This window comes from Fringilla coelebs, assembly GCF_963513975.1.
Source record: "Fringilla coelebs genome assembly, chromosome: 6".
NCBI classification, from domain to species: Eukaryota; Metazoa; Chordata; class Aves; order Passeriformes; family Fringillidae; genus Fringilla; species Fringilla coelebs.
In genome coordinates this window covers 16144579-16203011 of record NC_140034.1, presented here as the reverse complement: position 1 = coordinate 16203011, position 58433 = coordinate 16144579, and the positions used below count along the sequence as shown (strand labels likewise).

General features: G+C 41.3%; 1 protein-coding gene across 2 annotated transcripts; it reads right to left on the bottom strand.

Annotated features, from left to right (window-relative positions):
* Window positions 1-29719: 29719 nt before the first annotated feature.
* Window positions 29720-55737, bottom strand: LGMN (legumain). Of its 2 annotated transcripts, none has more exons than XM_084207941.1 (14): window positions 55612-55737; window positions 49537-49715; window positions 41747-41844; window positions 40841-40922; window positions 40238-40323; window positions 37529-37604; window positions 37015-37077; window positions 36072-36138; window positions 34310-34428; window positions 33543-33632; window positions 32665-32862; window positions 31884-32054; window positions 30939-31006; window positions 29720-30153 (listed from the first exon to the last, which is right to left on the bottom strand). In XM_084207941.1, exons 2-14 carry the CDS (start codon window positions 49672-49674, stop codon window positions 30114-30116), a joined length of 1296 nt encoding a protein of 431 aa, XP_084064067.1. In that variant the 5' UTR covers window positions 49675-49715; window positions 55612-55737; the 3' UTR covers window positions 29720-30113. The 2 variants fall into 2 exon arrangements, with proteins under 2 accessions (XP_084064067.1, XP_084064068.1); XM_084207942.1 differs by lacking the exon at window positions 55612-55737 and adding an exon at window positions 52948-52986.
* Between the last annotated feature and the right edge of the window lie 2696 nt (window positions 55738-58433).

Sequence of the window (58433 nt, the reverse complement as noted above, 5' to 3'; positions counted from 1 at the left end):
CAGCATCTGGGATCTCAGCTTTGCATGTTTTGGTCCTTTGTGCTGCACCTCATTTCCTCCCAGAGCATTTTCTGCTACTCACTAAATGTCCCCATTTTTGGATTTTTGGGGTTTTTTTCGCTTGCACTTCATTTGATCCTATCTCCTTTGCAGAGTGTTTGTCAGCCTTTCTTTTGAGGTTCGCAAGATTCCGTTTCCCTTCCCGAAAGGAAATGAAATTTCCTTTCGGGAAGGGAAACGGAATCTTGCGATTTCAATGGAGACCAAGTCAGGAATCTTTGGTCCATGTCCCTGCACCTGATGGCATCCCATGCCTTTTGATGCCTTGAACTTTGGCCACCCATTTTTGTATTTTTTCTGATGTTTTTTCAGTATCCCTGCCATGTCTGTCATATCTTCCCCTCAAAGCTGTGTCTTCTTCCATGTTTTTTTCTCCTGATTTTGCAGCATCGCTGAGCTTAGTTTTGGCATCTTTTGGCCCCTTGCACTGCACGGCATGTCATTTATGGTCCTTTTGGTGGCAGTCACAAAATTTGCAAATTTTTGATTTTTTTTTTGTGAGTTGCATTTTTTTGCATGATTGCTCCATTCCGGAGCGTTTGTAAGTCCTTCTTTTTTGTTTCCAGGCTTTCAATGGGGTCCAATTTTTTCAAGCCGTGCTCTATGTCCCTGCACTTGATGGCATCCCATGCATTTGGATGGCTTTCACTTAAACAACTAATTTTTTTTTTTTTTTCACTCTCCATGGCATGTCTCTCATATCTTCCCCTCAAAGTTGTGTCTTCCTCCTTGACATTTTCCCTGATTTTGCAGCATCTGGGATCTCAGCTTTGCATGTTTTGGTCCTTTGTGCTGCACCTCATTTCCTCCCAGAGCATTTTCTGCTACTCACTAAATGTCCCCATTTTTGGATTTTTGGGGTTTTTTTCGCTTGCACTTCATTTGATCCTATCTCCTTTGCAGAGTGTTTGTCAGCCTTTCTTTTGAGGTTCGCAAGATTCCGTTTCCCTTCCCGAAAGGAAATGAAATTTCCTTTCGGGAAGGGAAACGGAATCTTGCGATTTCAATGGAGACCAAGTCAGGAATCTTTGGTCCATGTCCCTGCACCTGATGGCATCCCATGCCTTTTGATGCCTTGAACTTTGGCCACCCATTTTTGTATTTTTTCTGATGTTTTTTCAGTATCCCTGCCATGTCTGTCATATCTTCCCCTCAAAGCTGTGTCTTCTTCCATGTTTTTTTCTCCTGATTTTGCAGCATCGCTGAGCTTAGTTTTGGCATCTTTTGGCCCTTTGCACTGCACGGCATGTCATTTATGGTCCTTTTGGTGGCAGTCACAAAATTTGCAAATTTTTGATTTTTTTTTTGTGAGTTGCATTTTTTTGCATGATTGCTCCATTCCGGAGCGTTTGTAAGTCCTTCTTTTTTGTTTCCAGGCTTTCAATGGGGTCCAATTTTTTCAAGCCGTGCTCTATGTCCCTGCACTTGATGGCATTCCATGCATTTGGGTGGCTCTCACTTAAAGAACCAATTTTTTTTTTATGTTTTTTTTTCACTCTCCATGGCATGTCTCTCATATCTTCCCCTCAAAGTTGTGTCTTCCTCCTTGACATTTTCCCTGATTTTGCAGCATCTGGGATCTCAGCTTTGCATGTTTTGGTCCTTTGTGCTGCACCTCATTTCCTCCCAGAGCATTTTCTGCTACTCACTAAATGTCCCCATTTTTGGATTTTTGGGGTTTTTTTCACTTGCACTTCATTTGATCCTATCTCCTTTGCAGAGTGTTTGTCAGCCTTTCTTTTGAGGTTCGCAAGATTCCGTTTCCCTTCCCGAAAGGAAATGAAATTTCCTTTCGGGAAGGGAAACGGAATCTTGCGATTTCAATGGAGACCAAGTCAGGAATCTTTGGTCCATGTCCCTGCACCTGATGGCATCCCATGCCTTTTGATGCCTTGAACTTTGGCCACCCATTTTTGTATTTTTTCTGATGTTTTTTCAGTATCCCTGCCATGTCTGTCATATCTTCCCCTCAAAGCTGTGTCTTCTTCCATGTTTTTTTCTCCTGATTTTGCAGCATCGCTGAGCTTAGTTTTGGCATCTTTTGGCCCTTTGCACTGCACGGCATGTCATTTATGGTCCTTTTGGTGGCAGTCACAAAATTTGCAAATTTTTGAATTTTTTTTTGTGAGTTGCATTTTTTTGCATGATTGCTCCATTCCGGAGCGTTTGTAAGTCATTCTTTTTTGTTTCCAGGCTTTCAATGGGGTCCAATTTTTTCAAGCCGTGCTCTATGTCCCTGCACTTGATGGCATTCCATGCATTTGGGTGGCTCTCACTTAAAGAACCAATTTTTTTTTTATTTTTTTTTTTCACTCTCCATGGCATGTCTCTCATATCTTCCCCTCAAAGTTGTGTCTTCCTCCTTGACATTTTCCCTGATTTTGCAGCATCTGGGATCTCAGCTTTGCATGTTTTGGTCCTTTGTGCTGCACCTCATTTCCTCCCAGAGCATTTTCTGCTACTCACTAAATGTCCCCATTTTTGGATTTTTGGGGTTTTTTTCGCTTGCACTTCATTTGATCCTATCTCCTTTGCAGAGTGTTTGTCAGCCTTTCTTTTGAGGTTCGCAAGATTCCGTTTCCCTTCCCGAAAGGAAATGAAATTTCCTTTCGGGAAGGGAAACGGAATCTTGCGATTTCAATGGAGACCAAGTCAGGAATCTTTGGTCCATGTCCCTGCACCTGATGGCATCCCATGCCTTTTGATGCCTTGAACTTTGGCCACCCATTTTTGTATTTTTTCTGATGTTTTTTCAGTATCCCTGCCATGTCTGTCATATCTTCCCCTCAAAGCTGTGTCTTCTTCCATGTTTTTTTCTCCTGATTTTGCAGCATCGCTGAGCTTAGTTTTGGCATCTTTTGGCCCTTTGCACTGCACGGCATGTCATTTATGGTCCTTTTGGTGGCAGTCACAAAATTTGCAAATTTTTGATTTTTTTTTTGTGAGTTGCATTTTTTTGCATGATTGCTCCATTCCGGAGCGTTTGTAAGTCCTTCTTTTTTGTTTCCAGGCTTTCAATGGGGTCCAATTTTTTCAAGCCGTGCTCTATGTCCCTGCACTTGATGGCATTCCATGCATTTGGGTGGCTCTCACTTAAAGAACCAATTTTTTTTTAATTTTTTTTTTTCACTCTCCATGGCATGTCTCTCATATCTTCCCCTCAAAGTTGTGTCTTCCTCCTTGACATTTTCCCTGATTTTGCAGCATCTGGGATCTCAGCTTTGCATGTTTTGGTCCTTTGTGCTGCACCTCATTTCCTCCCAGAGCATTTTCTGCTACTCACTAAATGTCCCCATTTTTGGATTTTTGGGGTTTTTTTCGCTTGCACTTCATTTGATCCTATCTCCTTTGCAGAGTGTTTGTCAGCCTTTCTTTTGAGGTTCGCAAGATTCCGTTTCCCTTCCCGAAAGGAAATGAAATTTCCTTTCGGGAAGGGAAACGGAATCTTGCGATTTCAATGGAGACCAAGTCAGGAATCTTTGGTCCATGTCCCTGCACCTGATGGCATCCCATGCCTTTTGATGCCTTGAACTTTGGCCACCCATTTTTGTATTTTTTCTGATGTTTTTTCAGTATCCCTGCCATGTCTGTCATATCTTCCCCTCAAAGCTGTGTCTTCTTCCATGTTTTTTTCTCCTGATTTTGCAGCATCGCTGAGCTTAGTTTTGGCATCTTTTGGCCCTTTGCACTGCACGGCATGTCATTTATGGTCCTTTTGGTGGCAGTCACAAAATTTGCAAATTTTTTATTTTTTTTTGTGAGTTGCATTTTTTTGCATGATTGCTCCATTCCGGAGCGTTTGTAAGTCCTTCTTTTTTGTTTCCAGGCTTTCAATGGGGTCCAATTTTTTCAAGCCGTGCTCTATGTCCCTGCACTTGATGGCATTCCATGCATTTGGGTGGCTCTCACTTAAAGAACCAATTTTTTTTTAATTTTTTTTTTTCACTCTCCATGGCATGTCTCTCATATCTTCCCCTCAAAGTTGTGTCTTCCTCCTTGACATTTTCCCTGATTTTGCAGCATCTGGGATCTCAGCTTTGCATGTTTTGGTCCTTTGTGCTGCACCTCATTTCCTCCCAGAGCATTTTCTGCTACTCACTAAATGTCCCCATTTTTGGATTTTTGGGGTTTTTTTCGCTTGCACTTCATTTGATCCTATCTCCTTTGCAGAGTGTTTGTCAGCCTTTCTTTTGAGGTTCGCAAGATTCCGTTTCCCTTCCCGAAAGGAAATGAAATTTCCTTTCGGGAAGGGAAACGGAATCTTGCGATTTCAATGGAGACCAAGTCAGGAATCTTTGGTCCATGTCCCTGCACCTGATGGCATCCCATGCCTTTTGATGCCTTGAACTTTGGCCACCCATTTTTGTATTTTTTCTGATGTTTTTTCAGTATCCCTGCCATGTCTGTCATATCTTCCCCTCAAAGCTGTGTCTTCTTCCATGTTTTTTTCTCCTGATTTTGCAGCATCGCTGAGCTTAGTTTTGGCATCTTTTGGCCCTTTGCACTGCACGGCATGTCATTTATGGTCCTTTTGGTGGCAGTCACAAAATTTGCAAATTTTTGATTTTTTTTTTGTGAGTTGCATTTTTTTGCATGATTGCTCCATTCCGGAGCGTTTGTAAGTCCTTCTTTTTTGTTTCCAGGCTTTCAATGGGGTCCAATTTTTTCAAGCCGTGCTCTATGTCCCTGCACTTGATGGCATTCCATGCATTTGGGTGGCTCTCACTTAAAGAACCAATTTTTTTTTTATGTTTTTTTTTCACTCTCCATGGCATGTCTCTCATATCTTCCCCTCAAAGTTGTGTCTTCCTCCTTGACATTTTCCCTGATTTTGCAGCATCTGGGATCTCAGCTTTGCATGTTTTGGTCCTTTGTGCTGCACCTCATTTCCTCCCAGAGCATTTTCTGCTACTCACTAAATGTCCCCATTTTTGGATTTTTGGGGTTTTTTTCACTTGCACTTCATTTGATCCTATCTCCTTTGCAGAGTGTTTGTCAGCCTTTCTTTTGAGGTTCGCAAGATTCCGTTTCCCTTCCCGAAAGGAAATGAAATTTCCTTTCGGGAAGGGAAACGGAATCTTGCGATTTCAATGGAGACCAAGTCAGGAATCTTTGGTCCATGTCCCTGCACCTGATGGCATCCCATGCCTTTTGATGCCTTGAACTTTGGCCACCCATTTTTGTATTTTTTCTGATGTTTTTTCAGTATCCCTGCCATGTCTGTCATATCTTCCCCTCAAAGCTGTGTCTTCTTCCATGTTTTTTTCTCCTGATTTTGCAGCATCGCTGAGCTTAGTTTTGGCATCTTTTGGCCCTTTGCACTGCACGGCATGTCATTTATGGTCCTTTTGGTGGCAGTCACAAAATTTGCAAATTTTTGAATTTTTTTTTGTGAGTTGCATTTTTTTGCATGATTGCTCCATTCCGGAGCGTTTGTAAGTCATTCTTTTTTGTTTCCAGGCTTTCAATGGGGTCCAATTTTTTCAAGCCGTGCTCTATGTCCCTGCACTTGATGGCATTCCATGCATTTGGGTGGCTCTCACTTAAAGAACCAATTTTTTTTTTATTTTTTTTTTTCACTCTCCATGGCATGTCTCTCATATCTTCCCCTCAAAGTTGTGTCTTCCTCCTTGACATTTTCCCTGATTTTGCAGCATCTGGGATCTCAGCTTTGCATGTTTTGGTCCTTTGTGCTGCACCTCATTTCCTCCCAGAGCATTTTCTGCTACTCACTAAATGTCCCCATTTTTGGATTTTTGGGGTTTTTTTCGCTTGCACTTCATTTGATCCTATCTCCTTTGCAGAGTGTTTGTCAGCCTTTCTTTTGAGGTTCGCAAGATTCCGTTTCCCTTCCCGAAAGGAAATGAAATTTCCTTTCGGGAAGGGAAACGGAATCTTGCGATTTCAATGGAGACCAAGTCAGGAATCTTTGGTCCATGTCCCTGCACCTGATGGCATCCCATGCCTTTTGATGCCTTGAACTTTGGCCACCCATTTTTGTATTTTTTCTGATGTTTTTTCAGTATCCCTGCCATGTCTGTCATATCTTCCCCTCAAAGCTGTGTCTTCTTCCATGTTTTTTTCTCCTGATTTTGCAGCATCGCTGAGCTTAGTTTTGGCATCTTTTGGCCCTTTGCACTGCACGGCATGTCATTTATGGTCCTTTTGGTGGCAGTCACAAAATTTGCAAATTTTTGATTTTTTTTTTGTGAGTTGCATTTTTTTGCATGATTGCTCCATTCCGGAGCGTTTGTAAGTCCTTCTTTTTTGTTTCCAGGCTTTCAATGGGGTCCAATTTTTTCAAGCCGTGCTCTATGTCCCTGCACTTGATGGCATTCCATGCATTTGGGTGGCTCTCACTTAAAGAACCAATTTTTTTTTAATTTTTTTTTTTCACTCTCCATGGCATGTCTCTCATATCTTCCCCTCAAAGTTGTGTCTTCCTCCTTGACATTTTCCCTGATTTTGCAGCATCTGGGATCTCAGCTTTGCATGTTTTGGTCCTTTGTGCTGCACCTCATTTCCTCCCAGAGCATTTTCTGCTACTCACTAAATGTCCCCATTTTTGGATTTTTGGGGTTTTTTTCGCTTGCACTTCATTTGATCCTATCTCCTTTGCAGAGTGTTTGTCAGCCTTTCTTTTGAGGTTCGCAAGATTCCGTTTCCCTTCCCGAAAGGAAATGAAATTTCCTTTCGGGAAGGGAAACGGAATCTTGCGATTTCAATGGAGACCAAGTCAGGAATCTTTGGTCCATGTCCCTGCACCTGATGGCATCCCATGCCTTTTGATGCCTTGAACTTTGGCCACCCATTTTTGTATTTTTTCTGATGTTTTTTCAGTATCCCTGCCATGTCTGTCATATCTTCCCCTCAAAGCTGTGTCTTCTTCCATGTTTTTTTCTCCTGATTTTGCAGCATCGCTGAGCTTAGTTTTGGCATCTTTTGGCCCTTTGCACTGCACGGCATGTCATTTATGGTCCTTTTGGTGGCAGTCACAAAATTTGCAAATTTTTTATTTTTTTTTGTGAGTTGCATTTTTTTGCATGATTGCTCCATTCCGGAGCGTTTGTAAGTCCTTCTTTTTTGTTTCCAGGCTTTCAATGGGGTCCAATTTTTTCAAGCCGTGCTCTATGTCCCTGCACTTGATGGCATTCCATGCATTTGGGTGGCTCTCACTTAAAGAACCAATTTTTTTTTTTTTTTTTTTTTTCACTCTCCATGGCATGTCTCTCATATCTTCCCCTCAAAGTTGTGTCTTCCTCCTTGACATTTTCCCTGATTTTGCAGCATCTGGGATCTCAGCTTTGCATGTTTTGGTCCTTTGTGCTGCACCTCATTTCCTCCCAGAGCATTTTCTGCTACTCACTAAATGTCCCCATTTTTGGATTTTTGGGTTTTTTTTCGCTTGCACTTCATTTGATCCTATCTCCTTTGCAGAGTGTTTGTCAGCCTTTCTTTTGAGGTTCGCAAGATTCCGTTTCCCTTCCCGAAAGGAAATGAAATTTCCTTTCGGGAAGGGAAACGGAATCTTGCGATTTCAATGGAGACCAAGTCAGGAATCTTTGGTCCATGTCCCTGCACCTGATGGCATCCCATGCCTTTTGATGCCTTGAACTTTGGCCACCCATTTTTGTATTTTTTCTGATGTTTTTTCAGTATCCCTGCCATGTCTGTCATATCTTCCCCTCAAAGCTGTGTCTTCTTCCATGTTTTTTTCTCCTGATTTTGCAGCATCGCTGAGCTTAGTTTTGGCATCTTTTGGCCCTTTGCACTGCACGGCATGTCATTTATGGTCCTTTTGGTGGCAGTCACAAAATTTGCAAATTTTTTATTTTTTTTTGTGAGTTGCATTTTTTTGCATGATTGCTCCATTCCGGAGCGTTTGTAAGTCCTTCTTTTTTGTTTCCAGGCTTTCAATGGGGTCCAATTTTTTCAAGCCGTGCTCTATGTCCCTGCACTTGATGGCATTCCATGCATTTGGGTGGCTCTCACTTAAAGAACCAATTTTTTTTTAATTTTTTTTTTTCACTCTCCATGGCATGTCTCTCATATCTTCCCCTCAAAGTTGTGTCTTCCTCCTTGACATTTTCCCTGATTTTGCAGCATCTGGGATCTCAGCTTTGCATGTTTTGGTCCTTTGTGCTGCACCTCATTTCCTCCCAGAGCATTTTCTGCTACTCACTAAATGTCCCCATTTTTGGATTTTTGGGGTTTTTTTCGCTTGCACTTCATTTGATCCTATCTCCTTTGCAGAGTGTTTGTCAGCCTTTCTTTTGAGGTTCGCAAGATTCCGTTTCCCTTCCCGAAAGGAAATGAAATTTCCTTTCGGGAAGGGAAACGGAATCTTGCGATTTCAATGGAGACCAAGTCAGGAATCTTTGGTCCATGTCCCTGCACCTGATGGCATCCCATGCCTTTTGATGCCTTGAACTTTGGCCACCCATTTTTGTATTTTTTCTGATGTTTTTTCAGTATCCCTGCCATGTCTGTCATATCTTCCCCTCAAAGCTGTGTCTTCTTCCATGTTTTTTTCTCCTGATTTTGCAGCATCGCTGAGCTTAGTTTTGGCATCTTTTGGCCCTTTGCACTGCACGGCATGTCATTTATGGTCCTTTTGGTGGCAGTCACAAAATTTGCAAATTTTTGAATTTTTTTTTGTGAGTTGCATTTTTTTGCATGATTGCTCCATTCCGGAGCGTTTGTAAGTCATTCTTTTTTGTTTCCAGGCTTTCAATGGGGTCCAATTTTTTCAAGCCGTGCTCTATGTCCCTGCACTTGATGGCATTCCATGCATTTGGGTGGCTCTCACTTAAAGAACCAATTTTTTTTTTATTTTTTTTTTTCACTCTCCATGGCATGTCTCTCATATCTTCCCCTCAAAGTTGTGTCTTCCTCCTTGACATTTTCCCTGATTTTGCAGCATCTGGGATCTCAGCTTTGCATGTTTTGGTCCTTTGTGCTGCACCTCATTTCCTCCCAGAGCATTTTCTGCTACTCACTAAATGTCCCCATTTTTGGATTTTTGGGGTTTTTTTCGCTTGCACTTCATTTGATCCTATCTCCTTTGCAGAGTGTTTGTCAGCCTTTCTTTTGAGGTTCGCAAGATTCCGTTTCCCTTCCCGAAAGGAAATGAAATTTCCTTTCGGGAAGGGAAACGGAATCTTGCGATTTCAATGGAGACCAAGTCAGGAATCTTTGGTCCATGTCCCTGCACCTGATGGCATCCCATGCCTTTTGATGCCTTGAACTTTGGCCACCCATTTTTGTATTTTTTCTGATGTTTTTTCAGTATCCCTGCCATGTCTGTCATATCTTCCCCTCAAAGCTGTGTCTTCTTCCATGTTTTTTTCTCCTGATTTTGCAGCATCGCTGAGCTTAGTTTTGGCATCTTTTGGCCCTTTGCACTGCACGGCATGTCATTTATGGTCCTTTTGGTGGCAGTCACAAAATTTGCAAATTTTTGATTTTTTTTTTGTGAGTTGCATTTTTTTGCATGATTGCTCCATTCCGGAGCGTTTGTAAGTCCTTCTTTTTTGTTTCCAGGCTTTCAATGGGGTCCAATTTTTTCAAGCCGTGCTCTATGTCCCTGCACTTGATGGCATTCCATGCATTTGGGTGGCTCTCACTTAAAGAACCAATTTTTTTTTAATTTTTTTTTTTCACTCTCCATGGCATGTCTCTCATATCTTCCCCTCAAAGTTGTGTCTTCCTCCTTGACATTTTCCCTGATTTTGCAGCATCTGGGATCTCAGCTTTGCATGTTTTGGTCCTTTGTGCTGCACCTCATTTCCTCCCAGAGCATTTTCTGCTACTCACTAAATGTCCCCATTTTTGGATTTTTGGGGTTTTTTTCGCTTGCACTTCATTTGATCCTATCTCCTTTGCAGAGTGTTTGTCAGCCTTTCTTTTGAGGTTCGCAAGATTCCGTTTCCCTTCCCGAAAGGAAATGAAATTTCCTTTCGGGAAGGGAAACGGAATCTTGCGATTTCAATGGAGACCAAGTCAGGAATCTTTGGTCCATGTCCCTGCACCTGATGGCATCCCATGCCTTTTGATGCCTTGAACTTTGGCCACCCATTTTTGTATTTTTTCTGATGTTTTTTCAGTATCCCTGCCATGTCTGTCATATCTTCCCCTCAAAGCTGTGTCTTCTTCCATGTTTTTTTCTCCTGATTTTGCAGCATCGCTGAGCTTAGTTTTGGCATCTTTTGGCCCTTTGCACTGCACGGCATGTCATTTATGGTCCTTTTGGTGGCAGTCACAAAATTTGCAAATTTTTTATTTTTTTTTGTGAGTTGCATTTTTTTGCATGATTGCTCCATTCCGGAGCGTTTGTAAGTCCTTCTTTTTTGTTTCCAGGCTTTCAATGGGGTCCAATTTTTTCAAGCCGTGCTCTATGTCCCTGCACTTGATGGCATTCCATGCATTTGGGTGGCTCTCACTTAAAGAACCAATTTTTTTTTAATTTTTTTTTTTCACTCTCCATGGCATGTCTCTCATATCTTCCCCTCAAAGTTGTGTCTTCCTCCTTGACATTTTCCCTGATTTTGCAGCATCTGGGATCTCAGCTTTGCATGTTTTGGTCCTTTGTGCTGCACCTCATTTCCTCCCAGAGCATTTTCTGCTACTCACTAAATGTCCCCATTTTTGGATTTTTGGGGTTTTTTTCGCTTGCACTTCATTTGATCCTATCTCCTTTGCAGAGTGTTTGTCAGCCTTTCTTTTGAGGTTCGCAAGATTCCGTTTCCCTTCCCGAAAGGAAATGAAATTTCCTTTCGGGAAGGGAAACGGAATCTTGCGATTTCAATGGAGACCAAGTCAGGAATCTTTGGTCCATGTCCCTGCACCTGATGGCATCCCATGCCTTTTGATGCCTTGAACTTTGGCCACCCATTTTTGTATTTTTTCTGATGTTTTTTCAGTATCCCTGCCATGTCTGTCATATCTTCCCCTCAAAGCTGTGTCTTCTTCCATGTTTTTTTCTCCTGATTTTGCAGCATCGCTGAGCTTAGTTTTGGCATCTTTTGGCCCTTTGCACTGCACGGCATGTCATTTATGGTCCTTTTGGTGGCAGTCACAAAATTTGCAAATTTTTTATTTTTTTTTGTGAGTTGCATTTTTTTGCATGATTGCTCCATTCCGGAGCGTTTGTAAGTCCTTCTTTTTTGTTTCCAGGCTTTCAATGGGGTCCAATTTTTTCAAGCCGTGCTCTATGTCCCTGCACTTGATGGCATTCCATGCATTTGGGTGGCTCTCACTTAAAGAACCAATTTTTTTTTAATTTTTTTTTTTCACTCTCCATGGCATGTCTCTCATATCTTCCCCTCAAAGTTGTGTCTTCCTCCTTGACATTTTCCCTGATTTTGCAGCATCTGGGATCTCAGCTTTGCATGTTTTGGTCCTTTGTGCTGCACCTCATTTCCTCCCAGAGCATTTTCTGCTACTCACTAAATGTCCCCATTTTTGGATTTTTGGGGTTTTTTTCGCTTGCACTTCATTTGATCCTATCTCCTTTGCAGAGTGTTTGTCAGCCTTTCTTTTGAGGTTCGCAAGATTCCGTTTCCCTTCCCGAAAGGAAATGAAATTTCCTTTCGGGAAGGGAAACGGAATCTTGCGATTTCAATGGAGACCAAGTCAGGAATCTTTGGTCCATGTCCCTGCACCTGATGGCATCCCATGCCTTTTGATGCCTTGAACTTTGGCCACCCATTTTTGTATTTTTTCTGATGTTTTTTCAGTATCCCTGCCATGTCTGTCATATCTTCCCCTCAAAGCTGTGTCTTCTTCCATGTTTTTTTCTCCTGATTTTGCAGCATCGCTGAGCTTAGTTTTGGCATCTTTTGGCCCTTTGCACTGCACGGCATGTCATTTATGGTCCTTTTGGTGGCAGTCACAAAATTTGCAAATTTTTGATTTTTTTTTTGTGAGTTGCATTTTTTTGCATGATTGCTCCATTCCGGAGCGTTTGTAAGTCCTTCTTTTTTGTTTCCAGGCTTTCAATGGGGTCCAATTTTTTCAAGCCGTGCTCTATGTCCCTGCACTTGATGGCATTCCATGCATTTGGGTGGCTCTCACTTAAAGAACCAATTTTTTTTTTATGTTTTTTTTTCACTCTCCATGGCATGTCTCTCATATCTTCCCCTCAAAGTTGTGTCTTCCTCCTTGACATTTTCCCTGATTTTGCAGCATCTGGGATCTCAGCTTTGCATGTTTTGGTCCTTTGTGCTGCACCTCATTTCCTCCCAGAGCATTTTCTGCTACTCACTAAATGTCCCCATTTTTGGATTTTTGGGGTTTTTTTCGCTTGCACTTCATTTGATCCTATCTCCTTTGCAGAGTGTTTGTCAGCCTTTCTTTTGAGGTTCGCAAGATTCCGTTTCCCTTCCCGAAAGGAAATGAAATTTCCTTTCGGGAAGGGAAACGGAATCTTGCGATTTCAATGGAGACCAAGTCAGGAATCTTTGGTCCATGTCCCTGCACCTGATGGCATCCCATGCCTTTTGATGCCTTGAACTTTGGCCACCCATTTTTGTATTTTTTCTGATGTTTTTTCAGTATCCCTGCCATGTCTGTCATATCTTCCCCTCAAAGCTGTGTCTTCTTCCATGTTTTTTTCTCCTGATTTTGCAGCATCGCTGAGCTTAGTTTTGGCATCTTTTGGCCCTTTGCACTGCACGGCATGTCATTTATGGTCCTTTTGGTGGCAGTCACAAAATTTGCAAATTTTTTATTTTTTTTTGTGAGTTGCATTTTTTTGCATGATTGCTCCATTCCGGAGCGTTTGTAAGTCCTTCTTTTTTGTTTCCAGGCTTTCAATGGGGTCCAATTTTTTCAAGCCGTGCTCTATGTCCCTGCACTTGATGGCATTCCATGCATTTGGGTGGCTCTCACTTAAAGAACCAATTTTTTTTTTATTTTTTTTTTTCACTCTCCATGGCATGTCTCTCATATCTTCCCCTCAAAGTTGTGTCTTCCTCCTTGACATTTTCCCTGATTTTGCAGCATCTGGGATCTCAGCTTTGCATGTTTTGGTCCTTTGTGCTGCACCTCATTTCCTCCCAGAGCATTTTCTGCTACTCACTAAATGTCCCCATTTTTGGATTTTTGGGGTTTTTTTCGCTTGCACTTCATTTGATCCTATCTCCTTTGCAGAGTGTTTGTCAGCCTTTCTTTTGAGGTTCGCAAGATTCCGTTTCCCTTCCCGAAAGGAAATGAAATTTCCTTTCGGGAAGGGAAACGGAATCTTGCGATTTCAATGGAGACCAAGTCAGGAATCTTTGGTCCATGTCCCTGCACCTGATGGCATCCCATGCCTTTTGATGCCTTGAACTTTGGCCACCCATTTTTGTATTTTTTCTGATGTTTTTTCAGTATCCCTGCCATGTCTGTCATATCTTCCCCTCAAAGCTGTGTCTTCTTCCATGTTTTTTTCTCCTGATTTTGCAGCATCGCTGAGCTTAGTTTTGGCATCTTTTGGCCCTTTGCACTGCACGGCATGTCATTTATGGTCCTTTTGGTGGCAGTCACAAAATTTGCAAATTTTTGATTTTTTTTTTGTGAGTTGCATTTTTTTGCATGATTGCTCCATTCCGGAGCGTTTGTAAGTCCTTCTTTTTTGTTTCCAGGCTTTCAATGGGGTCCAATTTTTTCAAGCCGTGCTCTATGTCCCTGCACTTGATGGCATCCCATGCATTTGGATGGCTTTCACTTAAACAACTAATTTTTTTTTTTTTTTCACTCCTCATGGCATGTCTCTCATATCTTCCCCACAAAGTTGTGTCTTCCTCCTTGACATTTTCCCTGATTTTGCAGCATCTGGGATCTCAGCTTTGCATGTTTTGGTCCTTTGTGCTGCACCTCATTTCCTCCCAGAGCATTTTCTGCTACTCACTAAATGTCCCCATTTTTGGATTTTTGGGGTTTTTTTCACTTGCACTTCATTTGATCCTATCTCCTTTGCAGAGTGTTTGTCAGCCTTTCTTTTGAGGTTCGCAAGATTCCGTTTCCCTTCCCGAAAGGAAATTTCATTTCCTTTCGGGAAGGGAAACGGAATCTTGCGATTTCAATGGAGACCAAGTCAGGAATCTTTGGTCCATGTCCCTGCACCTGATGGCATCCCATGCCTTTTGATGCCTTGAACTTTGGCCACCCATTTTTGTATTTTTTCTGATGTTTTTTCAGTATCCCTGCCATGTCTGTCATATCTTCCCCTCAAAGCTGTGTCTTCTTCCATGTTTTTTTCTCCTGATTTTGCAGCATCGCTGAGCTTAGTTTTGGCATCTTTTGGCCCTTTGCACTGCACGGCATGTCATTTATGGTCCTTTTGGTGGCAGTCACAAAATTTGCAAATTTTTGATTTTTTTTTTGTGAGTTGCATTTTTTTGCATGATTGCTCCATTCCGGAGCGTTTGTAAGTCATTCTTTTTTGTTTCCAGGCTTTCAATGGGGTCCAATTTTTTCAAGCCGTGCTCTATGTCCCTGCACTTGATGGCATCCCATGCATTTGGATGGCTTTCACTTAAACAACTAATTTTTTTTTTTTTTTTCACTCCTCATGGCATGTCTCTCATATCTTCCCCACAAAGTTGTGTCTTCCTCCTTGACATTTTCCCTGATTTTGCAGCATCTGGGATCTCAGCTTTGCATGTTTTGGTCCTTTGTGCTGCACCTCATTTCCTCCCAGAGCATTTTCTGCTACTCACTAAATGTCCCCATTTTTGGATTTTTGGGGTTTTTTTCGCTTGCACTTCATTTGATCCTATCTCCTTTGCAGAGTGTTTGTCAGCCTTTCTTTTGAGGTTCGCAAGATTCCGTTTCCCTTCCCGAAAGGAAATGAAATTTCCTTTCGGGAAGGGAAACGGAATCTTGCGATTTCAATGGAGACCAAGTCAGGAATCTTTGGTCCATGTCCCTGCACCTGATGGCATCCCATGCCTTTTGATGCCTTGAACTTTGGCCACCCATTTTTGTATTTTTTCTGATGTTTTTTCAGTATCCCTGCCATGTCTGTCATATCTTCCCCTCAAAGCTGTGTCTTCTTCCATGTTTTTTTCTCCTGATTTTGCAGCATCGCTGAGCTTAGTTTTGGCATCTTTTGGCCCTTTGCACTGCACGGCATGTCATTTATGGTCCTTTTGGTGGCAGTCACAAAATTTGCAAATTTTTGATTTTTTTTTTGTGAGTTGCATTTTTTTGCATGATTGCTCCATTCCGGAGCGTTTGTAAGTCCTTCTTTTTTGTTTCCAGGCTTTCAATGGGGTCCAATTTTTTCAAGCCGTGCTCTATGTCCCTGCACTTGATGGCATTCCATGCATTTGGGTGGCTCTCACTTAAAGAACCAATTTTTTTTTAATTTTTTTTTTTCACTCTCCATGGCATGTCTCTCATATCTTCCCCTCAAAGTTGTGTCTTCCTCCTTGACATTTTCCCTGATTTTGCAGCATCTGGGATCTCAGCTTTGCATGTTTTGGTCCTTTGTGCTGCACCTCATTTCCTCCCAGAGCATTTTCTGCTACTCACTAAATGTCCCCATTTTTGGATTTTTGGGGTTTTTTTTCGCTTGCACTTCATTTGATCCTATCTCCTTTGCAGAGTGTTTGTCAGCCTTTCTTTTGAGGTTCGCAAGATTCCGTTTCCCTTCCCGAAAGGAAATGAAATTTCCTTTCGGGAAGGGAAACGGAATCTTGCGATTTCAATGGAGACCAAGTCAGGAATCTTTGGTCCATGTCCCTGCACCTGATGGCATCCCATGCCTTTTGATGCCTTGAACTTTGGCCACCCATTTTTGTATTTTTTCTGATGTTTTTTCAGTATCCCTGCCATGTCTGTCATATCTTCCCCTCAAAGCTGTGTCTTCTTCCATGTTTTTTTCTCCTGATTTTGCAGCATCGCTGAGCTTAGTTTTGGCATCTTTTGGCCCTTTGCACTGCACGGCATGTCATTTATGGTCCTTTTGGTGGCAGTCACAAAATTTGCAAATTTTTGATTTTTTTTTTGTGAGTTGCATTTTTTTGCATGATTGCTCCATTCCGGAGCGTTTGTAAGTCATTCTTTTTTGTTTCCAGGCTTTCAATGGGGTCCAATTTTTTCAAGCCGTGCTCTATGTCCCTGCACTTGATGGCATCCCATGCATTTGGATGGCTTTCACTTAAACAACTAATTTTTTTTTTTTTTTCACTCCTCATGGCATGTCTCTCATATCTTCCCCTCAAAGTTGTGTCTTCCTCCTTGACATTTTCCCTGATTTTGCAGCATCTGGGATCTCAGCTTTGCATGTTTTGGTCCTTTGTGCTGCACCTCATTTCCTCCCAGAGCATTTTCTGCTACTCACTAAATGTCCCCATTTTTGGATTTTTGGGGTTTTTTTCGCTTGCACTTCATTTGATCCTATCTCCTTTGCAGAGTGTTTGTCAGCCTTTCTTTTGAGGTTCGCAAGATTCCGTTTCCCTTCCCGAAAGGAAATGAAATTTCCTTTCGGGAAGGGAAACGGAATCTTGCGATTTCAATGGAGACCAAGTCAGGAATCTTTGGCCCATGTCCCTGCACCTGATGGCATCCCATGCCTTTTGATGCCTTGAACTTTGGCCACCCATTTTTGTATTTTTTCTGATGTTTTTTCAGTATCCCTGCCATGTCTGTCATATCTTCCCCTCAAAGCTGTGTCTTCTTCCATGTTTTTTTCTCCTGATTTTGCAGCATCGCTGAGCTTAGTTTTGGCATCTTTTGGCCCTTTGCACTGCACGGCATGTCATTTATGGTCTTTTTGGTGGCAGTCACAAAATTTGCAAATTTTTGATTTTTTTTCTGTGAGTTGCATTTTTTGCATGATTGCTCCATTCCGGAGCGTTTGTAAGTCCTTCTTTTTTGTTTCCAGGCTTTCAATGGGGTCCAATTTTTTCAAGCTGTGCTCTATGTCCCTGCACTTGATGGCATCCCATGCATTTGGATGGCTTTCACTTAAACAACTAATTTTTTTTTTTTTTTTCACTCCTCATGGCATGTCTCTCATATCTTCCCCACAAAGTTGTGTCTTCCTCCTTGACATTTTCCCTGATTTTGCAGCATCTGGGATCTCAGCTTTGCATGTTTTGGTCCTTTGTGCTGCACCTCATTTCCTCCCAGAGCATTTTCTGCTACTCACTAAATGTCCCCATTTTTGGATTTTTGGGGTTTTTTTCGCTTGCACTTCATTTGATCCTATCTCCTTTGCAGAGTGTTTGTCAGCCTTTCTTTTGAGGTTCGCAAGATTCCGTTTCCCTTCCCGAAAGGAAATGAAATTTCCTTTCGGGAAGGGAAACGGAATCTTGCGATTTCAATGGAGACCAAGTCAGGAATCTTTGGTCCATGTCCCTGCACCTGATGGCATCCCATGCCTTTTGATGCCTTGAACTTTGGCCACCCATTTTTGTATTTTTTCTGATGTTTTTTCAGTATCCCTGCCATGTCTGTCATATCTTCCCCTCAAAGCTGTGTCTTCTTCCATGTTTTTTTCTCCTGATTTTGCAGCATCGCTGAGCTTAGTTTTGGCATCTTTTGGCCCTTTGCACTGCACGGCATGTCATTTATGGTCCTTTTGGTGGCAGTCACAAAATTTGCAAATTTTTGATTTTTTTTTTGTGAGTTGCATTTTTTTGCATGATTGCTCCATTCCGGAGCGTTTGTAAGTCCTTCTTTTTTGTTTCCAGGCTTTCAATGGGGTCCAATTTTTTCAAGCCGTGCTCTATGTCCCTGCACTTGATGGCATTCCATGCATTTGGGTGGCTCTCACTTAAAGAACCAATTTTTTTTTAATTTTTTTTTTTCACTCTCCATGGCATGTCTCTCATATCTTCCCCTCAAAGTTGTGTCTTCCTCCTTGACATTTTCCCTGATTTTGCAGCATCTGGGATCTCAGCTTTGCATGTTTTGGTCCTTTGTGCTGCACCTCATTTCCTCCCAGAGCATTTTCTGCTACTCACTAAATGTCCCCATTTTTGGATTTTTGGGGTTTTTTTCGCTTGCACTTCATTTGATCCTATCTCCTTTGCAGAGTGTTTGTCAGCCTTTCTTTTGAGGTTCGCAAGATTCCGTTTCCCTTCCCGAAAGGAAATGAAATTTCCTTTCGGGAAGGGAAACGGAATCTTGCGATTTCAATGGAGACCAAGTCAGGAATCTTTGGTCCATGTCCCTGCACCTGATGGCATCCCATGCCTTTTGATGCCTTGAACTTTGGCCACCCATTTTTGTATTTTTTCTGATGTTTTTTCAGTATCCCTGCCATGTCTGTCATATCTTCCCCTCAAAGCTGTGTCTTCTTCCATGTTTTTTTCTCCTGATTTTGCAGCATCGCTGAGCTTAGTTTTGGCATCTTTTGGCCCTTTGCACTGCACGGCATGTCATTTATGGTCCTTTTGGTGGCAGTCACAAAATTTGCAAATTTTTGAATTTTTTTTTGTGAGTTGCATTTTTTTGCATGATTGCTCCATTCCGGAGCGTTTGTAAGTCATTCTTTTTTGTTTCCAGGCTTTCAATGGGGTCCAATTTTTTCAAGCCGTGCTCTATGTCCCTGCACTTGATGGCATTCCATGCATTTGGGTGGCTCTCACTTAAAGAACCAATTTTTTTTTTATTTTTTTTTTTCACTCTCCATGGCATGTCTCTCATATCTTCCCCTCAAAGTTGTGTCTTCCTCCTTGACATTTTCCCTGATTTTGCAGCATCTGGGATCTCAGCTTTGCATGTTTTGGTCCTTTGTGCTGCACCTCATTTCCTCCCAGAGCATTTTCTGCTACTCACTAAATGTCCCCATTTTTGGATTTTTGGGGTTTTTTTCGCTTGCACTTCATTTGATCCTATCTCCTTTGCAGAGTGTTTGTCAGCCTTTCTTTTGAGGTTCGCAAGATTCCGTTTCCCTTCCCGAAAGGAAATGAAATTTCCTTTCGGGAAGGGAAACGGAATCTTGCGATTTCAATGGAGACCAAGTCAGGAATCTTTGGTCCATGTCCCTGCACCTGATGGCATCCCATGCCTTTTGATGCCTTGAACTTTGGCCACCCATTTTTGTATTTTTTCTGATGTTTTTTCAGTATCCCTGCCATGTCTGTCATATCTTCCCCTCAAAGCTGTGTCTTCTTCCATGTTTTTTTCTCCTGATTTTGCAGCATCGCTGAGCTTAGTTTTGGCATCTTTTGGCCCTTTGCACTGCACGGCATGTCATTTATGGTCCTTTTGGTGGCAGTCACAAAATTTGCAAATTTTTGATTTTTTTTTTGTGAGTTGCATTTTTTTGCATGATTGCTCCATTCCGGAGCGTTTGTAAGTCCTTCTTTTTTGTTTCCAGGCTTTCAATGGGGTCCAATTTTTTCAAGCCGTGCTCTATGTCCCTGCACTTGATGGCATTCCATGCATTTGGGTGGCTCTCACTTAAAGAACCAATTTTTTTTTTTTTTTTTTTTTTCACTCTCCATGGCATGTCTCTCATATCTTCCCCTCAAAGTTGTGTCTTCCTCCTTGACATTTTCCCTGATTTTGCAGCATCTGGGATCTCAGCTTTGCATGTTTTGGTCCTTTGTGCTGCACCTCATTTCCTCCCAGAGCATTTTCTGCTACTCACTAAATGTCCCCATTTTTGGATTTTTGGGGTTTTTTTCGCTTGCACTTCATTTGATCCTATCTCCTTTGCAGAGTGTTTGTCAGCCTTTCTTTTGAGGTTCGCAAGATTCCGTTTCCCTTCCCGAAAGGAAATGAAATTTCCTTTCGGGAAGGGAAACGGAATCTTGCGATTTCAATGGAGACCAAGTCAGGAATCTTTGGTCCATGTCCCTGCACCTGATGGCATCCCATGCCTTTTGATGCCTTGAACTTTGGCCACCCATTTTTGTATTTTTTCTGATGTTTTTTCAGTATCCCTGCCATGTCTGTCATATCTTCCCCTCAAAGCTGTGTCTTCTTCCATGTTTTTTTCTCCTGATTTTGCAGCATCGCTGAGCTTAGTTTTGGCATCTTTTGGCCCTTTGCACTGCACGGCATGTCATTTATGGTCCTTTTGGTGGCAGTCACAAAATTTGCAAATTTTTGAATTTTTTTTTGTGAGTTGCATTTTTTTGCATGATTGCTCCATTCCGGAGCGTTTGTAAGTCCTTCTTTTTTGTTTCCAGGCTTTCAATGGGGTCCAATTTTTTCAAGCCGTGCTCTATGTCCCTGCACTTGATGGCATTCCATGCATTTGGGTGGCTCTCACTTAAAGAACCAATTTTTTTTTAATTTTTTTTTTTCACTCTCCATGGCATGTCTCTCATATCTTCCCCACAAAGTTGTGTCTTCCTCCTTGACATTTTCCCTGATTTTGCAGCATCTGGGATCTCAGCTTTGCATGTTTTGGTCCTTTGTGCTGCACCTCATTTCCTCCCAGAGCATTTTCTGCTACTCACTAAATGTCCCCATTTTTGGATTTTTGGGGTTTTTTTCGCTTGCACTTCATTTGATCCTATCTCCTTTGCAGAGTGTTTGTCAGCCTTTCTTTTGAGGTTCGCAAGATTCCGTTTCCCTTCCCGAAAGGAAATGAAATTTCCTTTCGGGAAGGGAAACGGAGTCTTGCGATTTCAATGGAGACCAAGTCAGGAATCTTTGGTCCATGTCCCTGCACCTGATGGCATCCCATGCCTTTTGATGCCTTGAACTTTGGCCACCCATTTTTGTATTTTTTCTGATGTTTTTTCAGTATCCCTGCCATGTCTGTCATATCTTCCCCTCAAAGCTGTGTCTTCTTCCATGTTTTTTTCTCCTGATTTTGCAGCATCGCTGAGCTTAGTTTTGGCATCTTTTGGCCCTTTGCACTGCACGGCATGTCATTTATGGTCCTTTTGGTGGCAGTCACAAAATTTGCAAATTTTTGATTTTTTTTTTGTGAGTTGCATTTTTTTGCATGATTGCTCCATTCCGGAGCGTTTGTAAGTCCTTCTTTTTTGTTTCCAGGCTTTCAATGGGGTCCAATTTTTTCAAGCCGTGCTCTATGTCCCTGCACTTGATGGCATTCCATGCATTTGGGTGGCTCTCACGTAAAGAACCAATTTTTTTTTAATTTTTTTTTTTCACTCTCCATGGCATGTCTCTCATATCTTCCCCTCAAAGTTGTGTCTTCCTCCTTGACATTTTCCCTGATTTTGCAGCATCTGGGATCTCAGCTTTGCATGTTTTGGTCCTTTGTGCTGCACCTCATTTCCTCCCAGAGCATTTTCTGCTACTCACTAAATGTCCACATTTTTGGATTTTTGGGTTTTTTTTCGCTTGCACTTCATTTGATCCTATCTCCTTTGCAGAGTGTTTGTCAGCCTTTCTTTTGAGGTTCGCAAGATTCCGTTTCCCTTCCCGAAAGGAAATGAAATTTCCTTTCGGGAAGGGAAACGGAATCTTGCGATTTCAATGGAGACCAAGTCAGGAATCTTTGGCCCATGTCCCTGCACCTGATGGCATCCCATGCCTTTTGATGCCTTGAACTTTGGCCACCCATTTTTGTATTTTTTCTGATGTTTTTTCAGTATCCCTGCCATGTCTGTCATATCTTCCCCTCAAAGCTGTGTCTTCTTCCATGTTTTTTTCTCCTGATTTTGCAGCATCGCTGAGCTTAGTTTTGGCATCTTTTGGCCCTTTGCACTGCACGGCATGTCATTTATGGTCCTTTTGGTGGCAGTCACAAAATTTGCAAATTTTTGATTTTTTTTTTTGTGAGTTGCATTTTTTTGCATGATTGCTCCATTCCGGAGCGTTTGTAAGTCCTTCTTTTTTGTTTCCAGGCTTTCAATGGGGTCCAATTTTTTCAAGCCGTGCTCTATGTCCCTGCACTTGATGGCATCCCATGCATTTGGATGGCTTTCACTTAAACAACTAATTTTTTTTTTTTTTTTCACTCCTCATGGCATGTCTCTCATATCTTCCCCACAAAGTTGTGTCTTCCTCCTTGACATTTTCCCTGATTTTGCAGCATCTGGGATCTCAGCTTTGCATGTTTTGGTCCTTTGTGCTGCACCTCATTTCCTCCCAGAGCATTTTCTGCTACTCACTAAATGTCCCCATTTTTGGATTTTTGGGGTTTTTTTCGCTTGCACTTCATTTGATCCTATCTCCTTTGCAGAGTGTTTGTCAGCCTTTCTTTTGAGGTTCGCAAGATTCCGTTTCCCTTCCCGAAAGGAAATGAAATTTCCTTTCGGGAAGGGAAACGGAATCTTGCGATTTCAATGGAGACCAAGTCAGGAATCTTTGGTCCATGTCCCTGCACCTGATGGCATCCCATGCCTTTTGATGCCTTGAACTTTGGCCACCCATTTTTGTATTTTTTCTGATGTTTTTTCAGTATCCCTGCCATGTCTGTCATATCTTCCCCTCAAAGCTGTGTCTTCTTCCATGTTTTTTTCTCCTGATTTTGCAGCATCGCTGAGCTTAGTTTTGGCATCTTTTGGCCCTTTGCACTGCACGGCATGTCATTTATGGTCCTTTTGGTGGCAGTCACAAAATTTGCAAATTTTTGATTTTTTTTTTGTGAGTTGCATTTTTTTGCATGATTGCTCCATTCCGGAGCGTTTGTAAGTCCTTCTTTTTTGTTTCCAGGCTTTCAATGGGGTCCAATTTTTTCAAGCCGTGCTCTATGTCCCTGCACTTGATGGCATTCCATGCATTTGGGTGGCTCTCACTTAAAGAACCAATTTTTTTTTAATTTTTTTTTTTCACTCTCCATGGCATGTCTCTCATATCTTCCCCACAAAGTTGTGTCTTCCTCCTTGACATTTTCCCTGATTTTGCAGCATCTGGGATCTCAGCTTTGCATGTTTTGGTCCTTTGTGCTGCACCTCATTTCCTCCCAGAGCATTTTCTGCTACTCACTAAATGTCCCCATTTTTGGATTTTTGGGTTTTTTTTCGCTTGCACTTCATTTGATCCTATCTCCTTTGCAGAGTGTTTGTCAGCCTTTCTTTTGAGGTTCGCAAGATTCCGTTTCCCTTCCCGAAAGGAAATGGAATTTCCTTTCGGGAAGGGAAACGGAATCTTGCGATTTCAATGGAGACCAAGTCAGGAATCTTTGGTCCATGTCCCTGCACCTGATGGCATCCCATGCCTTTTGATGCCTTGAACTTTGGCCACCCATTTTTGTATTTTTTCTGATGTTTTTTCAGTATCCCTGCCATGTCTGTCATATCTTCCCCTCAAAGCTGTGTCTTCTTCCATGTTTTTTTCTCCTGATTTTGCAGCATCGCTGAGCTTAGTTTTGGCATCTTTTGGCCCTTTGCACTGCACGGCATGTCATTTATGGTCCTTTTGGTGGCAGTCACAAAATTTGCAAATTTTTGAATTTTTTTTTGTGAGTTGCATTTTTTTGCATGATTGCTCCATTCCGGAGCGTTTGTAAGTCCTTCTTTTTTGTTTCCAGGCTTTCAATGGGGTCCAATTTTTTCAAGCCGTGCTCTATGTCCCTGCACTTGATGGCATCCCATGCATTTGGATGGCTTTCACTTAAACAACGAATTTTTTTTTTTTTTTTTTCACTCTCCATGGCATGTCTCTCATATCTTCCCCTCAAAGTTGTGTCTTCCTCCTTGACATTTTCCCTGATTTTGCAGCATCTGGGATCTCATCTTTGCATGTTTTGGTCCTTTGTGCTGCACCTCATTTCCTCCCAGAGCATTTTCTGCTACTCACTAAAAGTCCCCGTTTTTGGATTTTTGGGGTTTTTTTCGCTTGCACTTCATTTGATCCTATCTCCTTTGCAGAGTGTTTGTCAGCCTTTCTTTTGAGGTTCGCAAGATTCCGTTTCCCTTTCTGAAACGGAGGAAATGAGGTTAAGCAGAAAGGTCCAAAACGTGCAAAGCTGAGATCAGAGATCCTGCAAAATCAGGAAAAATGTCAAGGAGGAAGACACAACTTTGAGGGGAAGATGTGAGAAACATGCCATTGTCGTCTATTATGACTTTTAGGGTCATTACAGTGCAAGGGATTTTATTCCTCCAGGGCCTAATGCCTCCTTGAAGTTCTTTCACAATGCAGCTCCTCTATGCACTGCCTGTCCCTGGTCCTTGCAGCAGTCATCTGACTCCTCTTCCTCACTGGCAACATATCCATCTCGCTTCACAGTGCAGCCAAAAATATGCTATCTCTCTTCTCAGCACAGCCAACAAACACCATCTCTCTTCACAACTAGCTAGCAAACTGCAGCTCTCTTCACAGTAGCCAACCTGCTCTTTTGTAGCACTTGCTCTTATTGGATACACGGATTGCTTGTTAAGAGCTGGGCCTGTTTCTAATCTTTAGTAATTGGCTCTGCAGGAACTCCTCAGGTGTGAGATTACCTGCTGCACTATTTTCTTACATTCCATCTCCCCACATGCCATGGAGAGTGAAAAAAAAAAATTTAAAAATCGCAGTTTAAGTGAAAGCCATCCAAATGCATGGAATGCCATCGAGTGCAGGGACATAGAGCATGGCTTGCCAAAATTGGACCCCATTGAAAGCCTGGAAACAAAAAAGAAGGACTTACAAACGCTCCGGAATGGAGCAATCATCCAAGGAAATGCAATTAAAAAAAAAAAAAGAGAAAATTGGTAAATTTTGTGACTGCAACCAAAAGGACCAGGATGACATGCTGTGCAGTGCAAAGGGCCAAAAGATGCCAAAACTAAGCTCAGTGATGCTGCAAAATCAGGAGAAAAAAACATGGAAGAAGACACAACTTTCAGGGGAAGATATGACAGACTTGGCAGGGATAGTGAAAAACATCTGAAAAAATGAAAAAATTGGTGGCCAAAGTTCAAGGAATCAAAAGGCATGGGATGCCATCAGGTGCAGGGACATGGACCAAGGATTCCTGAATTGATCTCCATTGAAATCGCAAGATTCCATTTCCCTTCTCGAAAGGGAAACCTTTTCCTTTCGGGAAGGTAAACGGAATCTTGCAATTTCAATGGGGACCAATTGAGGAATCCTTGGTCCATGTCCCTGCACTTGATGGCATCCCATGTCTTTTTATGGATTTCCCTTGGGCAACGATTTTTCCCAATTTTTTTTTTTTTTAGTATCCATGCCGTGTCTCATATTTTCCCCTCCATGTTCTGTCTTATCCTCCATGATTTTTTCCCCGAGTTTTTCAGAATCTGTGAGCTTAGTTTTGCCAGATTTTGTCCTTTTCTCTGCACCTCTCTTCCCAGACTTTTTTTCTTTTTTTCACTCAGTTCCGTAATTTTGTGGTTGTTTTGGTTTTCTTTGGTTTTTTAAATTAATTTCATTTGATCCTATCCCTTTTCTTGGGTATTTTTTAGTCTTTTTTAGTCACTTTTAATGGAAAGAAGATTTGCGGAATGTTTGCGCTATGTTGTGGTCAGAATTCTCGAGCACATTTTCTGAAATGGACTAAGAGCTGTCATGAAAATTCTTTTGAATGTGGTTAAATATGTGGGTGAATCCTGAAGCTGGACTGTTGCCCTGGAAACCAAGCTCTTGGTGCAGACAGGGAGGTGTTGCAGTTTTGCCTGTTTTTGGCCAGAAGCAGGGTGGGATGTGTGATCGCATATGATGACCCACATGATGGTATTTGGATGACAGAGAAGGATGGCAGAGCTCTCCAAGCTCACAGCTCAGTGATGGCACTCAGGCTCTGCATGCACCAGGCTCACATGGAAACAACCTGGAACAAACACTCTGCTGTTTTGGTGAACCAGGCAAAGCACTGGAGATTGCTGGAGCAGTTCAGCATGTTCCTTCCTCTGGACCTTGTTTCCCAGGATCCTACCCTGCCTTGGGCAGGTATCTGACATTTCAGTTGGTGTTGGAAAAAGAACTCAAATGTGGGAATGAAATGGGCGTTTTTACGGGCTCCATGGGATTTTGTTCATTGGCTTTTCCATGGGGTTTCCTCATGCTGCAGCCCAGCAAAGAGGAAGCAGCCCTGCCTGATGACCTGTGGCCTCCCCTGGTTAGTCAAGACGGTCACGCTGTTACTCATGTGCCAGCCCTCGTGAGCTCTCAGCAGACAGGAGTGTTCCAGGAGGCATTGACCAAGTACGGTTGTGCAATCCAGCCAAGGCCTCTTCAAACACTCATTTGCAGAGAAACATTGTGCAATGATCACTCATTGACTCACAAGGAATGGACCCCAGTGTGAGAGAGAGGAACAGGGAGACCTGCTGAACCCAGCAACTTCTGCACAGAAACAACCAGCTGGTGCAGCCACTGCATGAACAGAGCTGATTTAGCACCAGTTTGCACCCAGTGACACAATTTGTCAATAATTCACTGAAACAATTACACTGTCAGGTCAAGTTTATCCTAAAATAAAAGCCATTGAGATCAAAGGCAGTTTCCATGCTGAATTCAAGAGCTTTTGGGCCTCTTCATGCTCCACTCACCAACTGTACTTTGAAACCTGGCACGAAACTGGCTTTTTTACAAAGGGCTTGTAGAGTGATTGAGGCTGGCAGGGACCCCTGGAGATCACCAGTCCTATCCCTGTTCAAATGGGGCTGTCTCCCAAGGTGGTTCAGAGCCTCATCCTTTCAGTGCTGCAGTCTCCAGGGTCATGCAGCCTTCCTGGGGCCCTAGTCCTGCATTTTAACACTGTGCACTTTGAAAAATGTTTTTCTCCTATCCAGCAGCTGTGCAGGCTCTGCCTGTCCCACCAGCATCCCTCCTTGGATGGGTGCTGTGAGTGTGGGATACTGGCCAGCTCTGCCTGTGGTGCAAGGCTTACAGAATTGTAGGATTTTTGTTATCTTCCACGTCTTTTGGGGTTTTGTGCCTCTAGGAAGCAAACAGCTTCTGATTCAGAATTTCCTGAGCTCTTAGCACAAAATGCTGCTTTAAGTCAGCACTTCAGCTTAAGTTTCCTTTTCCTCTGCTGCCCCTCCCCCCCTGTTCCCACAGACAGAGGCTGAGCACAAGAATGAGAGGTCTTCAGCCTCCTGCCCTGAGATGGCCACGGGTGCTCAGCACTTACCTTAAACTGTCTTGATGAGACAAGATGCAACTTAGTTTGAAGAGAGCTATAACAATACAGCTTACTGGAATATCTAAAGAGGTGCATTATCTCCACCTCAGGTGAACTGCTTTCTGCTTTATTGCTGGTAAAGAAGTGAGGGTGGCTGCTGGTGCTCTGAACAAAGCTGTGTCCATGTAACTTTGCAGAACTCACAGAAGTAGCCAGCACACAGTGTACTGTGGAGGCTCACCATGGACCTGCCCTCCAGGTCCTCTCCAAGGAAAGGCAGTGAACTCCTGTGCTGCAGGATGTTGGGTAGAAACACAAGGCAGATTTGGCACATGGTCAGAAAAGGGCCTTGGACTCCATTCTTAGCAACAAGAAGGAGGAGGAGGAGGAAGACAGGATACCTTGGCTGCAGTGCATGACACTCTTCCCTGGGGCTAGGGACACACACAACTCTTCTGCTGTTTTTGTAAATAACACAGCCTCAATTTTGCCCTGTTTTGCCTGCTCGTGACAATTTGCTAGAAGCCTGACAGTTTTCCATATTTTGCATTCCAGCATCCCAACATTCTAGGAATGATAGGCTGAGCAACTGCATGCCTGCAGGAAGAGTGAGGGTGTCTGTACTTGCCCAACTCACCACAGGATACTCTGGCGTAAGACTGACATTGCACAATCCTAAAATTATTTTCTCATTAGATTCTATTACCATCACAAAATAAACAGCCTGCCATGCAGGTACTAAGTCTTTGTAATGTAATTTGGAGGCCTTAAAACAAATGTATTGAGCAGTGCAGTGAAGGTTATGGTTTTTTTCTTCTGTGGGGCTGTTCCCTGATTGACTGAAAATGAAATGGGTCTCTGGACATGAACTGAAAATTCAGAGCACGCATGAGAACCTGCTCCATCTCAGACAGTAGGTGCAGTGACATCTTCAGTGTCTTTCAGTTTGCCACCTACCTGAGGGAAGGGGTATGCCATTTAGGATGGCAAAGCTATGGAAATCACTTGCAAGAGGAAAAGAGAACAAAATCCCACTCTCACATTTCAGCTTTCCATCCTCAGAGATACAAGGATCTGCAGGAGGGTCAGGGCACATGATAACAAATGCCACCAGGGTGTCAGTGATGTGTAAAAATAAAAATGTGCTACCAGCTGATTTCTCATCTGATAATTACTTTTTGAGGTCTATGTACTATGGCTGGAGACTCTTGGTCATAAAGTGACACCATTTATGAGGAACATGGAGGCCTCTTTTAACCTCTGTACTCTAGATGTGAAAATCCAGAAAAATAAAAGCCTCTTCTGAATCCTTCAGCAGAAAGATGGGCATATATAAGGGTGCAAAAAATGTTAAACCTATGAATTGGTGATGCTAAGTGCTTGAGAAGCAGCCTGGATTTCTAGGGGAGAGAACAACTCTAAAAGCAGAGATGAGTAAAACAGCAGACTGAAGGTATATGTTCAAACAGGGGTATGAAAGAGTAATTAATTTCCAAGTGTTTGGGAGATCTTAGTACACTTTCTTTCATAATAGCAGCCAGAATGACTAAGAGCTGTCTGTGGGGCCAGCCCTTCCCCCTGCCATCAGGGAAACAATTGCAACACATTCACACAGTCATGAATTTCATACTCTTAAGATTTCTGCTAAAAAAACCCCAGATTTACAGCTGAGAAGAAATAAGAAGCAACTCAAAAGCAGCACATATATGAACTTTCAATAACTCCCAAGGTGCAAACTTTCATCTATTAATTCAGTAAAGCCTAATTCCACAGGGTTTTACCTTTTCCATTCATCCTGACACTAGCTCTGCTCTGGGATCAATCTCTCTCTCCGCAGTGTTCACGAAGTTATTCATGTTCCTCTTGGCTTTACCTAGCTCTTCTTTATATAAAACTAGCAGTTACACCTCTACAACCTCTTTCCTCTGTGTGGAGCTACCCAGAACTCTCTCTTCAGTTTTTGTCAAACTTCATTCTTTCCACATGGAGATAAGGAAATTTTGCCTATTTTAACACACTGAAAATAACTCTGAAATATTTCTGTATCCTGTCTCCACATGTAAAAAGCTGTGGACAACCTGAAACTTTTGTGGATCATCTCACAACCTCTAATTTTGCCATACTTGTCCTTTACTGAGTCACCTCTTAGGAGTGGAACCTTCAAGTGTGATCTGAGGCTTTACATGCTTTGCTGTTGCTTTTAGGCTGGAGTTTTGGGGCTTATTTCAGGTTTTGTTGGTTTGCTTGTGCAGGTGTTTTTGAGAGTACCTGCCTTATGAAAGTCTTAGAGGGACATATTAACTTCGTAGTGCATGTCATGGAATTAATTAGCTCTCCTTCATTTTCAAGACACAACATGTCCAACACTATTGCACTGTGGGTGGATGAAACTGTCAACTTTATTTTTATTCACAGGCAATTCCTGTACTCCATAACTTCCCACAGGTTTGTGAGTATACACAATTAATTACAGCATATTGGTGCTAAATTTACAGCATTAGATATTTCTGTTTTTCTTTGGGAAACAGTGCTTTCTAGTCACAAAGATTTCACTGTTCAACATTTAACTGTGCTGTCCACATCAAACAGCTCCCATATGCAACTAATTTCTTTAAACTGTTAAGGAGTTAAAACTTAAAGAACAAGCTTTGGTTTCTTCACTCTTCAACCAATCTGCAAATTAGTCACTGTAATGGCGCTCATTAACTTTTAAAAAAAAGTTAAGAGTTAGCAAGAGTTTTAAATAAAACCTCCAGAATTAATGACTCAATGTTTAGATTTAGGATGGATTTAGCAATCACATAGGTGGCTTGTAGTGTTCATCCAGAGATTCCTAAGAGCATTGTGCTTTGAAAAAATTATCCATCTTGAAAGCTCCTGGCGGTCTGCCAAAATGCCTCTCTCAAAGCAGCAGGCTGTCAGCAGGTGGGGATGCAGGGGAGAGCACTGGCAAGTGCTGCACTGCTCATGGTCTGGTGCCTCAGCTCCCAGCACAGTTCCAGTACAGTGTCTGACTCTCTCCAGGTTGCATGCACATAAAGTCTGGATTATGACAGCTATGAAAAGTTATCACTTGTAGTAAGGGTTATATTCAGGACTGTTGTTTCCATCAATACCCAAGGCACACCCGATTCATGGCCAGGCATATTCTGCAAAAGAGAACAATAATGATGAATAACTTTTCAGATAGTTTGAGAGCAGAGTATCTCCTAAACTGACTGCAGTGGGCTGCCACCAGGAGTGGGGGCAGCAGTTCTTCACCTCCTGAGTTGCATGTACACACTCTTTGAACTACCAATCCATCCTCACATTCCCTACCCTTCTGCTTTCTTCTCTCCCTTTAACTTCTCTTGCATGACTCACAAGCTGGGATCTCAATCTCTACCACAAATTCCTAAGACAGAATTCCAACACTATGCTGGCCTTGGCTCTACTGCACCACCACAGGGGTCAGCCTGGACCATTACTTCCCTGCTTTCCTACCCCACACATAGCACCATATTCTCTTTCATCACGAGAACCCAGCAGTGGTATTTTGAGCCAGCAGCTGAGTGGGTGGCACAGATATCACAGCAGTTCCCTGCCTGGCTTCAGTGTAAGCTCATGCAGGAGTTACAGGGCAACGCCCTTGCACCAGTCATGCTGTTTTGTTTGATGGTGTGTGGTGCAGGTGGATCCTCTGAATGGCTGTCATTTCCCCTGAGGCTCAGTAAGGAAATTAAAGGGTTATGGGGACATGGATCATTATGAGTGGGAGGGAACAAATAAAGATGTTTGTCAAAACAAACATTTATAAATTTAGAGTGATTTATGGACAAAATGATAACAACAGCAGAACAAGTGAGAAGCTTTTAAGATTAGGCTTTTCGGCCTATTGGCTTTTGTTCTTCTAGCCACGGTTAAAACTACAGGGCATATCTGGGAACCTCATTACCTGTCAATGGGGTATCCTCCTTCACAAAGGTTGACCAAGGCATACAGTTGTCTCAGTGCATACTCATACTGAAATAAACAAACATTGTTAATCATTTCAGTGACGAAAAGCAGGTATTGTTTATCCAGACTAAATGGTGGAAATAATTTAGAGCTGCTATAATATCCAAGGTGTTCAACTGATGATCTAGTACTGGGCTAAATGGATCTTTTTTCTGCACACTTTGCTCTTTGAACTTCAGGTAATTCAGCCATTTAACTTCTTTGAACTTAGGAAATTCAGCTGTGTTGAACATTGACCTCATACACAAGACCATCTAATCCATTACATTCTTAAAATCCCACAGAACAAAAAAAAAAATTCAATGAAGAGGCTATCTTGCCTGCCATCAGGACCTTCTTATGCTTACCTAAAGTCTAATAACACAACTTGAATCCTCAACTGGAATCCCAGGAAGAGCAAACAGTAATAAAGCCCCTAAACTAAAAAGTGGTTCTCAAGAATTCAGCAAGATGATGGAAATAGCAGCGAGGCTACTGCAAGGAATTATGAATAATACTGTATCATAACACAGAAATCTGAATGCACCAAGATTATGAATTCATAGTGGTGATGGTCAGTGTTTCTGTTTAGTCAGCAGAGATGTTTCAAGCAGAAATACAACAAGACTTTTTTAACATTGGGATTTCTGGTGAAGGAACTCATGGAAGCAACAGCACAACTAGTAAAAATTACATATTTTTGAGGTTTTTTTAGAAAACTTCTTGCTCACCTAAAGGTGTAGTAAAAATTGTTTCCAAAAGCATTACTTACTCTTCCTCCAAATCTAATCTGTATGACTGCCCCAAGGTAGCTTTTTAATAAAAGCCAATTTTTGCAGGTGTGACTATACCTGTGCTAGTTTTTGTGGCCTGTTTATCAGGTTATATCCAATGAGTAACTTACCACAGGTAAGTGCCAGTTGAAGCAATGAGCTTTGAAGTGGTTCACTGCTGACTGGTAACAGTCATAATTGCTGATGGTCAGTCTGTCTGACAGAATCTGCTTGGTCTGTTCTGTTGATCCTGTTACTACAGTGACTATCTTCTGCATGGATTCTTGGATGAATTCTTTCACCTGTATATAAAACAAAAAGAACTTAAAACATGCTTTTTCTAAATCTAATTTAAAGACTCTGAATGAAATTTCTCTTTCTTTAATCCTACTTTACCTTTTAGGCTCTTTAGGGAACCAAATTTTGCATTTTTAGCACAGTCTCTTGCACTTGTCTCTTCACACTCAAATGAAAACTGACAGAAAGTCAAGATACCCAAAATTACTTACTGTCCTTCCACTGTTTACCAGGAAAGGAAGGCACCACCAACACCAATACTGACTTCCATTCTGCAGGAGCTATTTGATTTGGGATGTTTCAGTTCTACTGAGACACGAGTTTCTCTAACACCAAAGAGTAAGTCTTCCCCACAAGAATCCCTATGGATGTAGATGAGGAATTTCCTGCCAATAAAAGCTGTGAGACTGACTTTTGCATTTGTTTACCTTTTGGCTAGATAATTACTACTGAATGTGCCTTGTAGAACAGATCACTAAATTCTAAAAGAAGAATAAACCATCAACTAGAGGCTACCAGTCTGAAGAGTAATTTTTTTTACTTTCAGGGATTTTCCTTCTGCTATTTCTTAGAAGTTAATATGGCCTGATGAGCAATTATTTTTTCTATTCTTACCTCCAGGTATGCTTTCATCTCTGCAGCAATCTTCTTAGCCTCAGAAATGTCATTGGTAGCCATCAGCTTTCGTTTCATGATTGCATAGGGCACATCAGGACTAGGTGTCAGGTCATAGTTTTCCACAGGTGGCAGAGAAATGGGCATAGCTTTCTTCCCCATGCCCTGAAACTGCATCACCTTCATGGAGGAGATGCTCTGAAGGATAAAAAGTAAGCAGATGGAAATTGTCAGTCACCCTCAATAGGTGGTTTGGTCTTTGTCTGCCATGCAAACCAAAATCTCTAAACTTCTTTTAGAGAAAATAAAGGAAGTAACAGGGTTGTAGGTGTGTGTGTGTCTGTGTGTATGCATATGTTGGGTTTTTAATACAATGAGGTAAAGGCTGCCAAAAATCAGGGAACTTTAATTTCCAAAACTCACTGGGGGGAAAAAGGCTAATAGGTTACGTAACTGCACATTTTTTTTACTGAGTAATTAATCTGTTGCATAACGGGATTACTGTAAATGCTGTATCACCTCTTAGCTCTTCCCATTTGAGGGATCATTGTATTTTTTAACATTTCACTAATACTCATAATATGCTGGGAAGTGGTAAATACCTTTCTTTACTGAAGTGTCAAATCACTGGCAGAGCTTGGAGGACAACTTGCACCCTGATTTCTTGGACTAATGCATATGCAAGGCTGATTTCCTTTAGCATCAGGATCATCACCTCTCAAATGCTCAGATCTTTTAAGAGAAATAGCTCATGACTAAAAATGACTAAATCAACCCTGCCAGTTTACAGCTGGTTTTTGTTTGGATTAAGGCATGAAAGTATAGGGTAAGAAAAGCTTGAAGATATATTTGAGCAGGAAGCCCTGGGAAATACATACTCTGTTTCCATACTGCATCACATGGCTGGTGTTGGTGCGTTTCTTCACCAGCTGAAACTGCTTGTGGAGTGTTTCTTTTCTTAGATCCTCCTGCATGAAGAAAGTTCCATGAGGTCTAAAATAGGTAAACTCTGCTATTCTAAAAATGCAAGGGAAGCTGCACAGGGCCTTAGCTGCCAGTGAGTAGAAGGAGGTATAGGACAAGAGCTATACAACCTTTGAAAGACATTAAAGCAAAAACTGAAGAGAAGATTTGACAGCATATTCTCATATTGCTTTTAGTGATCTCATTTCCCAGCAAATGGGCAAGGGAGTGGACTAGCATACAAATCCCAGATTTATTTCATGAACACTATTCTCCATTACACCAACAAGTGGGTTAGCCACAGTTCCATATTTAAGCAGCCCTGAGGCAGACATACAACTTACTGAACTGCCTAATTCATGTAACATATTTGGAGATGTGGTCTCAGATTAGCAAATAAAGATTATGTCAATTTGGAACTAGAAGTTAGGTATTTTCTATCTTATAAATAACACAAGGAAATAATATTTCTGAAAGTTGGTATTGGAAGTAAATTCAGTGGCCCAAACAGATTATATATATGGTTCTGAGTAGTAGATAAATACTTTTACCAACTTATTTTGTTGATTTAGCTCCCACATAAAGCCAAATCTTCTCACAAATACTGTAAAAGAGCTATGTTTAAAAATCCTACTGATCTTTTTTATACATGAAATGAAGAAAATTTGTTTAAGTAACTTACCATATCTGAATCTTCCATCCAATTCACACTGTACCAGTCCCCAAGATAAGTCTGTCTTTCATCATCATAGTAACATGCATAAGATGACTCCTTGGGATTAGCAGCTGTTGTTGCATAAACTGTAATACAAACAGTAAGGGGGTTTTATCTTTTTTTTTTCATCTCCCCTCGCCCCTCCATGATTTAATTTTTTTTCATTTCCCCCCGCCCCTCCATGATTTAATACTTAGCTGTACACAATATATTTGTCTAAGTATTTTGCCTTTCAATCATTTACTTCTAAATAGCAGAAAGAAAAGAAGTATGTTAATCATTGTTCAGTCAGTTAATCATTGTTCAGTCACCCTCAGTGCTGTTCTAAGCACCCTCTGTGCTTCTTCTTTGCTGCCAAATGGGGTCTGGGGTGTTTAAAAAAAATTGCCTCAAGGAAAAATCTACTATTCAAGAGCTGCCTGAGAGCATTGTGCACTAACAACTATTTATACATTCATTTTCTTTATTACAATAATGAGATTTTTTTCTCCAAACTTGCAGTGAATCCCTTAAAAATCATCTTTACTTCCACATAATGCCACCTTCTAAGTAATATACTTTGTTGGATAATGCTCTGCACTACAACAAAAGTAAAATAATCCTACATCTGTCCCAGTGTAGGACAGTGTTCCCAGTAAGTCACCTCTAAGACAACAGAAATACTATGAATACATATTGACAGGTCTCAAGACAAAATCAATTTTGGCTTTTTGCCAAAGTTAATACATAGCATAATTCTGTAACTAAAGGAAAATCCATATTTTAAAGTGAAGAGCTATTGTGTTGTTTCTGCTCAGAATGTACCTAAAGCTCAAAAGTAAAAAAAATCTTGAATCTTATCTGTGCAGCAACATGCTCCTCTTAGCACCCTTCAAAATGCTTACTAAGTAACCAGTTAAACTTAGCTTATCAGTGAAAGCTGCCAAAGACAACTTTGTACTCTAATACATAAACTGTCAATTTTCTGCCTTTTTAAGTTCTTTGGCAGAGCTGGTTGTAAAACCAGAGTCCTCAGACTGGAAATTTCTGACAGAATAAACGATAAAAAGTACTGAGCATGTGTCTGGGGCAACTGTCAACATGAAACTTCCTGTAAAAAAGAAAAACTGTCTGTAAGAAATCTTGGTGGGTGTCAGGCAGTGTACCCAGGGTCAAACACCCAGAACAGGCACATGGCTGGTCTCTTCTGCAATGACATCTTCAAAACCACAGGAGCAAGCACTTCTCTCCCTGATATGGAACAGGTGTTTCAAAAGGTTATGATTCCTCACCTCAACCAAGGCTGAGCTTCCAGCTCTGCAGCAGCAGAGAGCCTGGAAACCCTGAAAAATCTGAGTTCCACATCCTGGGTTGTTGTGCCTATGTGCAGCGAATCCACCTGGCAGTGGTGTCTCACAACTGCTTTGCTACTCAATGAAACTGAGAGCAGGAACTTCACACCTGTTAGCATTGCTGAGTCTGAGAAATGTCTGTACAAACAGGGCAACCACCTGGTTCCTGAAAAGAAACTTTTTCAACTTCTCATTTCCAAGAAACTGAAAGCCTTTTCAGTCTTTTGTAAGACTCCAATAAAAGGAACTTCCTGTAAATGGAAAGCATTACTTTCTTGTGCTCCCCCACTAAAATTCTACATAAACATGCCTTAAACCTATTCTTGTCACAGTCAGTACTTGTTTAGGTCTGTGACAAGTTGTGATATTTAAGTCCAGTAAGTTAAGTGATTGCTCACCATTGATATTATCAGCCAAATGATTCATCATAGATCCAGACTCACATGCTTCAATGTAGAACACCATCTATAAAATACAAAAGTAAATCAGAGACCTTAAGAAATTCCATGAGGAGATGAAGAAAATTTGTTTGGTGCTTTTTAGCTGTAGCTAGTTGGCCTATACTGCTATTCCTGAAACAAGGGCTATGCATAGTGCTACAAAACAAAAGCTATTTTTTTATTTTCAGGATTAAACTCCGTAGAAAGGGGAAAGAATAATAATGAAAAGGTGTTATTCATCTCTACAGAATCCACAGGGATCTACTGGCTATTGCACAAAGCACAGATCAAACACACAGTTACTCTACAGGCACAGCAACATGTTAGTATTGAATGTAGTGTCTCTGGAACTGATGCCAGCTGTGTGTTCCTAAACAAAGCCAGCCATAGCAGACATTGCCACAAAGAACTGTGTAAAAAAACCACCAGTAAAAGGTTCAAAACAGTAACTTTTCTGCTATGAGCATATTTTATGAAATAAATTCACAGAATTTTCTGACAAGAGATACAGTCTTTTAAACTAAATAAGTAACTGTAAGAAAAACATGAGGTATATGCAAACTTCCTGTAAAAACAGTGAAGTCTGAAGTGAACAAAGCACAGGAAGAAAGAGTCAGGTATAAATTATGGGGGTGCAGCAGTTACAGATGTTGCTTTTCGAGCCAGAACACACAGCATTAGCAAACAGCAGTTGCACTACATATGAACATTGACTGCAAAAACAAGTAAACCATTTACAAAAAATTTGGAGCAGATCAATCCTTATAACTGCAAAATCCTAATGTAAATTTAACTGCATGTAACAGATTCTTCCTACTTTGAGCCAACTCTCAAAATAAAAACATCTCTCTTCCATGCCAGCTGCTCTTTTAATTTTGGAATTTCTGGTATGCTTGTTTACCTTCCGGTATTTCTTGTGATGATACATGTACCAAATAGTCTTATTCAAGTCTTTCACATGAAGCTGTAAAACAAGAAGGCTTGTATTAAAACCACTTATGTTCAACAGACACACAATTCACTTAAGAATAAATACTAACTGTTGTGAATATGTACACTATTTTCCCAATAAATTTATCCAATTCTTTGCCCTTCTGAAGTATAACATGCTAGCATTTACCACTCTGGAAAAGATGAGTAATGGTCCCAGAAGATATGTAAAGTGCACCAGAAAGCCAAGTCACACCTGTGTGAAACATTCTGACTGTGGAATGACAGAACTTAAGTTTCAACTGAATGTTACAAATTCTAACTGAAAAAAATCCAAAATAAAGTGATCAGAAAAATAATGCTCTTTTTCAGCCAGTCCCCTCAATATAGCAGTGCACTAAATATTCTCATGTTTTACATTTATTTTTTATTATTTTAGTATGACACTAAAATGATGGGTTTTGTGTTATTCCCAAAATGCTTACATCATCATCAGGAAAAGCCAGAAGTCCTGGAGCTCCATGGTCAGTGAAATAAACAAACACATGATCCTTGGGACCACTGTAATGAAAAAATTGCAAACAAAGTCTTTTTAACTACTCCAACCTAGCCATCAATACAACAATATTGATGTCTTGGTTTCTCAGTGCCAAGACATCAATATCTGAAAATAATAGAGCTGAAGCACGTCCTCCTCTCGGTAAATTTTTTTCTCCCAAGCATATTAGTTTGGATCCTGATTAGAAGAGACGCCCGCAAAAGGAACAAAAACAAAGATACAGGCTAGTCCCTCAAACATGGAGAATATGGCAATCACACTTCACATTCCAAACTGTAAACTGATCAAGACAGGGGCTGTTATGTAGGGTATGGTGGAAACACAATTGGTTTTTAATAGCTATGTGAAGAATTGGTAATACCGTGGGCATTTGTAGAAGTCTGGTAAAAAAGGAATGCTTTCATAACTAAGTTATGCCAAGGTACCATTAACACAAGGATAAATATTAAAAACCTCTTTGCTAAGACCCTTAGTAAGTGTAAGGACTACTTTGCCATAATCAGCCACACAGATCAGCAAGCAGTGTCAGCCTACAGCTCCATGAGGAACTGATGCATGTACACAGGCACCCATGAGGCCAGACTGGCATTTGCATCCCTGGCTCTGCAGTCAGTCGAGCACTGAGCACTCACAGGCTTTGACACCCTCACATCTGTGTAGTACAGTTTGCTGTACAGTCTGATTCCACTCTAAATCAAACAGATCATGTTTAAGTGACAGAAAGGTCTTGCCCTAACAGCCAGATCTGCAAAGGAATTTTCCTTTTAAACTGGATTCAGGGACAATTAAATATAAAGTGTGTAAAAAGATCAGAAGGAGTGTCCAGGCACTCCTCTGTTCCTCTGTACCAGGGTCCAGAAATCTTGACTTGCTTTTGCTCTTTCCTCACAGCAAACAGGTGCAACTGCAGCAGATCAAGGCAATATTGTCCAGCCTTCTGTTTGGCCAGTAACCTACTGGTTAGGGGAACCACCTGAAAGTCCATCTGGAAGCCTCCCAGGGAAAGGATAATTGAGTTCTTGTCCCACCCAGTAGCAAAAGTCAGCCACTTGAAAATGCAAACAGAGCCTAATAAAGAAGGGTTGGCGTAACTTTTTGGCTTCCTGCTCTTGATCCTAAAAGCAAAAAAATTTGACCAAGGTGGAATGTAAACAATTAAGACTTTTATTTGTGGGTTCAAGCTGTCTTCCTGAGTAGATTAAGAGATTTTAGCCCTCTGTGTAGCTACTCCCTTATTTGAATGGGAACATCAAGCTTTCACAGGTGAGGTGTGTTCAGATGTACATTTTTTTAAAACAAAAATTGCTTCATAGTCACCCCTTGACTCATTCCAGATACTAGAAGAGCAAAATCTGATAATGTGCAGTAATTTATTAACATTTTGCCTATATGTGTTACATATATCATTTTCAACCTCAGCGTTTAAGGATGAAGTTCAAACAATTCAGAGCAGTAACTTATTTGGCTATTGTCCTGCTCCTTTTTTATTGTTCTCCTCAGTGCCAGGGTGGGATTCTTCTGTTCTGTTTCATTGCTATGCCACTAAAATCAACTGTCAGATAAAGACAGACTTCACAGTTTTTCTTTAACAAATGTTAACCCTTCCAAATGGTTGAATTTAAATTCTTAAAGGTTTTATAGTCACTCTCGTATAGAAAAATATATCATATGGCTCTTAACCAATATTCGGAAATATAATACAACTTAGTAAGGTGGCATCATGCTTTCACATCTCAAACTCTGTAGAAGCAAGATGAATAACTGGTATAACTCAGGTACATAACTGGTATAACTCAGGTATCCTTCCAAGAAGATTTCTTATTAGGCCCTGAAATGTAGTAACTACATTCTTGAATCATCTAAATTATATAAGTCTTTATAAACTACCATTAATTATAAATCATATATTCCACTTAGCCAATCTATAATTTATTATTCTTCATATATTAAAATACTGCAAAACTTAGAATCATTTGTGTAGCTTAGTTACAAATAATTTAAGCATAATACATCACTTACAAGTTTAATTGCTCATATTACTTTTTCAGTCTCAAAGATTTTTTTTCATTAATTATAAACCATAATTCCACTTCATTAGGAATGGAATTATGATTTATACTCAGCCTCAATTACTGTACACATGCTACAAATACCAAGGCTGGGATTAGACATGCAATTCTTCCAACTGATTAGCTGGTTAAGCTCTCTCTGTTCCTCTGCCACTCACTGCTAAGTCTGGTCTGAGTTTGATCTAAGTCTTCTGCTGATTAATAAAACTGTTCATGTACATTAAAACAAGCCTTGGAAAATCCTTTCCAGAAGTCTCCAAATTTTAGCCACACTATCTTAGAATTGCCATTCTTGCAAAAGATAATAGTCTAAATAACAAATACCTTAATACAGTTAGTACTACCCTCTAGAACTTTAATACCTTAATCAGTCAAATATCAGCAGTTGCTTTCTTCTGATGCATAGTTTAAGAAACTAGAACCACTGTACTTGTAATGTGAAGGACCTGGAATTGCCATCAATAATTTTGCTGGATTCTTAAGTTGCTCTAATTTATTATTTTGTTTAAATTAGTGTCAATTTACAACTACACATGCAATTATTTTCTAAATTAAACTTCTCTTACCTTTTCAATACTTTTCCTGATCCCACCCCCTTCACTGCTTCCTCATCTCCTCTGAGAACCGCAAGAAAATTCTTAGGAGTAACATCCTAAGGATTTGAGAAGATTAAAGTTAGATCTGATCATAAAAACAACAAAAACTCCATTTAGAAAGATGGCTTCTTAAAGTTAGAATCTATGCATGGATGACAAATTTAGCTGGCCATCCTTTTCAATACATCTTTATCTAATGACTCACTTCGCTGCTGAATCATGAAATCACAGAGTGACTGGATTACTGTACTGATTTAATGAAGCAATTAAGTTAACATAGCTGTTTTTCAGATTGAGTTACAACATTTACAATCCAAGACCTTCCTTCCTTTTATTTCATGTGTCAGCATGGAAACAGTGTAAAGGTTCACTTTTATGACCAATGCTTCACTTCAAAGAATCTATTGTCTTTATTCATCTTATGAACACCAAACTTCATGCCAAACCATGCAGGTGAATAAACTTAATGCTTTATATTACCTGCATTTTGGAATGTAAGCTACAGGGTGAAAGAATTTATTCAGACATTGGATAATGCTGAAGCTTCCCCAGGGAAAGGGGTTTTGTTCCTACCTCCTTTGTGTAGTCTTTGGGCACTCCGGCATACACATCTGAGCCATTAGGTCTATTGATGACAATGCCTTTGGTTGGATTTCTGAAAGGTAAATGGAACAAAAATAGGAATAATTAGCCACATGCCATGCAATGACCTTAGAACAACAGGAGCCAGCTCACCTGAGAGCACAGGAACTTGCACCATATGTCATTAAGGGATTTCAGAATATAAGGGCTTTGCACTTCAGTCAGTTACACACATTTGTCTCAGGTGTCCTTACTCTCAGAATACATTCAAGTATTCTATCTCAGATCATGTCAATTCATCTGAAGATGTAGGTGGATGGTCTCTGTAATTTCTCTCCTTGCAGTCTTGCCTTTATTCCCTTTAACACTTTGCTCCCCATGCTGCTGTGCCTGTAATGTCTGCTGATTTTGGGGGAAGTTGTTTCAGAATTAGAGGCTGTATAAATCAACTGTATCGTACAGGAAGCAATGATATGCTCTAGACAGTCACCCAGAATGAGACCTGTACCCATCTTCATTGAATGCTGGGAATTAATCTGATAATATCCTCCAAAAAAAGCCCTGAAAGTTGCACACAGACCTCCCCTGTGTTCACAAGTTTAGGTTATTTATCTGCTGCACACTGTTATGCCTGGGAGTTAAGATCCCTTACTGTCATAACAAAGCTCTGCAGTCCTCAGTGTCACAGCTGATGCTGAGCTGTGTTCTAAGGCTTAGAAAGCTCAGGAGCACATTTTAAAGGAGAATTATTGTGCTGATGGCTGACATCTCTATGCATATCACAGATGGTTTTAAGGGCTTTTCTTTCAAAACTACTACAAACTCAAAGCACACTGGTGACCACAGCATGTTTGTAGTAGCCATATAGTTAGTGACCAGTGTATGTTCATCACTTACTCCTCGTTATCAGCAATGTCATCATACATCATGACAATGATCTGCTCATCTGGAATTCCATTTCGGTGTACAATCTGGTACGCATGGCACACATCTGCCTGAAATTAAGCAAATTTTCATTACTAGTTTTAACAGAAATTTTACCTTTGATACCAGAAGCAAAATAGCTTTTCAGACCTAAGAGCAGGCTATTGACCAAAACCAACTTCATTCCAATATAAGAGACTGAGGGTTGCTAGAGAGCTGAAATGCACAGGTTAAACCAGAGCTCACTGCTCTTCTTTAATTAGAAGCAGTTGCATTAATAGTAGAGACTATGATTAATATCTCTCCCTCATTACCTATTTTGATTTCTTTAAACAGAAACCAGAAGTTACTTCAGTCTTGGTACAGATAACAAATTTAACATGAAGCTCTCAGCAAAATTCTCCATTGTATGAGAAAATCAAAATAAAAACCTTCTGCAATGACAGAGAAATCCAAAGTGCGCCAAGCAGACAAAAAGAGTTGGATTTCCACCAAGTTCCCTTAGTTCTGCACCAAGCCTGCACAACTAAGGATTGAAGGCTTGTCCTTGACTTAAGCAAGTATTGTTTACCAATCTCATCTATGCAAAGATTTTACTAAATCTTGCTTTACTATGAGATGAGAATTTGGTTTAAGGAGTATTTTCTTTTTAATTATGTATTTCTTACTCTGCAGAGCAACTAATTCAGGGCACATCAGATTTCATTGGAAAACACAATTGCAAAATTCCTGTTCAGTCTCTTTTGTTGATTTGTACAGGATATGAATAAGCACATTTTCTTTACAGAACCATCTTCCTGTGACACAGAAATAACAACACCCATTAAAGTGATATTACAATAAATGCAGAGCTCTATCAGAATGCTAACTTCTCAGTAACCCCAGTCCAAATGATTCTCTTCTTTAAAACTTACAGTCCCTGAGTGCCCTAATGGGACATTAACAATCATTCCTAAACTTGGGAACTAGAACCCACCAAATGCTAGGAAAAGCTGTACAGGATTAATGGAAGAGATCTCATCTAACAAATGCACACTGCAAATGCAGGCAGGAAGCAAGCTTTAAAGCTTACTTGTGTTGAACTAATCTAATTTGCTAATTTGGAAACCAAATTGATGTGGTTTAAGTAGACCAGTGTCTGTTTAGATTACTTAGGAGTACTAGTGATTTTCATTAGTTTAGCCAAAAGGACACTGTAAAATACTGTAACTTTATAATCCTTGGTCTTCTAAGTGCAGATAAAATTGAAAAGAGAAGATAGTTGTACAAGATTCTGTGAAGGGTGAGGCACATTCAATGCTAATGAACTCTCCAACAATAAAATCTCTATGTGACTAACCCTAAATGTTAAACTGTTCTTACTAAAGCAGTTCCATTTCCTACTTTGCAGGTCAGCAGTCTGGGTTCTCTTCCACCTATCCCAGACAATCTCCCAGTCAGTTTTCCATTTCCTTGTATATCAGTTAGTTTTCCATTTCCTTGTATATCATTATACCAGCTGCTGCCTCAACAAGTCAAAATATTGAGGTTAAACAGAGTTAGGAAGGTATTGCACATAATATGAAACAGAAGAGCACAGGTTTGACTGAGAACTTATTTGATTTTCACAAGCAACCCAAGCAGAAGTAGAAGAAAACACTAATCAGGGCTTCTCTACACTGAATGATGAGTAGATCACAGATCCCTTCTCACTCTCAAAATATCACACACCTCTGTGATGCTGACAGGAACCTTTACAGGCTGGCAGTAGGGATGTGCTTAGGCACGCAGTGATACAGTATCACCACATTCAATCAGCAAGTGTCTGTGCTCCCACAGACGTGTGGCTGCCCAGTAGGGACTCTGGAGGTGTTTCAACTGATCCCAAGTACCTAAAATAAGTTAAACTTTGTAAATGCATTTTATCAGGTTTTTTTTTAGGTTTCCTCTCCTTCCTTCTGGTTTATTCACTGTTTGCTCAGTATGTCCTGTCTCAGCAAATAGTAGTCATTAGCAAACTCCCTACTGTAAAGGAAGACAGATCAATGTAGTCAATTCCCTTCAATCTCAACTTATGCCTGTTTGGTGGTTGTCCCAGCCTTTTAAGGCTTTTGCTAAGGGAACTGCTGGTAGCATAATGATATTACCAGCAAAGGCTAGAGCAGCAAAAACATGCATTCCTGCTAAAACACCATTGACTAAAGTAGGACAGTTATGAGTGAACAGTCAGGGTTTATTGCATAGAATTAGCTGACCTAATTAGTCACCTTTGATATTTCTCATGATTGGTCCCTGTTTACACGTAAAAAAAACATAAATCTCTACAAAACCAGAGTAAAAAAGTTTGCAGCTAGAGCAGGGAGGTGTATGTTGAGTATTTCCTGTTGATGTCTAACTGCCTCTCAAATACTGCTATTTGACCCTGTTTCTCTCTGAAATATTTCTGGCATATCTGCACCTGTAAACCACTCTAAAAGAAACAGCTGTTCACTTGTTTCAGATCTCTAATTGGTATTATTCTTGATGGTTTAACATGTGAAATGCATGCTATGAACATTTACTGGCTAAACTGTCACTAAATCATGTTTCTGTGACTGTGATTTGGGTAGGGCAGCAGCTGCCCCACAAAGCACAGGAAAAGTTGCAGCTATACAGCTCCTGCTGCACAACTGACCTTATGGGTAGCTCCAAAATGGACACTGCTGAGGGCATGGTTTAGACCTTTCACCCCCTGGTTAGTCTAAACCCTTCGCTACATCAGCAAATTCTGATGGAAGATCTGCTTAAATAATTAACTCCTAGATTTTGAAAGCATGGGGATCAGAGAGTGAATTACCCTGTTTTCCTAGCACCCCAATTTTCTTCTGCCATACAGCTGTTTACACATTTGAATGACACAGCTTTTAAGCAAACTGCCTGGGGGGATTTTTGGAAAAATCAAGTTGTTTATGACATGATCTTGCATAAATAGTTCATAAAGGGAAAAGCTTGGACTTGTGTGAAATTGGTTACTTCTTGTCTTATGACTGCTAGGTTCATGGCTGAAAGGAACTGTCAGCTTTACCTTAAAGCAGCACAATTCCCACTACAGCTGTTCTGGAATGTCACAGCCTAAACAAGAATGAACTCTAATATACAAACAAAGTAGAAGAATATGTCTGAAATGCCAGTCTTACTCCGTTGCTTAAATATACATCATTGAATCTGCCCAAAGATATAACTTTATCAATAATTTAGGAAAGATTTCCTGAGAGTTCAGTTTAAATTTTGTGAGCACAGTGAGGAAATGTTAATTGAAGGCAAAGGCAGCCTTAGTGTCTGTTACCTACAAGTCAGGAGAATTTAAGACTGTCCTGGAATAAGATACTGCCCTGGCTGGTACTGTGCAGGACACTGAATAAATACAGTCTCTGACCCACAAAGATCAGTAACTATAAGACTTAAAACAACAACTGAAAACAGACTCATGTATACAAATTCCTATTTTTTTAGTTTTAATTTTTATTTTGCCAGACTTGTTCAGTCTGGCATTTCTCTTGAGGATATATTCCATCTTTAGTAAGACTCTTGTTTCACATCAGGCTTTTCCACAAACTATGTGAGTTTGAATATCCAGGAAGCATGGGTCTGTCTCTTTTTCTGATCTGATGTGAAGCCAGCTTTAGATTTCAGTTAGCTGGTATGTTCATCACACAGAAGAGCCAGACTATTTCTTCTAATGAGAACTAGCTTGTTGAGTCATTCTCTAAATCTGACAAAAGCATTTGCTCATGTATGCCACTAAGTACTGTATTTGCTCATGTATGCCACTAAGCTTTCCAGAGGTATTTTATCCAGCTCTTTGTGCAGCAGAGAGCTGTGACACTTTCCCTAGGAACAGGGGGAGGACTCTTGAACAGTAGCCAGTCTCATAATAGAAAGCTGCTACAGAGAAGCCAGAGGAGCAGAGAGGAGCACACCGATAGCCCTTCCACAGCCCAAGAAACTAATTAAAACCCCTAAAATAAGGATAAAAATGCCAAAGAACTGAAAAGCCACAAGCACAAAGCAATGTACACAAAGCTAGCCCTGCAGTGACAGTAAGCCTATCACACTGGACTCTATACTACACAAAACACTTAAATTTTATTTTAGGAACTGGATGAGAAAAATGTGTAAGACAAGTTTAGGTCATCATGATTAGGAAGAAGTCCCAGTTCAGCCATCACAGTGGAAGCAACTGCCTGCTAAGTGTGAATCTTGCTCATATTAAGCACAAATGGTGGTTTTTCTCCTTTTCTATCCTTGGTTTGTAGTGATAGTGGATCCTGACCACTGACATCTAAATTACCAGTCTTAAAGTTTTGGATTCCTTGAGGTTACAGTTGCAAACTCAGTGTTTCCTGGGTCTGCAAAGTCTTTACAAACTCCTTATTCCTGGGGTCTGTACAGCATTTCATGTATGAAAAGAGGTATTTTTGAATATGTAATCTATTTCTTCTGCTTTTGTAGCTGCTCAGTCAGATGAGCACATTACCACCAGATAACTAATGTGGAAGACAATACAGTACGTTTTGACCGTGTTGAAGCAGGCAGCATGAAAACAACAGGAGCTCACAAAATAAAAAGGCAATCCAAACATGCAACATCATGTATTAACTGTACCCTGGACAGCTGAAATGAGCAACTGAAACCCAGAGATGTGTCTGCTGAATTCTCAAATTACAAAGGGACATTATGAGTGCTTAGTTGCATGAAGGGAATAGTAACAAGTCTGGTAATAAAAAAAAAAGCTACATTGAATAACTACTTACTGGAACATATCTACAAATTCACTTGTACACAGCTAGGTCAGAGAAGTTCTGGGGAAGAAACGTGATGGCAGGAGTGAACTGAATTAGAGTACAATATATTTTCCTCTGCAGTTTCTCCCTCAGAAAGCAAAAAAATTACACAAATGTGCAATTCTGGAGTGCTGCTTTGATTTCTTAGAGCACAGGTATGATTCTACTGAACAATACCACGTGGTTCCACATGTGTTCACTTTGTGTTCTGAAGCACAGAAGTGAAAGACCAAGTCCTATTCCTGGTTCCACTGCAAGTGACTTTGGCAAATAATTTCATTACTTAAAATGTTTTTGCTTCTACCTCTGGAAGGTAGGGAACACTAAGACACAAAGACATGGTGATCAGTCTACAAAATATTTTCAGAAATCAGTTAGAACTCCTCAGATTTCTGTAGCATCTTTCCTCCTCTCAATAAATTTCCTAAAAGTCTCTCATTCTGCTTGTTTCGCTGGGAACAAATTTCTATAATTTTTTTAATACCCAAGGCACCCCTGTCTGGATGACACTTCATGTCACACACGAGGATTTCCCATGACTAACTGCTGGGTCTGTCTCACCACATGTCACTGCTACCATGCATGCTCACACCCACCAGGCCCTTAGATTGGCCAAAAAAGGCCACTAGGCAAAACAGCACAAGCTGCTGCTGTGATGCATCTTATGGGAATTGAGCTTTTTTATAACAAGTTAAGATGCACAGTATCTTGCTCAGGATAGGCAAGTAAAAACCCAACCCCATTCTGAAGGATCCTTCATACAGACTCTTACAATGCTGCTTTTGTAACTTTAATAGGATTATTATTGGTGTTCTAATTTTCTTCTTTCCAAATGGTAATGCCTGAAGCAAGTAGCAGTTTAAACTACAGATATTCCTAATATTTAAATTCAGAACAATCCAACATGGCAGATATTGGGCATTGTGAGTTGACATTATCGTCAAAATTAAGTATTTAATGAAATCCTGTTCTCATTTTTCTAACATTGAAAAGGAATTACTTAGTAACTATCTGCAAAGCATGACCACACTCAAAAGTTAATAGGCTTCTGTGAAACTAGCATGTTACAAAGATTCACTCACTGTTGGACACAAATATGTAAGTGTGGACCTTTTGTTCTTCATAACCCTATTTTACCTGGCAGACACACTTGCCATTGCAGGCTCACTGACAGAGAGATTAAAAACCATGCCCAGGCAACTGAGAAAAGGAATTCTTATGAACCACAGCTTCAAAACTGTAGTTTTATTTAAAGAATTAATGTTGTGGTATTAACTCCTCCAAGAATGGAAGGGAGCCAGCTAGACTGGTTATACAGCAATAGCAACAAAAAGAGCACAACTCAGTAATTAAATTTAGACACTCCAAGACAGGCAGTAATCAAGTGCAGCAGTAGTATTTTCATCATTGCTTCCCAATTTCAACTTTAAAACTCTTCTTCAAGATTTAATTTTAAATAGGAACAGTTTATATTAAGGCTGTAATATTCCAACTATGATTATCAGGTGATATCTACAGTGTAAGGAGCTGGGAAAGTCCCTAAAACCTGTTTGTCAGAGTGTTTAGCTAGCACTTGCCAGTGACAGGTTGTTCTTCAGATGCAACTAGATTGTCAGTCTGATTACTTTAGTTTTAAGCTCATCACTGCGCTGAAAGTTACAAACTGATTGTGAGCCTAGAAGAAGAAACCTACACAAAACCCAGGGTGCCTAACACACAGAAGGCTCATTTGTTCCTTAATCAACCAAGAGGACAAAGCCTCTCTATATTTTACAGGCAGTTACATTAAAAATAATAAATACTTTAAAAGTTCCAGCATTCAGCAATTCAACCAGTACACTTTATACAACTCAGTTTTAAAAATACTGATTTTGTACACTAGTATTTAACCAACAATACTATAATAAACTATTTTTCTAGCATTTAGAAATATATAAATGTACACACAAATCAGAATTAAATTGATCCTGTTCTCCAGGAAAGCCAAGCTATAAATTTAGAGAAAATATAGCATTTGCATAGATTAATCTGTTGAAGGGATTGTCCAGCAATTCCCCAAGGGGACAGTGCTGTAGAAGTTTCCTGACTGCTGATGATAAATCTTGAACTTTTTCAGAATTAAGTCACTGGGATTTAATCCTGTCCATAGAGACACCCACACTCAGCCCACAATTTCACAACACACTGGCTTTCCCAGCAGCGTTAGACTCAAGAGTTCCTGTTCCCTTTCCTCCTGTTTCTTCAACTCACTCTGTTCCCTGCACCCTGCTGCACCATATCTTTATTGGGCCAACATAATTCTGAGGCCATGCTGTTGAACACAGTCAGCAAACTGGTTCAGGTTAAAAAGAACCCCCTCCATATGTCCTCCACTCCTCAAAAAATAATAATGCACTTGCAGCCTTCAGAGATTTTTTTACCTAGAAAAAAAGGAAGCTTCTCATAACATAATGAAAAGAGGAAAGAAATGGAAAGAAACATGCACGTGTCTAAAAATGAGGTTTACCTCTAGATATCCTCTGTACAACTGCAAGTTGGGGTTAGATCTTCTAGCCTAGTTAGTAATAGAGTATTTACCCTAAAAGGCACAGGTCTCCCAGGATGCAGAAGTGTGATTACAGGAAGAATACTTCTCCTCTGGTAACAACAGCTTTTTCAAGAGGTTAGAGGCTGAAAAAAGTTGTAAGCAAAAAAAAAAAAAAAAATCACATAGTAAAAAGGAGTAGTGGAAGGGAATTCCTGGGGTGGTAACATAAATAACTAAGAGCAGGTTCTGAGCAAATCTGTTTTCTTTCAGAACTTCACACACCTGGGAGTCTAGAAATAGAAGCACTTGCTCAAATGACAGAAGAAATGACAGAAGGTCATAACTAGTCTAGATGATAGGCAGCTATCACCTTCCTGGGAGCTGGCATTTTCTGGAGCATGGACAGCATCAGCATGTGGAAGAGTGATCCTTACCTGGTGACGATAGTTGTACCAGCCATTTGAACCTGCCACAATCACCACCCAGTGCTTGCCTCCATCTTCAGGCTCTTCCATGGGGAATGTGCTGATGCCCAGAGCACAGCCCAGCAGCAAAACTGCTTTCAGTATCATCTCGCTTCTTTATTTTCTCCACAACTGGGAAAAAAATTCTCCTAATGAAGAATTTTGAGACAAGTAAATGAGAGGACATCAGCCAATAAAAAAATGCAAAACAAACATCAGCAATATCCCAACTAGAAGTTTTTTTTTATTTGTTGTGGGGTTTTTCTGTTTGTTTCACAGACAATTTAACCCACATTACAATTTCAGGTCATATCTTCCTTTAGCACCAAGCTGCTGCTAGTTACAATAGCTTTTTGTCAGCTTTCAAATCTGACTGAAAGCAATTCTGAATAGGACAACCAAGTTGTTCAGCTCCCTCTGGTTGTTTCACTCTATAATAGCTGGCAATGAGTAAGTCTCAAGTACAAAGCAAGCCTATCAATTACTTCACAGATAAAATTCTTTCAGATTAAAACTATTCTCTTGGTCTCTGCTTATGTGATTTCCTGGTTTCCACTCGCTGGCAATTAGCCCATTATTATGGAGTCAAATCCCAGGTGATATAGGACACTAAAGACATGGAAGAGTGGTGGAGAGTTGGAAGGTCAGAGTGTCACAAAAGCTCTCTGTGCCCACAATACCAAAGAGGGTGGAAAGAGGCCATTCCACTGTTCTGCTCAAGATGCAGCCCTAACTGCTGGGGCTGGGGGGAAGTGCAGGCTGTGAGAGCCTCACGCTATTTGTGCAACCTTTTATGCTAGTGGAGAGCAAATGAGAACGAGTACCACATGAAAGAGCAGCATTTTTGGCCCCTTTCCTCAATGGTTAAGTGTTTGCACAAGGTGCACAGTGAGAAAAACACATCTGAGCCTGTGAACGACAAATTTTAAAAAGCAGAGCACAGGGAAGGTTTGAGCCCATGCAGAAATGGCTCTTTCTACTTTCTTGAGAGGACTAGAAGTAGGGTCCTTGCTAGTGAATGTCCTGAGCACCTTGATTGTCTGCTAAAGCATTTACTCTACAAGCAAACTATCTGGCCACATCCAATCACAGGTTTAAGGTCTGCTTTTTGAATTGGGGTTGGGGGGACAGGCAGGTTCCATTTACTGGTCACAGTCTCAGGTCAGCTGCATCTGATGTGAACCTCTAAAAGCAAACTGAAGAACTGCATTGTCATGGCACATGCATAAAGATTATGCATTTCCTCATGCACTGGGAGATGGGATTCTACACCTGCCTACTCACAAATACTAGATCCTGGAAGTAAATAATTGCTGCTAGATATGGAAGAGGTGTTGTAGTAAGAGGCAGAGTAGTCTACTTTAACATGGCTTTCTCTGGAATAAAAGCTGGAAACCCCCAAGCCATTCAACACAGTCACAAGGCAAAATGTCAAAACTACCACTAAACCAAGTAAACAGTACCTATGTCAGCCTCAGTACCCCAGTCAAAACCACCCATCTGCAGCCACTCAAATGAGGCTGGAATAGAGAAGCAGCCAGATCCTCTCCAGAGCAGCTGTGTTCAGAGAAGGCTACTAACCTAACACATAGCATGGGTTCACTGGTCACTAGGATTTAGTCTTGCAGGCAGTAGTATGAAAAATATGTATATGCATACATTATACCATATATACATATTAAAAAGTTGGGGTTTCTTATCCTTTTTAGCAGAGCTAGCACAAAGTAAGGAAGTCCTGATAGTGTAAACAGAACCAAACATCACCTGTTATGAAACTGCTTCTTCAAAAACTTATCTTTCAGGAAGAAGCCACTCCTGTGACTGCCTGTAACACTTGGAGCAAGAATAATACACAGTAACTTAACAATTTAGGGTTTGTTCACTTGTTAGCTTCTTCAGCACATAAGCAGATATGAAGGAAGAAGCAGATTTTTCATTAGATAGTTATACTCTCCCATGCTGAGCTGGAATTGTAAAGTTTTGTCATTGTTGCCAAAGAATGTGGCTTTGTATAGCAACTCTGCCTGATCTATCTTGTCACTTCTTCAGATGATAAGGCAAATAACATACTGTGCTGAAGATGCACTGTGCGTACAACATCCATAAAACCTGCCTATTATGTTGCCTAAAGCCTGGCTAAGAGTCAAACCAGCCTGTATAGAACTTTTGTAAAGTGCTACTATAGGCCACAGGCCAATCAGACTATTCATTGCCAATATTCAATTTCAGGTATATCTAACTTCTGAAATATTAGGCAAGAAAAGAAAATCAGTATTGTTTAGACAATCTGCTTATAAATCTTAACTGAGTTTGACTTACTGGAATATTGAACTGAATTGCCTGCACACAATCCCTCACAGGTCAGTGTCTGTCTGATAGCATTTCTCCAACTATAACATGAATTATGTTTACATTTAAAAAAAAAAAAAAAGTTAATGGTCCAGATAAATGCTGGAGATCCTTTCACATGATGCTTAGCTCTTTGAGATAGCATTCATCAGAATCCAGGGCGTATCAACAGAAACTGTACAGGTGCCAGCTGTTCACAGGGCCATGTATATAACAGGATGGCTAATTTCAAGGGAGGTCCTGGCACACAGACATCCATCACATGGAAACAGTCCCTGCCAATATCAGTTACTGATATACCAGCCAAATGGAAACAGTTTGATGGGATTGTCTTTCCTGGTGAGTTCACACTCCTGACTATACTAACAAGGACCCACAGTGCTCAGGACCCCAGCCAGTAGCAGGCCCTGCTGTGCCACACACAGGTACCACAGATGTGCCCCACACCAACACCACACTCTGCCTACAAACAGCCCCACCACAGAAAATCCCTGGGTCACATCAGGAACAGAGGCTTCAGCTCAGGCAGTCCCTCCAGGAGGGATTTAAGAGTCATCCAGGTAGTACAAGGGTATCTAGGTCTTCACATTTCTCTCCTCTCCTGAGACAAAAGTTGTGACTGACGCAGAATGCCCAGGAAAAAAATATAAACACCAAGAAACATTGCACTGTACTAGCACATCATATATATTTTGTCATGGATCATTTAGAATAGAAAAGAACCTCCTCTTTGGCACAAATAAATGACATATAATCCCTCTTATCTGTCTTTTCCTATACTATAATTAAATCAAATTAACACCAGAAAGAAGGGAGGAAATAAAGAAAAACCCAGACATACCAAAATGGACTAGTACACTGTAACTAATAAATGCTCAGCTCCCTGAATTTCTCTAAGCAGCACTTTAAATAAGTTCAAACATGTGCAGCGGGAATGGGCCTTCACTGTTTGTTTCTAACTACTGCTTAAAAAAAAAATCCAAACCAAACAAAGTACATACAAATGATGATCAAACAAAGAAATATACTCACATGCACACATATCTCTACTTGTTTTAAAGGCCTCTGACTGCAAGTGGGCAATTTAAAAGGCTGTGTTTAGGGTTGTGTTGTAGGAGTTCTTGACCTACAGTTGAGAAGAGAAAGCTCCCCATCACATGCTTTTCAAGTCATATTAAGAGAGCGCAGCTCAGCTGACCAGCTTACCACAGGTACAGAAAAAGCCTTTCTCTGAAGATCCATCACATGCAATCAATCCTACATCACATGCAGATGAAGACTGTGGAAAAACTAAAAACTCACTACAAGATAATCTTGGAGCTTTGGTTGATCCATTAAATAGCCTAAGATTTGATCAGCTCTGTCAAATCTTTCTGACAGAAGAGTTAATTAACTCTGCCTGGAGACTATGCCATGATAATGGCCCATCAGTGCAGTGGGCTCAGCATCAGACCACCACGTACACATGCAGGTAAGGCTGCTGCACAGTTTGCACAGTCTGTGGAAGAAGCACATCCAGAATTGGGTGGCTCTTGCAGAACAATTCACTCTTAAAACCAGTCTGTCCTGACAGAGGTGCTTTGACCACTTCCCACTAGATAGCTAGCATACATCTCTGACTTGATAAGACAGGGATGCTTAAGAAAGACCACATCTGGAAATGGCTGGCTGCTGCTGGAACAATTTTTCCAACCAACTGCCTGTTCCCTAAGTTCTGAACTTTCCTTTGGGAAACAGTCCTTTAAGATCAATACTCTTAGGACAGGATAGCACTCTAAAGAAAGGGCTTTGAGTTAATCAAAGTATTTTCCACTAGCTTTCAAAGCAATATTGACACTTCAGTAGGTTGCACTCAAAACACTCAAAATACCTTAAGCACAGTCTCTAAGAGCTATATAAACAGAAACCATACCTCTATTTTACTTGCATGAGAAGTACACTAACAGTAACCTCACTGAAAAATAACAGCCTTAAGCTGGTCAGATGACCATTAAAGCTCTTCTGTGAAGTCTTTCTTAACAGCTCACTTCTTATAACTACTAGCCTTTGAGATTCCCAAATCAAGCCACAGTTCCTTTCTCAACAGAGTGCTTGCATATTGCCTGCCACTTAGATGCTGATTTCCACAAAATATGTGACAGTCTTCCTCACAGGAAACTGATGTCCACAGTTCTGTCAGCAATGTTCCACCCACATGCTGTGCTGGCTGCTACAAAAACAGAAGCACCTAAACCTGTGATTAGGCCCCTGCACAAATAATCTGATTTTCTTTCTGCCCTTGTGTTGTAGAAAGAAAAAAATCTTCATCGCTATATATTCTAGCATGGTACATTTTGAAGGAGATTATGGTCCCTGTTGCAAAACATTTCCTTACAAAGTCTGCTAGTGACCATTCTATGAACAGGCTTGGTATGATTAGAACTTGTAGTAAAATACTTTTGTTTAGGAACTGAAGATGTATAAGCCACTTTTCCTGTAAAAAAACATGATTTTTTAGTTAACTCAGAATGATTCCTGATGTTAAATAAATGTATTTAAAAGTAATTACAAATAAAGTTCATTATCCTGTTTGCAGGTTTACTTTTCTCAGCAGCAGAGATGGTACCATTTACCTGAGGGTAAAAAAACCTCAAAATCATTCCTAGAATGGTGATAAGCTAATACACCTGGTTTAGGAGATTTTTTTCTCTACATGTTTCAAAACACCCAGAATCAAATCTGGCAAACCTTAAGGCTTCAATAAAGCTGCTTCTGCTATTTACTTTCTCATCTGTCTGCAGATGTACAAAGTCTCTGCCATCATATTCTGATAGTAAGAAAAACCAGATACCGAACATTACGTGAGTAATAATTTTGTTAAATTGCTTGAGTTGCATAGGGGGTATAAGGGTAAAAGAGTAAGTCAGGTAAGGGTAAGAATGTCTGCTCAGCAAACATGGAAGTGTTGGGAGCACGGAGAAAATGAAATTCTGCAGAAGTTATTACGCAGAAATTCCATGTGATATTACACAAGATTCCTGCACTCCACATGTCTTTTACTATAGTTTATATTAGCATTTCAGATCTTGGCTACAATATCTATGTTAACTCGCAAATACAGACATCCAACACAGTGTTGTTCCATCCTAATTGGGAACTAGTGGTGCTACTACCTCCAAGCAGAACCTCATGCTACGGCAAGGCTGTCTACCAGCTATAAATAACCAGCCACAGCGCAGCGCCTTTCAGGCATCACCGGCTCCCTGCAGAAATCCCGTAGTTACCCCATCCTTTCCTCCCGTTAAAAACGTATTACTGGTGATTAAATCTAAGCTGCTGCCACTGCTTTCTCTCCCACTCCCCCATCTCCCTGCTCGGCCAGCCTCTGCCGGCCCCTCGGAAGGAGCCGCTCTGACTCCTGTCTCTCTTCCAGCACGGAGGGACCAAGCACAGTTCCCAGGCCAGGCGTGCCAGCCCCAGGGCCAGACGGGACGCCGAGCGAAGCGGCGGGGGCTCGGCAGCGCTCGGAGCCCGGGAAGGAAACCGGCCCCCTCGGCCGCTCCTCTGGGAGGCGGCGGGGCCGCTCCCCCGCCTCTGCCTCTGTGGCCGAGCAGTGGAGCGGGCCGTTCCCTGCTCACAGCTCCCTTCGCTCAGGCGTATCCCGCGTCCTTCCCCCCCGGCCGGAGTCCCCGGACAGCGCAGCCCCGCCGCCCTCACCAGGTCATGCAGAGGAGTCGCCGCCGCGGCCGCTGTGATTGCGGCGAGCGGCGTGCGGAGACAGGCGACAGCGGCGCGCGAGGGGCGGACCCGGGCCCGGCCAATCGCGGCCGGGCGGAGGCGGGGCCGGACATCCCCCCGGCCACACTACGAGCCCCAACAAGCCCGGCGCCCCACTGGCTCAGGTGGCCAGGGACCCTGCGCGCAAAGCTTTTTGGGGCTTGTAGTTCCGCGGCTGCGGGGTGAGTCGCGTGGTCCCGCGTAGCCCCGGAGCCCCGGGAAGTTCCTCTCGCGTTGGCCGGGCCCGCGCTGCGGGCGCGTCGGGAGCCGCCGGGGCCCTGGCGTGCGCAGGTTGTCCGCGGGACACGAACGGGGCAGCGCCGGCCGCGCCTTCCCGCTGGAACTGCCCCGTGCCTTTGGGCAGGATGGAAGCAGGAGGCCCGGAACGGGAAGGCAGAGGAATGTGCCGAAGGGAATCCGTGGGATGACGGAAGAAGCCGAAGGGCCCCTGACGGTCCCGGCGTGTCTCACACGGGCGGCCCGCGCAGCGCTGCCTGCCCGCTTGGGCCGTGCGCTGCCCGCGGGCCGGGCCGGGCCGGGGCAGGGGCCGGGGCTGTGCACTGACACCGCCTCCGTCTGTAATGAGCGAAGGAAAAGCGAAGATCCTTTGTGAAAAGTAGAGGCACGTGTTTCTTCGCCTAATAAACCACGTACAAAAAAGCACATCAGCTTCCTCATTGCATACTATAAATACCATGCATGTCTGTAAAAAAAACCCCAACAACTAACTTTGCATTTTGTGACCGACTGTTTTTGAATGTCTGCAGAAAGTCATAGTTTTGTTCTGACTCTGCCATTTGCATTGTCTGCACCGACCCAGCTTTGCTTATGATCATAAATGTAAAAGGTCATTACAGGATGTTCATCAATACTTCTCTGGAGCAGTCGTGCCCAGTGGCCTGACGCGGCTCCTGACACAGTCTGGCTGTTAGAATTTGGGTCACTTCAGGAATCACCTTTTTGAGCTGACAAATGATTATCCAGCGAGAAAAAAGCAAGCCAGGAATCTTCGTTTCACCTCATTTAATTCCAGCCTAGTAGCCAAGTGGGTTATGCTTATGTTTTATTATCCTCCTGTCCTAAAAGATATCTAATATCTCTTCAAAGCATTGCTGACCCATCATGTAAGTCCAAAGGTGTTTCTCATAGCTGGGCTACATGAGGTAAGTACACCTTGTGCTGCCTGTCACTTCTGAGAAACCTAATACAGTCATTGCCAAATAACTTATCTATAACTTCTGCACTATTAAACATCAGCAGGATGTTCCTTTTTGTGAGATGCGTGGGAAGACTGCGACAAGAATCCTAAATCTCTGTTGAAATGTATGAGGGAGATACTGAAGACACTGGAGTAATACACAGATTTTTACTCCTGAATTCAATTATTTCTTTGATTGTGCTAGAAATTTAGGAAGCTGTCCTGGATTGAGAGGGAAGTTTGTCTAAGGGAAAAATATGAAAGGTGTAGTTGGGTATATGGGCTGATGTAAGCAGAGAGGTTTCTAAGGCACAGTTGTGAGGCTCAAACAGAAGCAGCTACCTCACCTGCAGCAGGAATCCAGCATGATCCTTGTAACTGCTGTTGTCATGGAAGAGAGGAATTGGACTGTGTAAACAAATATACATACCATCTTTTTCAAAAGAGAAGAGCACATAAGTAGGTAAAACTATGATGGATTTACGAAATTGAAATGAAATGTTATTCAGCCTGCAGAAGAGAAGGCTCTTTTGAGACTTAGCAGCCTTCCAGTACTTAAATGGGGAAACAGACCTTTTACAAGGATGTGTAGTGATAGGACAAGGCAGAATGGCTTTAAACTAAAAGAGGGCAGGTTTGGATTAGGTATTAAGTAGAAATGCTCTGCTGTAAGGGTGGGGAGGCTCTGGAACAGATTGTCCAGAGAAGCTTTGGATCCCTGGAAATGTTCAAGTCTGGGTTGGATGGGACTTTAAGTAACCTGGTCTAGCATGGCAGGGAGACTGGAACAGGATGATCTTTGGTCCCTTCCAGCCTGAAACATCCTATGATGCTATGGAACAATTTGCTCTGGCTCTGACAGTGCTAAAAAGGAAAAGTAACCACCACCCATATGTCTCATAACGAAACTTTAACGCTGTGGAAGGCAGTTCAGCAACCCACCAAAGCCACACACTACAGATGGTATCTAAGATGCTACCAAATTCTGTGTTAGTGTTTACTAAATAACAACAACAACAACAACAACAACAACAACAAAAAAAAAACCAAAGGTGAAACTTCAAAACTGCAGATAATGTAGTTTCTTCCTTAACAGCTTTCCTACAAACCAGAAGGCTGCCAAAGGGTAAGGGTAGGCAGCTTAGCCCTGATTCTGTTTTGCTAAGAGCACTCTGAGAGGATTGTAACTCCTACGTCCAAGGTTGCTAACACCAGGCTGGACTGGCAGTGCTGGCATTGCAGTAATAGTTCTGGTAACACACAGGTTTCCCCAAAATAGATTTTCCAGATTTTTGGCACACCTCTGGAGATGTCTTAACACAGGTGTTTATGGTTCCATGCGACTAACTTAACAGCTGACAAAATTTGGGCTGCAAAGTTGATTTTGCTTTTAATCTAGCAGATACTTCAGAAAGTGTACAGGAAGCCATTCTGGACTACACCTACACTTTCCTTTAAGAGCAGCTGAATAGATCAAGATTGTTTTAATGAGTCAAGGACATATTTTAGTGGGAAAGAATGGACTGGCATCAGAAATTGATCATATTTAGGGTGCGTACCTTTT

Coding starts and splice junctions, on each gene's coding strand:
- LGMN (XM_084207941.1), bottom strand. CDS start 49,674: ATGATACTGAAAGCAGTTTTGCTGCTGGGCTGTGCTCTGGGCATCAGC. Junction 32,863..33,542: donor TGATGCAGTATGGAAACAGA/GTATGTATTTCC, acceptor TTTATCCTTCAG/AGCATCTCCTCCATGAAGGT. Junction 31,007..31,883: donor TCAACTGGCACTTACCTGTG/GTAAGTTACTCA, acceptor TGTTTATTTCAG/TATGAGTATGCACTGAGACA.